Source organism: Gadus morhua, chromosome 23 (genome assembly GCF_902167405.1).
Source record: "Gadus morhua chromosome 23, gadMor3.0, whole genome shotgun sequence".
Classification (NCBI taxonomy): domain Eukaryota; kingdom Metazoa; phylum Chordata; class Actinopteri; order Gadiformes; family Gadidae; genus Gadus; species Gadus morhua.
This window is the reverse complement of record NC_044070.1, coordinates 5,521,646-5,579,145: the sequence shown is the minus strand read 5'-3', so window position 1 is coordinate 5,579,145 and position 57,500 is coordinate 5,521,646. Positions and strand designations below refer to the sequence as shown.

The following is a 57,500-nucleotide window of genomic DNA, read 5'->3' as shown; positions in this document are numbered from 1 at the left end:
ATCCCTTCCCTCCCTCCCTGTCTCTATCCTAGTGTCTCACCCTTCCCCTTCCACTCCCCCATCTCTCCCTCCCCCTCCCCCCGTCCCTCCCTCTCTCCCGCCATCTGAGCAACCCCCCCGATGTAGAGCCCTCTCCCTCCGTTCAACTCACCCCAGCACAACTCAACGGATACACACACAGACACACGCACATAAATACACGCACATGTGCAAAAATGTTGCACCTTTTTCGCACTAAAACCACGATAAAAGGGAGTTCTTGTAAAAGGGATGGATAAAGTTTCAAAAAAGAAGTGTGAGTCCCCTCCCCCCTGTGGCTGGCCCTCCCCCCTGTGGCTGGGGTATGTGGCCCCTCTACTCGGTGTTAAACAAGCTTTTTAGACAGGCTTTAACCTGGGTCCACCCTCAAAGGCCCCCTTTTGTAGGGGCGGATGTGCGAGTGCGGCTCCTTGGTAAACACAAGGCCCTCGCTCTATTCTCACAGTCTGACTGCGTCCCGCCGGCTGGGGTTTCACTGTGTGTGTGTGTGTGTGTGTGTGTGTGTGTGTGTGTGTGTGTGTGTGTGTGTGTGTGTGTGTGTGTGTGTGTGTGTGTGTGTGAGTGTGTGTGCAGGTGTGTGTGTCTGCGTGTGTGTGTGTGTGTGTGTGTGTGTGTGTGTGTGTGTGTGTGTGTGTGTGTGTGTGTGTGTGTGTGTGTGTGTGTGTGCAGGTGTGTGTGTGTATGTATGTTTGTGTGTGTGTGGGTGTGTGGGTGTGTGTGTGAGTGCATATGTGCAGTTCTGTGTGTATCACGGCTGAGAAAGAGAGGAGCTTGATATAGACAGGGAGAGAGAGAGAGAGAGAGAGAGAGAGAGAGAGAGAGAGAGAGAGAGAGAGAGAGAGAGAGAGAGAGAGAGGGAGAGAGAGAGAGTAAGCAAGGGAGGCGGACAGAGTGATGCACACACAAACAGACAAACACACACAAACACACACACACACACACACAGACCCGCAAGACTCAGAGCAAATGGTGGCGTTGGAGGGAACAAAGTCACCAGTGTGTTGATGGCTGGTAGATAAAGACCGCCACGGCGGAGCAACGTCAAGCAAGAACTGCCTCCCACAGCAGGGCTTCAGGAGGGCAGGGGCCACGGTGGGACATGTCTGACATTAGGGCCTGAAACAGCTAATGAAGCACTTAAGGGCCACTCTAGTCTAGTCAATCTACCCCTCAATGGAGTTTGGGACTTGGTTACCGGAGGGGGGGGGGGGGGGGGGGGGGGGGAGAGAGCGCTGAACCAGTAGCCTCCTGACATCTCTGTCCCTCTCTCTGTCTCTCTCTCTCTCTCTCTCTCTCTCTCTCTCTCTCTCTCTCTCTCTCTCTCTCTCTCTCTCTCTCTCTCAGTCTTACACACATGGACCCCCCTGCCCCCCCCCCCCCCCACCCTCCCATTATCTCGCCCCTCACTCCCAAGCTTGTCCTAATTGAACCCCAGCGTTGTCAGGCCGGCACCTGCGGTTGGCCTGAGTGTGTCGCCGTGGAAACACAGTGGCACGCCATGATGCTGCCTGTGATCCCCTCCCCCTCACACACACAGACAAACAGCCCCCCCCTACATACAATACAAAAACATTTGAAAGTATGTTTAAGGCTGTCATATATATACGTATGTGACCCTGAGAAATCCTACAACCACATATTGATGCATTGGTGTACGACATTAGTTATATATTCAATGAGCCATTAATGAGATATTAACAGACAAAGGAAAGGACTTATCACAAAGACCAAATTGTTATATTTGTGAGTCACCGAGAAATGCTCTCTTTTATAGCGTTATCAAATAATATTGATGACGCTTTAGTGAAGCCAGGAGACTGGCTGCAAACACCAAGACGTGTCCTGTCCTTCAATCACATGCATCTGACGTCAGTGTATATCACTTTGCATAACGCCAGGAGGATTTATCCATGAGAAGGTAAACATTTAAATAAACATATATATATGTATAGATATATATATATATATATATATACCAAAGCATCGAGCATCGGCCATTAGCCAGATGCTATCCCGTTTTTATAACTAACTGCTCTCTCTGTGAGTCACTCATTCAACCCCACTGTATCTGACACAGTTTGCTGAGCAACCAGCTGGAGCCGGTACCAAGCGACGGTGCTTTGGGACGGGGGAGGCGGGAGAGCCGTCCCATCAGCACCAGGGTGTTTGACTCCTCAAAAGTTCTGCAAAAAATCGAAGCCCAATGTGCACTGTGGTCCTATAGGAGTCAACAAGATGCCCCTTACCCCTACTGGCTCCTGCATCAGAGAGATTCAAAACACTGCTTCTGACTCTATTTCTGAGGAAAGCATGATTGTTAAAACAATAGCTCCAGATCAGGTCTGTGTTCTGATCTTCAAATATTTGCCACACCGCCGTACCAAATCCCCCGTGACCAAAATGAATCTCTGTAGACCGCTCGATCAGATGTAATCAAATGTCATGACGTAGGAAAACGAGGAAGTGTTTGTGCGTCTCAACTGGAAACTGGTTTCCTGCTCTCCATGGCGTGTGTGACGTCGATGCTTACAACATCACATGTATTAATCGCAACTCAAAATACAGATGAACTTTAAAGGCAGAGTGAAAAAAGTACGACAAGGGGGCTTTTGTGAGGATGTATTAAATGCCACGAGTTCTTATTGCAAAGTTCAATGGAAAAAACTTAGCGACAACAAAAGAAAACTATAAAGCCTATCTCCAATTTCCTAGCACTGGCCACTGCAAGTGGAACACAACCCTTTACAATAGACTCCTTCTCCCCTCACCACACAGTGCACATGAAATACTCAATCTACAACATGACTACATGGTGAAAGAGTGGGCGGACGGGGGTCCGGTGACTTGTGTTTTACTGGATGTCTCATTGGAGCCAGTCCACATGTTTGTGTGTGTGTGTGTGTGTGTGTGTGTGTGTGTGTGTGTGTGTGTGTGTGTGTGTGTGTGTGTGTGTGTGTGTGTGGTTGTGTGTGTGTGTGTGTGTGTGTGTGTGTGTGTGTGTGTGTGTGTGTGGTTGTGTGTGTGTGTGGTTGTGTGTGTGTGTGTGTGTGTGTGTGTGTGTGTGTGTGTGTGTGTGTGACCTGGGTGGTTATCAGACTCTTACGAGACGAGAGACTAGCTGTGCTCCTGTGAGTCTTGTTCCTTTCATTGAAAGCACGTGTGATTCATGTAAACACAGCAATGAGGAAGCAGTGATGCAGTCTGCAGGAAGTTCCCACACCACCGCCTCCGCCACCTCCGCCGGTGACGGCTCACTTCAGACACCTTGGCCAAAACTGTCTGCATCCTTCTTTGTTGTTATTGTCTCTCTCTCTTTTTAAAGCAGCTATTAAAAGGCCCCTGAGAAAAAAAACTATCGACCCCCAGCCCCCCCTCCCATCCCCCCCTACGGCAGTGCCCGGTAGGCCCCAGGATGCATTGCTGTCATGTGTCCCTGTAGACCGTGGTCGGGTCTCATTGCATCCTCCCTGCAACGGCGCGACCAGCAAGGGGAGGAGTCTGGATGACGGCAGGGTGGATGAGACGTGGGCCGTTTGTGGATGTAGGGGCAGGTGTGGGAGGGGAGGGGGCGGTGGTAAATCAGCCTTTGTTGGGTCCGGAGCACGATAAGCTAGTGAGTGATCGAGGGTCGCGTGCACGCGCGCGCCTCCGAGCCCCGTGGCCCCCGCGGTCGGCTGAGGCTCCTCTATCTCCCGCCTCAACACTTCCTGTCGCTCATCACAGGAATTCCCTGTCACTTCCTGTCCCATCCGTTTTTATACCTGGTCCTGATTTACGACCTCTTCTTATTCACCTTCCTGTCAACGCAGGATGTTCTTTACACACGTTTTTACAGGGGGAGGCCAAGGAGGCGGCCGGGACAAAAATACGTAAAGGACAATTTTTGTATCATCACAACTGTGGTCGAGTTGTGTACCGTAAAAAACACTGTAACATCCAGTCAAAGATTAAGTGTATTAGTGATCAACTCTGCCAAGGCCTATGGTTGTCAATCAAGTTATTGCCCTCCTGCCAAAAAAAAAGTAAACATAATGCTATTCATCAAAAGGTGTCTGCTGACTGACAGACGGATGTATTGAGTGAGGTCCTCTATTCCTGGTCATCTCTGGGGGGATTGATTGCGTGACGTCACAGGGTTAGTCCATACAGTCCATATCAAATCGACAATGAATTAAACAGTGGGCCAATGAGAGTGTCTGTGAGAGGCACTCAGGAATGCATTAGTCAGGCTGTCTTATGACGCTGCCAAGTTAACACCGCAAAAACTGGGCGCTTTGCTTCCCCTCGGGCCAAAGACACATAGAGAAAGAACCGGTACCGGAGAACAAGGGGAAAGAAACACACACACACACACACATGATAGAGAAAGAGAGAGAGAGAGAGAGAGAGAGAGAGAGAGAGAGAGAGAGAGAGAGAGAGAGAGAGAGAGAGAAGGAGAGAGAGAGAGAGAGAGAGAGAGAGAGAAAGAGAGAGAGAGAGAGAGAGAGAGAGAGAGAGAGAGAGAGAGAGAGAGAGAGAGAGAGAGAGAGAGAGAGAGAGGAGAGCAGCCGAAACAGAAAGCTTGCTTGTTAGCAACTGAGTGGAACCACAGCAAGACAGACCATTTATTGTGTGTTAGTGTGAATGCAACAAAGAAAAACAGTGGCCTTAGTTACAGCATCGCCATGTCTTTTAGAAATGATGCCAATCTGAATGCTTAACTTAACAGCTGGGCATGTCATATAAGAAACAGACACCCCTCTGATGCTACGAGATCTCTCAACGTAGCAAGTTGACAGAATTAATACAAAGATGAGCGCAGCATTGGTGAGGGCAAGCTTTGGATTGCAGCACATAAAAGACCAGGCTTATTCCTGGAAAGAGAGTCTACCTCGTAGAATGGGAAGTCACACACACACACACACCCCACCCCCCTGCACACACACACACACACACACACACACACACACACACACACACACACACACACACACACACACACACACACACACACACACACACACGCACGCACGCACGCACACACATGCAAACATACACAAACATTCACACACGTACAGAATTCCAGAAGATCAATTACATGTTCCTTCTTCCTGAAGGAGAGAGAAACACAGAGGGAGATACACAGAGAGACAGAGGCAGAGACATAGAGGGAGAAGGAAAGGGCGAGAGAAAAACAGTGAGAGAGAGAGAGCGAGAGAGAGAGAGAGAGAGAGAGAGAGAGAGAGAGAGAGAGAGAGAGAGAGAGAAACACAGAAAGGCAGAGACATAGAGGGTGAGGGAGAGGTAGAGGTAGAGGAAGAGGGCAAAACAGAGAGAGAGAGAGAGAGAGAGAGAGAGAGAGAGAGAGAGAGAGAGAGAGAGAGAGAGAGAGAGAGAGAGAGAGAGAGAGAGAGAGAGATGTGTGGAAATAAGTGACCTCTCCTTTAATGGGCAGCTGATGATGTCATCTCACTACACAGATTCTTTGGTCTCTGAGTGAAGCAGCTGTAGCTTCTGCGTGCTGATTGGCCGCCTGGATGTGAGCAGGAGGTGTGGGGGGGGGGGGGCTTTTTTTTCTCCTGAGGATTTAATCTTAGAGTCGCAGTGAGTTTACCCCTCGTCTCTTTAGGTCCTGTCAAAATAACAATTATGCTCACTTCTCGCTGAAGTAATCTTAGCACGTTTTTGGTAAACATGGATAAGATTACACTGGGGGTTATCCTGCAGCCCTGCTTTAGCACTGCATTGTGCTCCCATTAATGCGGTCGATAGGTAAAAGCCGTATGCTGCTTACTGGATCTGTGTTTTGACACAGTGGTTAGCAAACATCACATGTGCGCACAGATATTTCAGGTCGTCAAACCACTGCGTCTCACCAACGGCCCGTCGGATACGGTAACATTAGCAACTGCATCTGCATAATTTATGCAGTCTTTTTTTTATTTTACCCAGCAGCTCTCGTTCCTCTTCCCTCCCCTCCTCCTCCCTGCAGAAGCCTTCATAGCAGGCAGCTTTTGTGATAAAAAAACGAAAGACGGAAAAAGTTCCCACAATGCCTCGTGCCTACGCTACCACAGCGGCGGCTATCTAGTTGCTACAGGTTGGTACTGTCGTTGGCCCGTCCCCTGGGATAGCCAAAGCCATCCATCCATCCCCCCCCAGGACCCGGTCCCTCCCCAGGCCCCTTTCACCCTGTCTGATGTGGTCTGTCCCTCCTCTGGGGGAAACAGCAGGCGCTTCACTAAACAGATAAAAAAAAACTTTATTTATAGGGTGCCCTTTTAACAGCTACAGCACAATGTGCTTAACAAGGGAAACAACACAGCAAGATTGAGGCAAGAGGTTGAGCAAACTAGTTATAAAACTCATACATAGTAGTATAGTAGTAGTCGTTTGGTAGTATTGTAGTATAGTAAAAAAAATTGATTACAGAGGCGAGTTTGATCCGAAGAAAGAGTTGAGTGTTGAGTGTGAAAATAAATATACTGGGGTAAAAAGGGTTTGAAACATGCACAAGACACAAGCTTCTGATTTCATGTTGGACCAAGACTACCTTCCCTATAGGAACCAGAAGGCGCCTCTCTCAATGGCTCCTGTGTGTTCACAGTAGTCGTGTTATTTTTGTTTTTGTTTTGTTTTTACGATTCCTGCGTTGCTCATAAATCGATGCATTGTTGAGCCACTCTGCGCAGCGTGTGCAGTCAAAGTCCTTTCTCCTTTCTCGCTTTTCTTTCTCTCTCTCTCCGCCCTGCAGATGGAAGGCATTGAAGCCCCATTATGGAGCTCCTGGAGGGGCTGTCCTGTGCCGTGAACTCCCTGGCACACTTTTAAAGGAGACTGGACCCTAATGTATTCAGACCCCATGATTCAGTGGCTTCAGCAGCCGAGCAGGGGCTCCCATCCCATCCCCCCAGTCTACTCACAGACACACACACACACACACACACACACACACACACACACACACACACACACACACACACACACACACACACACACACACACACACACACACACACACACACACACACACACACACACACACACACACAACTACTTTTTCTCAGAAGGGAGGGTCCACACGGTTCTCTGAAACTTTTTCCTTGTTGAATTTTCTGGGACTGGCGGGAGACTTCAAAGAACACCGTGGAAAAATAAATAATTAAAAGCTAGGATCCAAAACGGAATAGACACACAGACAAATACACACAAATACGGCACAAACACACACACACACAAACACACACACACACACACATACAAAAACCCAACAACACTATATTATTCAAGACGTCCAGTTACTCTTTGTGTTTCCTAAATAATACCACATTGGCCATGAGTTAGAAAGGCACTATTTGTTAAAGGCGTATTGTTTATAGAACCAGCAGGGCTGAGTAAACCTGTGTTAATATTTAGGGACAACACCCATAATAAGACATTAGCCTGTTTACAATCTGGCTACTGCGCTGCAACCTCAGGTTTGCCAACCCTGAGCCAAACAGGGTTTAGTGGTTTGGTGGATGTTGGTTATGCTACGGTACCTAAGTATAAGTCCACTGATATTTGTTGAGCACATATCAGGATGAATAGGTCTGTCTGCCTGTCTGTCTGTCTGTCTGACTGGTATGTTGTTGTTCTCAGTGTGTCTTGAAATGGTTCCAGGGTGACTAACAAACTGTGCAAGATCTGCCATTATCATGCACGTTGCTGTCTGTTGTGCACATGCACACATGTGTGCATGTGCACAACAGACACCGACGTCAGAATTGGGTCACACACACACACACACACACACACACACACACACACACACACACACATACACACACACACACACACACACACACACACACACACACACACACACACACACACACACACACACACACACACACACTCTGTGGTGCGTGGCACACAGCAACTGCTGTGCATGCAATAAAAGGTTTTAGTGCTTTTGGTTTCCCTGTTGATCTTTGTTCATTCAGGTTCATGTTTTTTTATGAACGACTTCTGGGCCAATTATTCAAAATAGGTCCTAAGAACCAAACACACACTCACACAGATTCGTCACACCCCTAACCAAATGTCTCAAAGCGCGATACATAATTCGGTTGCTAACTTTAGGTATATCATTTAGTTAATCTTCATATGGTTAGAGGTAATTGGTAGATATTGTTAAACCACTACAGATAAAGAAGACAAAACATAGTCCCAACCGTTTTGCTGATGTCAGTGTAAAAGTGAATAATTCTGCCTTAAATGCTGAAAATGAGGGGTTAGATTGAAACGTCGTACAGGTTTATATACTATACTGTAAAGCGCAAACATTATCTCTACCTTGTAATTGCTGGGTAGCAATCAGGAAAAACTCTCTGAAAAGAGTTGACGGTATATTCTTCACCTACTGTTCATAAAGTACTTGCCTTAACTATTTACACAAATGTAGGGAAATGATTTTACAGGAAACTATTTCCACAGTAACTATTGATGGGATAACTATTATTATTAAGAGTATATTTAACTAGCTAAGGGATCAGCAAATATTATGAGAAAACATTAGCTTAACCCTAAACTAAATAATTAAGCTAATTCGCCCCCATTAAAGTATCAGGAATCTGATCACTCTCAGGTCATTGATTTGAATGAGTTTGTTTAGCCTCTGAAGGGTCACACCCTAATCATTAGTGCTATGGGACATAACCGCCCCCTCCCCACCATTAGCACACCTTCTGTGGCCTGCTCCCCAAACCTCCCACTGGTTCACACACCTATATTGACATTGGCAAACCATTCTGTCTTCATAGCTTCCCTGGCTAGCTAGGGATAGGATGAAGGCCAGGTGTTTGGGTGCATTCCATAGAGCTGACGATATTGTAAATACTTATCGGGCTGCCCCTTTTCCCTCAGACGGAATGAGGGGTGTTCCTGTTAAGGCCACAAGTGAAAATGTCTCAGTATGTTGTATAGCTTGAACTGGTCATGAATTATGGATTTCCATTAATTGAAATACTAATTCAGTACAATCTATACCTAATTATATGCTTCAACAGGTTGAATAAAATGTCATCCTGTTTCTGTTTACACACATCTAGTGTGTAAACAGAAATGTTTGTTTTTCATTTTGTTGCTTTTTCCGAGACATTATCTTTTAGTCATACTTCTCCCATTTGTAGCTGTATCTGTTCGTTTTGTGCTGTGCCCTGTGTATTCTGAGTCACAATTCCAATACGTATTTGGTTGAGTCAGAGTTCCTTTTTCACTGGAAACTAGCCACCCCACGCGTCAGAACAGCATCGCCCCTGTCATTAAGACAGAGGGATGGTAGTGATGGTACTCCCGGTGTGGGTCGCTTCCCAGAAGCAGTATGAAAACAAAACACTCATCATGTACATACAAATCCTAATGCAACATTATAGAGACTGATATCGTTCGTGGATTGAATACAAGACACACACACAAAGAAACAATAAACGGTGTAGGAACCTGGCAGGAAGGCTTATTTTTTTTAAAGGGCTGTAGTTCTAGCTCGGAAGACAGGAAGCGGGGTGGGCAGTCTCCTTGTGTGTCATCGGGTAATTCACGAGCTCCAAGGGTCTGAGCGTACTGTGGGAGGTTACCTCTGGGTGCTAATCATTACTAACCAATCACAGATCGGTTGGTAACAGCGAGCGCAGATCCACTGCACGTCCAAATCCTCTGATTGGCTGATAACGGAGGAAGGCACCGCCCCCCTCGTACTTCCGGACCCTGGGCAAGCGCTGCCCTCCTCGCGCTGCAGCCAGTGTTGCCAGATCGGTCGGGAAATCTGTCCCAATCTGGCAACACTGTCACCGCCCCCTCGTACGCCCAGACCCTGGGCTTGGAGCTGCCCGCCTTGTGTCACCGCCCCCCTCGTACGTACGGACCCTGGGCTTGGAGCGGCCCACCTTGTGTCACCGCCTGCGTCAGACAAGACGCCAGGAGGGAGTTTTCCACTGACGGAAAAGGCAGCGCTTCTCGACAGTCTGCCACAGACAAGGGGAGCGCCTCGGCTGGTACGGTGCTGTGCGTGTACAGCAGCGAGACAAAAGCCAATTGCGGTCCATACGAGGAATACACACAGCGCTATTTGGCCATTTGGATACCATACCACTCAGTCGTCGATCGCTCCAACATTTCTGGTTTCACTGATGGTGATTGGATACGCGAATTCGTGGTGAGTAGAGATACAGTTTGTTATTAGATATTCCGGACAACACACACAATTAATGCCTTCAACCTCGGGGGGTGGGGGGGGGGGTAGAGGAGCCAAATAGTTTGCGTGGTCTTTCTCTGTGTGTCACTGCGGAGAGGCGAGAAAACTAGATAAAATGCAATGTTGCTAGAAGTCCGAGTCTGGTTGGTACATTGACACATGTTCGGCTCATGATTGATTGTTCTGGGTGAGTCGTTTCACTGATGGGTTCTTATGCTACTTCTTGGACACAAAACAGGAGTGCTCATTAGATTTGCATTTGTGATTTTTTTATATTAATAAAGGTTACTATTTATAACGGATATATTTTATTTAAAAAAAAGCGTTTGCCAAAGCTTTCAATTTAAGAAGGCTTTTTTTTTACGGTCACGCACAGGTGATTTATTACGGGCTATAATTTGCTGCTGTCTTATTTGCTAATCACTGATTGGTTCAGTGTTCAGCCGATTTCCATCTGATCAATACACTCTCATAATGTTGGAAACTTCATTGGTGGGTAATGACTCGGCTTACGTGATGCTGTGAAATACAGGAGATGTGCGATTGTTCATGTTTCAAATGTTAATGGTGGTGGTGGCTGTGGTGTTGGTGGTGTGTGTGAGTGTGTGGGGGGGGGGGGGGGGGGGGGGGGTTGCTTTTGTGTATTGAGTCCATTGAATCTTGGTTCACCTCGCTGGTGTTGCGCCCTGTTGTAACTCGAGCGACTCCTGAAGGCACTACATCTCAACACACGCACACACACGGCGCACAAAGAGTGTTGTCATTAGGATCATCATTAATCACGAGGAATGATCGGGGGAACGGAGAACATTTTCGCTGATTACATATTTTTGTAGGTGACAAATTAGTTGGACTGAGTGTATTGGTGATATAGTCGGGCGGGGGGAGAGATATCAACAATTTGCCTCGGACTGCAATATTGATGAGTCGAAGGAGGTAGGACTACTGGAATGTGGTTGCGGAATGCATTTGACTTTTGCATTTACACTATTGTTATAGTTTCGTTTCTAGTGAACAAGGCGTTTTCATCAGGTCCATAAACTATGCCTTGCTATTATATTTGAATTTTTTATTTTTTCAAACCCCACCATTCATGCATGTCGTAAACTTTGTTTTTAGGTTAAAGACCGGCCCATTACAAAATAACCTTATAGGCCTACTTGTTTATTTTTCTCATTTCAATAAGTGTCATTAAATTCAACAAGGTGAGGTGCTTTTGGTGGGTTACTCTTACAGACTATTCATAAATCAGCCAAATCCTCGTCTGACAGCCACTCCGGTGATTTCATGGTCTCTAGCGCGACCTCACTCGGATCATTTCTGGAATTGTCTTTTCCGGAATTTCGCGACGGGAACAGAATGATCCTTTGTTTACAGAAGGATCATGTAATGATTATTTTTCTTGTTATGTTGTCTTATTATGAATTAAAAATGTCAAATGCTTTACTTAAAATACATCTACATTAGCAGATCTGATCATGTATCGTTGAATAATACGAGGGAGATGTGATTTTTGTGGCGGGGAAATCCACATGCTTTGTGTTTTATCTCTTCAGAAAACCTTTTGTGAAAAAACATGTTTGTTTAGAATCCGTGACAAATGTAAATTAGTGCCTTCAGGTTTTATTTAATGTTTAAAAAAAATCGGACAGGCTGTCATCTACTGTGGGGAAAAGCGCAGTTTGGTGCCTTTTTTCCCACAGATGTCAGATGGGCTTCCTGTACATTTCAGGACCTCAAGAAACGCACAAGTCATTGAGTGACAGTTGTCCCAGTGTTGGGTCGTGGGGTAGACGTCTCGGCGGCTGTTTGGGTCCTAAATCCAGTGTTACAGCCTCGGTAGGTCGGAGTTTGCCGGTACATGGTGAATTTGTTTTGATCCTATGGTCACAGTGAGGGCCCCCGGGTAGTCCGGTGTGTCCTCGGGAGAGGTGGGGTGGGCGCTGCTTCTCAGGACCGTAAGGGGGTGCCCCCCCCCGCCCCACCAACTCTGCTTTGTTAGTTCTCGGCTCCTCACATTCCAGACAACTTGTGCGGTTCCAGCAAAACACAAGCGCACGCACACACACAGAGCAACCTGTTCGGAGCTATATGACCTGTTTGCGAGTATAGATAAACGTAATGGTGCACACTGCAAACAATTGGTTATCTATTTTAAGCAAATGGAGTGACGGCTAAAGGTGTGTGTAAAACACCTGGTCCAACTCTAGTCCGGTCAGCCGAACAGATGATTGCTAGTGCATGTGGGGTCCAAATGCACTCACCGAAGTGTGTGTGTGTGTGTGTGTGTGTGTGTGTGTGTGTGTGTGTGTGTGTGTGTGTGTGTGTGATGCTGCACAGCACACTCAACCACAATGCCTTCTGGGAGTAGTAGTTCTCCTCCTCCACATCTGGGATGGCTGGAGCACTGTATTACAGGCCGTGCGGTGCTGCCAACAGGGCATTCCTGCGGCTCACAGACATGACATTATTTATTTTCTTTTAGTGCTAGGGTCTCTCTGCCTTTTCTCTTCCCACTGCGTGCGTCTCTCGGTCGGTCTCTGGGTGTTTATCCGTCTCTCAATGTGTGTGTATGTGTGCACGGTTCCCTCCTTGGTGAGAACAACAGACTCATGGAGCAGGTCCTGAGGGTGCCCCCCCATCCCACCACACACTCGGTTCGGTCTGGTGGTGAAACGAAACCCTCGGGGCTGTGGTGCATGCTGGGAGTTCCTCAGTACTCTCGCTGTCGGCCGTGCGCCGATCAATTACCGCCGGTGGAACGACCTGGCATCAGGATCAAGAGCGTTACCGTGGTGCCCGGAGGGCGCCTGCGTGTCCAGGCACACACACACACACACGCCTCGACACGCGAATGCAGGCAGACGCGCACATGCAGGCAGACGCGCACATGCAGGCAGACACGCACACAGATGGCACACGCACACGCCAAAGAAGACAACGCCATTATCACCTCTTTTATGAGCGCTCGAGTCAATCCCGCCGAGTTCCCCCCCCCCCCCCCCCCCCCCCCCCCCGTGCTCTGGGCTCCGGCTGACGGAGGGTAGAGCGGTCTCACGTCACATGGCTCGTGGCTCGTGGGGGCAAACTAGGCCAAAGCTCGGCATATTTTTTTTTTCTTTCTCGCTGGACAAATGTCTCTCTATGATGGGCTTTAACGACGGGCTGGGAGCGGCCAACACCACAGTGGCGTTGAACCGGTGGCTGGCAGCGCCGCCACCGCCGCCGCGCTGGAGGCCAGAGCGCTCGACCGGGGTGAAACCCGAGCCCTCTGTTTATGAATGATTGTGCAACGGTTCACCTGCAGCTTCGGGGAGTGTGCGGCATTGAGGCCGGGGCCTTTTAACTCGGCGTGCCTTTTCCCAGCGACTCACCCTGCGCAGGAACTCACTGATGTCTTTGTGCGGCCCAAGCTGACACATTCATAGCAATTTAATAGCAAGTCTTTCCGATAAACTATTACGAGGCGTCACATGACGCTTTTGATCCAAAGTGCCCTGCAGTGAATTATTTTGGATGCGCGTCATTAAGGAGCAGGGAGGACAAAGGCGACTGACTCATGGAGGCCCTTCAGGTAGACAGCTGTGGACATTGGGGATTGATCCCACAACCGTTGTATCCAGCCTGGGAGTCAAAGTACAGGGAACCACGACACTACCCTGCTGCCCGAACAACTGGTTCATTTGGGGGGGGGGGAGAAACAAACAAACAAACAAACAATCAAACCAATCAAGATTCGAGAGCATCACACATGAACCGGCCTCTTGTCAGACGTAGCGGCTCCGCGACGCCGGCGTGGCTGGCGAGACGGACCGGAGACTGAGCCGCGAGGCAGACCCGCGTGGCGGACCCGGTTGCCAGGGCCCGTCACCGGGGGATTTATCACGCCCCCGCCGCCGCCGTGACAAGAGGCTGGGGAGCACCTCCCCGGAATCCTCCCTTTATCCGCCCGCCGCCCGGCGCTTGATGGAATGACACGGATGCATAATTTAGTGCCCGGGGAAAACAGTGTAGCGTTCTTCCTTTCTTTCTTCACTGTGGCAGCCGCTGCATCTCTCTCCACTTCCTCTTCTCCACCCCGCTCCCTCCAGCAGCTCCTCCTCCACCCGTCTGTCTGTCTGTCTGTCTCCTCACTTGTACGCCTTCTCCCTCCCCATCTCATTACCTCTCTCGGCCGCTCTTTCTTCACGGCTCTCTACCTCTGTTTCTTCTCCTCATGTTCCATCTTTCTACTCCTTCTGCCCTTTGTTTAGCTCTTCTCTGTAAATGGGCTCTGTCTCATGTTGGACGGCCGGGGGTCCGAGGGTCCCCTCCCCTCACCGGCTGGGGTCTATGGGTGCTGGAGGGGGATGGGGGACAGCCAGGGGTGGGTGTCTGAGAGGAGAGGCTGCAGACTTGACGACTACCTCCCCCTCTTTTTTTTTTTCTTTTTTTTGTTGCCAGGATTAACCACCGCCATTGCTTCTGCCCGTTGAACAGGATTAACAAATCAATGTGTCAGGTGAACTGCAGTCAGGAGACAATGACCCACTTCTGACAGTGCTGTCTCTGACACTCTCTCTGTCTCTGTCCCTCTCTCTCTGTTTCTCTCTCTCTGTTTCTCTGTTTCTCTCTCTCTCTCTCTCTCTGTCTCTGTCTCTGTCTCTGTCTCTCTCTGTCTCTGTCTCTGTCTCTGTCTCTGTCTCTGTCTCTGTCTCTGCCTCTCTCTCTCTCTCTCTCTCTCTGCCTCTCTCTCTCTGTCTCTTTCCCTTCTGCCTCACTGCAGCTTTTAATTAAAAAGACTTTGCTTAGCTGGCTCTCTGTGCTCCTCAGGGGACGCCTCACCTCTTTTATTTTTTCACTATCCTTTTTTTTTTTGGAGGGATGTAAAGGAATACAAGGTGATGTGTTTGGGGGGGGGGGGGGCATTATTCTTTTAGACCACATGTGGGTTTTTTATTTTAATGGCAAGGGACGCAGCACGCAACAGATGCGGGCTCCAGGTGTGTGTGTGTGTGTGTGTGTGTGTGTGTGTGTGTGTGTGTGTGTGTGTGTGTGTGTGTGTGTGTGTGTGTGTGTGTGTGTGTGTGTGTGTGTGTGTACAGCTGAGCCGGCCATTAGACGATTAGCTGTGGGGTTCAGGCGAGGCGAGGGACAAAGATTTGACGGCCATTGTTTCCGTCTGGAGAACCTGCACACGCCTCAACCCTCTCCGGGCGATGGCACGGCTGAAAGTATCCATTTTGTTGACTGTACTAGAGCAGGCAAAGTAGCTTGACCTCACTCAAGGTGATTCATCCATCATACACGCGCTAGCAAGGTACGAGGGAGGAGGAGGGCTAGGGAACATCTCGTCCTGTAACCATCATTTGCGGACGTTCTCCTATACTGTCATCGCTGCTTGTGTATAGGTGTCAGCCTTCTTGCCCTTCTCCCTCTCACTCTCGCTCTCCCTTCTCCCTCTCTCCCCACGATATCTGTCAAAGAAAGGCCTCGTCTTGCATAATCACTCCTTGTTCCCGTGTAGAATATGACCCCCTGTTTTTATTCTGCTTCTCTTTAACTGAACTGACACTCGCATAACAGCCTCATAAAGCAAACCATGCATGCAGGTCTATCATGGAGTTAAAGGGCCTTGAAGCCGACAGAGAGACCTGCGGGCTCAACGAAACTTCCTGCTTGGCTCCTTATCTGGAGATGTGAAGGGGAAAGTGGAACTTGGATAGCCTGGTGAAATGTACCTTTTTTACAGGAACTTTTCTTGGCTTTGTTTCTGTTGGATGTTAACCGCTGTCAACGTGCGCAAATCCATCGGTCTAAAATTCATATTTTTCATTGGAGCATGTGAAATCAAGCCTATTTCCATATTTCTTAGTCGAAATAGATGACTTGAGTTTCCAAAGGGGAATTGCCCAATCCTCCCAGACCAGTGGAACTCCCTGGGAACAGAACATGTTGTTAACTGGCTGCGTCGACCACTCGCATCACACAACTGACGTCAGAGCTCAGCTGCCATTCGATCGACGGTAAACACGTCTGGTTTTGATTTAAATACTACTTCCAAAACACCCCTTACATCACCGAAGGCAGCCTGCTGCCGGTCTGTTCTGCCTTCTATTCTTGTGTCCTTCTTTCCTTGACTTCTTTTTTTACATTTCATTTTTTACTCCTACCTGTTTCCTGTCTATCCTCCTTTCCCCTACTCCCTGTTCTGTCCCTCCGCCCCTCTCTGTTCCTCCTCCTCCTCCCTTCTGTCCCTCTGTCCTTGCTCTGTCTAGTGTGTCAGACAGTGTGGATGACCTGTCTGCTCTTTAACAGTCACAACTCCCTCCCGCTGCTTACCAGATGTACGCGTGATGATAATGAGTGTATTCTCCCGCTCTCCCTCTCTCGATGTGTCACAGCCCCCTAGTGCCACGCAAAGTTTACACGCACGTATTCAAACGATGAATCAGATCCACGGTACACGTACCCCACGTCCTTCCTCGGTTTGATTTCTCTTTTGGTTTTTCCTTTCCAAAATATAAACTCCAGTTTGTGTAAGAGATTATAGGTCAAGATTGGAAGATTCCCCCCCCCCCCCCCCCCCCCCCCCCCCCCCCCCCCCCCCCCCCCCCCCCCCCCCCCCCCCCCCCCCCCCCCCCCCCCCCCCCCCCCCGCTCGCTCAAAGAATTGATTGTTTGCATGAAACAGCATCGCCCGCATTGGGGATGGGGAGGCATTACGTAAACTAAAAACAAACCAAAGATCTGTGTGCGTGTGTGTGTGTGTGTGTGTGTGTACTATGAGGGAGCCCGTGTGAAACCTGCCCACAACGGGAGCAATGAAAAACAAACGACCGTGAATCCGACCTCACAGGCTGCATGTTTCAGAGACTGGCGGGGGTATTTGTGGTCTAAAATGAAACGTCTCGGTCTCTTCCTTCCTGCTTCCTGTCTCCCTTCTCTGATCAATGGATCTGCACAGATGATGAGATTTTGGAGTGGGTGAAGGGTCCAGTAATTGTTGACTCGTGCGAATGGGCTTGATTGATTGCTTCCTGTGCCATGTCTCTCACTCGCTCTCTCTCCCTTTCTGTCTCGCTGTATGTCTCTCTTGATCTCTCTCCCCTGTTTTCTCTCTCTCCCTCTCTCAGAGCACATGACTGGCTGCATGTAGTCTTCTTACATGAGCAGCAGACTATTCAGTTCGGATGGAAGGCTCCAGTTGTTATTGGGCCGTGTACATAGATTTGGATTTTTTTTTTTCTGAGTTGAAATTCTGGTATTTTCTTGAAATGAAAGGGTGCATTTTAGAAAAGCCATTGCTGAATTGATCTCAAATAATAAATAATAGATTTAACTTACTCGATCCACATATTTGCCTCTCTGACTGTAGCCCGACGCTAGTAATTTAAAGGAATCTGTCCTAACGAAAAACTCAATTTCTTCTCCTACAGACTCTCCACGCAGGCGCCATGAGTGGGCTACTCAAGAGGAAGTATGAGGAGGTGGACGAGGACCGGAGCTACTCCTCGCCCTCCTCCCTCTCCTCCTCGGCCTACTCGGGTTGGGACTCGGAGGGCGAGAGCTGCTACTCGGACACGCTGGACTCCACCCCCAGCAACCCCGGCTCCCCGGCCAGCAGCTTCAGCAGTGAGTACCCGCTATGCGCGCTGTTCGTACGCCGAGCCCCTCACAACGCGCTCCCGGACGCCTGTGCGGCGGCGTGGCTCGCCCACCAGTCGCCTCGCTTCCTTTTCCCACCGCCTCTTAATTGGTTAGGTTGGGTGGGGAGGGGGCGGGTGGGGGATTGTTTCTGATTGGCTGTTTTACTTGGAGGTCCCGGTCATCCGGAGAGGAAACCAAACTGGGGCCCCGGAAGCGATTGGCGCTGTCGGAGTACATCTCGCTGGCGGTGGAGGTGGGGGGGGGGGGGGGAGGCCACTGGAGAGGCTCACAGAACAGTAAGGCAGGGTGCCAGCCAGGGGGAAAGGGGTGGCAGGGTGCCAGATGCTGAGGGGGTGGGGGGAGGAAACACACAGCGCCTTGTCTGGGGGCCCTGGGTGCAGCTCCATTCAGCCCAGGTGCTGAATGAGACAGCCGTGGTGGTGGGTGGGGTGGAACGGAGGGGGATGTGTTGGAGAGGAGAGGGGGAGGAGGAGGGTGCTGCATGTAGGAACGCATTGAAGAGAGTCCATTGTCGGGGAAGTGTTTTAATCCCGAGTGTTTGTGTTGGATCAGAGAGCTGTCGGGCTTACTGCTGGGGTCCAGAAGAACGCCAGCGGGAAGGAGAGCTTGGAGAAAATGGGAGGGAGAGCAAGAGAGAGAGCGAGAGAGTAATTTGTCTCTTGCCTCTTGCAGGTGGCATAATCATGGGGACACTTGATGGATGTTGGCCTGAGATTGTTTAGCACATGTGTATCGCCGGCACGTGCCAGAGTGCGTACCTAAGTAGACTGGGAGTAAAAGACACTTGCTGGCAACCTGAGTGCACCCACTGGTCTCCGGCCTGCCTCCGAGAGGCAATGGGCTTTTGTTTTGGTTTCATCTGGTTGCTGGCTATATTTAAGTCTCAATTTGCATTAGGGGCAGTTTTTTGTTTTTTGCTTTGGCTAATGGCTATAACCTCTTATTATATGCCAAAGATATCCTGCTGCCATCTCCGCCTGTTTTTCCACCATTAAACAGGTTTTAGTTATTTTCAATAATGTTTTGTTCCTGTGACTTTGGAACACATTTCGTCACAGGACGGCTCCTGCCGCAGAAGACGAGTAGCCAGAGAATGACTCCCCCAGTAATCTAATCTAATTCACAACACATGGGGGGAAGGCTTGATCCATCTCTGTTTACACATGATAAGCATCGCTGTGTTGGCATCTCAAAGAGAGGAAGAAGAAGAATAGCCACGCATGACCTTAAAAGAATAATGTTGTGTGTTCCTGTGCATAGGAGGTGGACTTAACAGTTTAAAATGACCAAAGCTCTTGAGCTTGTTCCCACATATGGTTGCACTTTGATGCCCATATGGTTTATTGTATGTAGGAAAGAAGGGGGAAAAAAAGCGGCCTGTCTCTATGGGGCCTGAATGATTTTTGCAGAAGAAAGACCTTTTGACTCCTGCCAGCGACTAGCGGTCTGGCCGCGCAGTCGGTGCTGTCGCAGAGCAGAGAGATTGTTGTGGGTAGCTTTTATCCCGATCCTGAGAACTATGCAGTCTTGGCCCTTTGTCCAACTCCCTCCCCTCATCCTCCCCCATTCCCATCCTCCCTCCTCTCCCTCCCCCACTTTCCGGAAGCCTCCAACATTGAGTTTTGTGATCCTGGCGGATCGCCTCCTCTGCTCTTCTTGGCAGGCGGCGGGGGAAATTCCTGGGTGGGGTGGCTGCTTGTCACACAGGAGCACATGTGTGAACAAAAAAACACAGCCACCCCGCATTCTGGATAGCCATGTAGCTTCGCCGCATGGACGCAGGGCGTGTCAAGGGAGCACTGTTTGTGCCGTCCCCTAACTGGGTACACAATAAGAACTGGACGGGATGGAGTCGGATAGACGCCTCCTTGTTCACTGGGTGAGCACCGTGCATTAAACGAGGGAGTGCTCCTTCTAGTGGCACCAAAGAGAACATTGGAAGGAGTCAACAGTCTCTGGCCTTAATGGGAACCAGCAGAAAAAGGAAAGTCTAGTGACGAGGGTGTCAACTCCCAGGGGAAAGGCTCTGGGGTTTGAACCCCAATGTCTGCAATCTGTAGGCATCCTTGAGAAAGACGCTAACCTCTAATTTGCCCATGAATGATGTATATTTGAAAAGAGAAATCCCTTGTATGCTTTGAATAAGATCTGACTGGAGCCGTTTGCCCGCCCCTTGACCTCCTGCTCTCCTCCCGTCCACAGCCACGTCGATCCTGAAGAAGGCCAAGCGGGCGCGGCGGGGCAACGTCACCTTCGACCAGGTGACGGTCTTCTTCTTCCCGCGGTGCCAGGGCTTCACCAGCGTGCCGAGCCGCGGGGGCTGCTCGCTGGGCATGGTGCAGCGCCACTGCGACCTGCGCACCTACACGCTGGCCGAGTTCGCCGTGGAGCAGAGGCTGCTGAGGCGGGAGAAGGCGCTAGACCGCCTCCGCGAGGAGAAGCTGGAGGCGCTGAGGCAGAAGGTGAGTCCTGCGCCGCCGAGCCATCCCGGGGAAAGGCCACCGAGCCTCGTCCCCTTCTTGATGTCAATTCTTTCTCCCTTCACACCCATCCCTTTTCCAGAATATTCTTCATAGTTCCACAGAGGCACAAGAGATCCCATTCAGCTGCTGAGACCCCAGAGGAAGCCTGAGTTGACCGTGTTCTTCCATTTTTTTAACAGCTGACCAAGAACGGCACGCAGGACTGCGAGGCGGCCGAGCGTCTGACGGTGGACGACGTGCCCGAGGAGGAGCTGGACCTGAGCGGGGCCGGCCCGGACGCGGGCTCCTTCCTCCACCCGTATGCCTCCAAGCAGCGCCACACGCTCCTCAAGGCGGCCGGCGTCAAGAAGATCGACAAGGAGGAGAAACGGCAGCTGCACGAGCTGCGCCTGTCCCGGGAGAACTGCGGCTGCGACTGCCAGGGCTTCTGCGAGCCCGAGACGTGCGGCTGCAGCCTGGCTGGCATCAAGTGTCAGGTACGAGGAGCCACAGCCACCGCCGCCTACCTGGCGGGGAGCACTGATTCTCCCAGCGGGGCTATTACCCCGCGCAGATGATGTGGTTATGCACATCTGGATTCAAAAGGTGTCCTGTAACGACGAGACTCGTGTGTGATGTTCCAATCCCCCGATCACTGACATGTTTTGTCGTCCCTCCTCAGATGGATCATTCCTCCTTCCCCTGCGGCTGCACCAAGGACGGCTGTGGGAACATGGAGGGCCGCATTGAGTTCAACTCCACCCGCGTGCAGACGCACTACATCCACACCATCATGAAGCTAGAGCTGGAGAAGAAGCTGGAGGAGCACTCTGGCACCGAGGAGGACGAGGAGGAGGTGTCCACGGAGCACCTGGCCGCGGCGGCGACGGGCTGCCCCGCCTACCCCGGCCACTCGGAGAACAGCTGCAGCAGCGACATGACGGACTCGTCAGAGTCGTCGTCGGCCCACTGCGAGGGGCCGCGGGGGTCCGGAGACTGCCAGTATCAGGTGTCCCTGGACATGGACGACCGGGGCCTGAGCCACATCCTCAGCTTCAGCGACCAGGACCACGACACCTGCTGCTGGAGGAGCAGCAAGGTGCCGGGGGAGGAAGAGGAGGAGGAGGAGGACGAGGAGGACGTGGTCGGTAATGACCGGCAGCAGCAGCAGCAGCGGCGGCGGCAGCAGCAGCCGTTCGGTGGCGGCGCCGACTCGCCCGTCGCCCACAGCGGCGGGCTGATGTACTCGGCGGACGACTACACAGACAATCAGGCCAAGGCCATCTCGGAACTGTTGGACGAGAACGCCAACCAGGGCAACGCGCTGTTCCACAGCGGCAGCGTGCCGCGCACGCCCTCGCCGTCGTTCGACCGCTCGGCCGACTACGACATGGACCTCAGCCTCTCCTCGGAGTCGGACCTGGAGTTCCTGGACGGCTTCCCATGCCTGGGGCCCAGCTCGCTGTACAACTCCCTGAAGGAGTACGAGAACATGGACAACTTCTTTCAGTTTCAGTTGCCTAGCTACCCCAGTCTCCCGCAGGCCAGCGACCCCGGGACCAGCCTCCTGGAGTCCCTGATCGGCCTCTCGGAATCCGTCCCCGAACCTCCCGCCACTTTTACGGACAATCAACTGTTGGAAGAAGCCATGAAGCTGTCTGTGATGGAGTCTGTGAAGGTTTAACCAACAGGGAAGAGAAACTTGATGTCTGACGGCCTGAAGAAAAAAAATAATGGAGTTAGGGGGGACTGTACATGCACATACGATGTCGATGTAAACGTTACTTTATGTTGGTGGAAGCTGTGATGTTCCCCCTCTTGCCTGAATAATGTTTTGATTCCAGACTTGCCTTCTAAATGTAAGCAAAGCAGTGGAGAGCCGATCGCTGTGTGGAATGGCAGCTAGTGTTTCAGTGAAGAGTGAAAAACAAAAGAACACAACGCTCAATTTGACCAGCTTACCTGAGCCTTTGTAAAATAATTAACAATGATCGCTTTCAATTCCTATGGAAGCTTCTTATTTCACCAAACAACCATCCCAAAAATGTTAAGCAAGAAGGCATCAACCTTACTGGGACGAGGTTGGGGGGACGTTGATACGGCCGAATGTGCACCTCAGGGACCTTTTTCTAGCTTTCAGAGGCAATGTACGATCACCCTTGCAGCGGTGGGTATGGTTATTGCCTATTTGAATAGAAGTCACCAGTTAAACGAGCCCCTAGTCCGAACGGCCACCGCCCTTATTTGGGCTCCGTAACTAGGTGCCATGATCCAGTGGGACATGCCCAAACCATTGAATCCACAGGACAGATGTTTTTGTCTCCCCCCTCCCACACCCACACACACACACACACACACATAATTGACTCCTAAGAAACCTGTACGGTACAGAGATCCCTCTGAAAAGCTCCTAAATCCGCACTTTACATGAAAAATAGTTCTGTATGAAAAACTTAAAGGCAGCATTTGGGTCATGTGGTCAAGAAATGCTAAATTCAGGAGCTAATTTATAACTTGGGTCATTCGACAAATTATAAAGAGGAAACGACGGTAGAGGCTGTAACTATGAATATCTTTTTCTCCTTTTTAAGTTATTATTTTCTCCTTTTTATGATTTCATTATATTTATTTCCGATCAAAAGCCTAAACCTTTCATCCAAGCAGCACTGTGGTTCTGATATTTCACCTCCGAGTGCGATCTCTCTTGCCTTCTTTGTTTCCCCCGCTCCCCCCCAATACCACGGGGGGATACGGGGTTCAGAGGCCATCCGAAATAAGTATTTAATATCTATTCTGTTATTACCTTATTTTTTTCCATTATTTTTTTTAATTGGTAACTTATTACGTCATTTATTTTATCGGCTTTAGTAATTTAATTGAATAGGATTTTGGGCAATAATAAGGGGGTTGTTCTTATTGTTAATGAGAGGTTTACGGGGTGGTCTTATCAGCAAGACATGTCCACTACTGGCACAGTGCTTCCTCTTGGACTGAGTACTGTGGAATCCCCCCCCCCCCTGCACTCATTTTGCTGATTTGCTAAATTATGGGCCATTTATATTGCTGCCTAAATGTAACATTAGAAAAAATTACACTAATATTTTGTAAAACTAATTTATGTAGTTCGACAACAGAATTCTAATCACTGATAAATTGATTATTTTATTAACAAAGTGAAAACAAGGAGTAATTTTCAATCTTGGGAAAGAAAAAGAATGACCTTTGTAATATATGAAATTATAGAGAAATGTATTGTACCTTAAGGCAGTCGCTGTCTAACATTCTTTGAGTATTTTTCATTGCCATCTTTAATGGTGAAGTATCCTTGGAAAAGAAAAATGCCACTGAAACTCAATGAATTGCGAAGATCAATTTGATTGTACTCCTAATTTTCTTGGGAAGACGGTGACTTGGCTCACAGTTAACTTGTAAATGGAACATTGAAATCAGCTTGTTGTTTTTGTTTTTTATTTAAGATAAAAACTGCATATATTATACATTTTTTATCAAAAAACACAAAAGGACCCCGAAACAAACGGTTTCCAACAGCAGGACCTTTCTAAAAGGTGACTCGGCTTTGACGGGCCACTAGGGGGAATTGTTGTACATACCTGTCGGCCCCCTTTCTACAACCGTTTCTACAGTTCCCCTGGACCCTTTAGGAGTCGTGCATGCAGCTCCCATTTGTTAAAAGTTATTCCGAGTTATTGTATACTTTTTTTGAAAACGTGCAAAGTGCACATTGGAATTGTATTACTCACTATTTGCCTTTTTTTCTTATTTTTACATTTTGAAATCCTCCTGATGTAAGTTCTTAATGCCATGAAGAGGGCACTGCATTTTTTTTGCAAGTAAACGTTTTTGTCTTGTATAAATAAACAACATGACAACTTTCATGGATACATGGCAGCAGTTGGTATTGATGTATTGTATTACACTATTTTTAATTATTTTTCAAAGAACGTGTCTTATTTTTTGCTTTTGTGTTGTACATATTTCAGCTTGAATGGTACGACGGAGCAAAGCCAGCTGCTTATTTTTACATATTCACTCTTTAACCTGCCATTCAAAAACTTCTTTCATCCAAGCCATTTTGACAGCTTGTCCCTCCAAATAAAAAAAAAAGTTTCTTAATTTCTTGATTCTGTGTCTGTTATGTTTTTCGTTGCCTTAGAGTTCCTCTTGTACTTTTTAAAAATACTTTCAGATTAATTTGTTGGTTTTCATTAAGTTGAAATGCTAATCTATTCAAGTTTTAAAAACGATTAAAGGACAAATGGTGGAGTAAACCTTATCAAAACTAGAGGGGTGGACGTTCGGTAATGTATCATGTCGATGTTCATCTGGGACCATCTATGATCAGATTATCATTATTATGGTCAGTTAATATATCAAAAGTATGTGCTTGAAAAAGTAAAAATCTAGCCTTGGTGCAGAGGAATCCTTGATGTCCTGTTTTATTTATAAACAGACGGCGACCTTCCCAGGGTCGACCCAATCACAATCTTCTATGGGGCGGCCTTGCACCGTTGAGGAATTTTCCTTAATAACTAAGATGGCTGCCGCTTATGTGTCACGCGGTCCATTGCGCTGATTGATTGTAGGTATATCGAAGTGCATCGAGAGGCATTTTGGCCTGCATCTGTTGATAATGCACTTTGGAAATCAAAATTGTCCTGATATGAGAGGTTCTAGACTAATTAACGAATTGGTCTCAGATGTCCGGCTATAAATAACCCTAAAACTGACTTGATTGCAATCCTGGCAAGTGTGTCCCAAGGTATTAAGTCAATCCCCAATGGCTAAACGACACAAATCTTACAAGATTCTTGTGCTTCCCTCTTATGGGACACATTTTAAGTTAAATGTATTGAGTTAAATTGCATTGAAATTAAATGTAGCATTTGACACCTTTTGATCAAAAATGTATAGCAGCTATATTCACAAAGCTTAGTTAATTTTAGGATCTTAAATTCAAACAGCTTGAACTTCTAAGCAGCTTTATATTAAGCACCTTGATTGCAATCATCTTCATGCAGCTGGATATTTAAGATACTAAATGTGTAGAAGCTTCAATTACATCAGTTGGGTAATCTGTCCTGTAGTTTGAGTATCTTAATTTTGAGCATGGCGTACATCAGATATCTCAACAAATTGTAGGTTTTATGTGATACAAAGCAGAACAGGTAGAAGTTGGCACTTAATTTCACTGTGTGTGTGTGTGTGTGTGTGTGTGTGTGTGTGTGTGTGTGTGTGCGTGCGTGTGTGATGGAACGTCTTAAATTGACTGTCTCTGTTTACATGAACTAACATTATACCCCTGAGCATAGTAGTTCCGATCAAGTAACCTGATTGGTCAACCAGACATTAAGAACCTGATCAAATTAGCTTAATAGCCAACCTTGCGTGCTCAAATAAAAAAAAATGCATGTGAAATAAGCAGACGTGACGCTAATAATATCTTATTGACAGCAACATTGAGTGAGCAACCCATTTTTGTGGTTCTATAGGTGGTATTTATATAGATTGGGAATTCCTATGTCCTCTAATAGCTCAAGTTGGCTGGCGGTCACTAACCACAGGGACTTGTAAGTGTCTCCATTGCTAGCTCACTACTAAGGTCTACCCTACTGGCAGGAGTAGTAAACTACCATGGCATTGCATTTATTTACAGATGTAGATCAGTAAATAATTCCATTATTGACCCAATTGTGGCAAAAATATAATTTATGGTCGGTTGTTGGTAAACAAGGAGGACCCAAGTTTTTTCAAAACCTTCAAGATTTTCAAACCCTTCAAAATCAATATCTATATCTTGTGGATCAGGGGCCGTATTCACAAAGGATCTTAGGGCTAAAAGTAGGTCCTAACTGGCAAATTTAGGAGTAACTCCTAAAAATAATGGGTGTGTCACTCTTAAATTTAGGACTCCTAACTTTTTTCACTAAGAGCAATTCACAAAGTATTTTAGGCCTAAAAGTAGCACCTAAGTCTAGGAGAGCTTAAAAGTCCTCAAGAGGACTCCTAACTCAGTAAGACCTATTCACAAAGAATCGTAAAATGCCTGCGAGACGAAATGTTAGGGTATTAAACGTGTTGTGGAGTAGTGCGCGATGCATTAACATCCCCGACTAACAGTAATAATCCGATTAGTCCCGAAATAAAATGTTTGGCCACACTACGTTATTTAGCAACAGAACAGGGGAAATGCAACTTTGCAATGCCGACGATTTAAAAATGTCGCAACCATCAGTCAGCCGTGCCATAAACTTCCCTTTGGACGTTCAACAATTACACAGGATCAAAGCCAACTTCATGGCACTTGCAGGTATACCCGGTGTGGTCGGTGCTATTGACGGGACGCACATAAAAAGAATTGCGCCATCAAAAGACGAGGACGTGTTCGTCAATAGGAAGAAAGTGCATTCCATCACGCAGGTTGTTTCTGATGCAAATTTTAACATAGCCTACTGGATGTTGATGCAAAGTGGCCTGGAGCTTCAGCTACCCATGATTCGCGCATTTTAATGGTGTGCGGTCTGAGGCAGCTTTTTGAGATGTAGCCTACCAGGTGTCACTTGCTGGGTGACAGTGACTATCCATGCAAGACGCGGCTCTAGACACCGTGGCTCTAGACACCCTACCTCAATCCACAACCGGACGTGTATGTTTGTGTGCTCTAGCATATATGGATCAGTAAACAATAAAAAATCAGTAAACAATAATAAATATGGATTCAACAAATAAAAGGCATCAAAGAGCCAATACGATGTGTTTTACGCATAGGACTAAGCGTAATCTGCGTAATCACTTACATGTTATAGCCTACTTTAATGTTGTGGAGAGAGGAATTGGGCAGATGAAACGTCGGTTTCATGTCCTCCACGGCGAAATACGCCTCACCCCAGAGAGGGCAAGCACAGTAATCACTGTACGTGCCATTCTACACAACCTCTGCAAGCGGAGGAACATTCCACAGCCAGACGAGGATGATGATGATGATGATGATGATGATGATGATGATGATGATGATGATGATGATGATGATGATGATGGCGATCAACATGACAAGGAATTTGGCCGTGTGGTACCGAGTGGACAGGCATTTAGGGATCACTTTGAAAACACATTTTAGGTAAACACCTTGGCACAAATCAGTCAACACTTAGGTAGTTCATAACATTTATTTTCTTTTAAATTTTACGTATTTTTATGTTTGCTTTCTCTCTCTCTTGAACGTGCAGGCTACAACGTCATTATCGTGGTCTGCACAAAATTGTCATCATGCGTGTATTCTGCTAACTGCACTATAACTACTTAATAGGAACTCATTTCTAGCCTAGGCTATTTCCTTGTTTTTCGGTGATTCAGTGGGCTCGTCTGAACAACCAATCACCGCACTGACCGCTTCTAAACTCGTGCACGAGAATTGACGTAATCCATAGCAACGGCGCGTCACTCTTAGTTCACTCTTTCTGATTTATCCTTAGTAAGAGTAGGTCTCAGCGGCTTTGTGAATAACTTTTAAGAAAAAACTCCTACCTAAAATGTTTTAGCGAGAGTTAGGAGCACTCCTAGCGGTAAGATAAAATGCTTTGTGAATACGGCCCCAGACATCTATATCTTTTGTCTGATGGGGCGGAGGGGCTGATTGTTTCAATATCATCCCACTGCAGACGCAAATGCGCGTTCTCGTGTGGTTGGGGTTCCCGTTTACGCAGACTGGAACGCCCCCTTCTTATTCTTCGTCGCCTTTCTCGCTGAACTGTATTAAAATGTCAAAGTGTACTACTCCGAAACAATGTAAATAGTGTTGTAAATAAACTTCCAAAGCTTTTCAAATCTTATTTGGAAAATAACTTCACATGGTGTGTATTTTTACAATGTATTCGTTACTAGCATTCGTAGTGTTGACCAGCAGTGAAATAGTCCGCTATAAGTGGACGTTGACGTCGCTTAGCAACCGAAGACGCTGGGGTTGACAAGTTACAGGACTACTACCCATGCAAGTGAACGGAGCGTTCCATGGCATTGAGAAGACCCGTGTAATAAAGGCTTATAAATTGTCTGTTTATGGCATAGATTTCTCCTCAAATCAGGCCAATAAAGCAATGATTACAAAAACAAAAAAAACACAAACGCTCGATCAAAGGCCCGACCCGACAATGAAAACAGGCCCGGTTCTACGGGGGTGCATAGGCAACATCACTCTGACCGCTCAGTGGTGATCTATTTTTGTTGCCGGAAGCAATTTCATTCGTTTATATGATTAAAAAGACAAACAAATCACAATCTATTGTCTATTGTCTTATTATTATTAACAGTACATTTTACTAGCATAACCGTTGTATAAAGCAATATCACACTCGAGGTCGCAATGTTGTCTGTTTGTCGCTCTAAAGCAGCGCTGCTGTGATTGGCCGCCGGCTGGCATCGTGTGTCATGCCGGCGTCGTGTGCAAAATGCACGCACCCATATATCTATGGTGCGCACGGTAGTGACGTTGAAATTCTTCGGCAGCAACAGTTATATATCTGTTGGATATCCAATACATGTATTAAATGTATTGTGTTCATAAGAACCCATATTTATTTTTATTGTATTTATTTACAATCGTGTTAACTTTAAGAGTATTATACTGATTACTTTTGTTCAAAGTTCAAAGTCTGAAAGTGTTCTTTCCTTGTTCAGCTAAAATCTGTTTTATTTTTAAGTGGCAATGTACAATTATTTGTTATATCCTGCCACAATTTATAAAAAATAAACGTTATTTTTGAATTGCAGTCACATGTTTTTTTTTTAGTGTAGAATTCTGTTCTTTTTTACACCTCACACATCACACATATCAAAAACCTATCTCATATTCAAAGCTATCTAAGATATCAATAAGCTAATGTTGCAGCTGAAATGTTCCAACATGTCAGTAGAACTAAGCAGAAGTGCTTGTCTATGGTAGGAAAGGCCTGTGTGTAAAAAAGCGAAGTCTGAACTGAAGCTGGGTAGCTGGTTTTAGTAGGCCTATAGTACTGGTGCACCCCCTGTAATCTCAGATGCACCCCAAGGCATTCTGTTCTGGAACCGGGCCTGAATGAAAACCCTCATTGTTTAACATGAATTGGCTAAACAAATGACCACTGAAGCATATTTAAACAAAATTCAAATTGTGCAGAGAATTATTTCCATTGGTCATTCTCAGTGGCGGCTGGCGATCAAACATGTTGGTGGGGGACAGTCATTTAGACAGGGGGTTTGAGGTTCTCCCCCCCATCATTTTTTTGGAATTTAATAGATTTGATTTCCTGTATTCTGGTGCATTTTGGGGATGGCCACTACCTATTTACCTGCTTTTCATTCAGATTCATAGCCTAAATCCTGACTTGCAGGGCCTGGACAAGCTTAAACTGCATATACAAACCTACTTCATGGCCATTCCACCAGCCATTACTATTTGACCCATTGTTGATATTCTAATATTGAGACAAATCATGATCACTGACAGTGCTCACAAAAAATAGCGTCCAATTTTTGTGAGTCTCAATGTCTACTTCAAATGCAGTTAGAAATATGGGACAGTTGCTTCATTTTGTTTATATGCTACAGGCCGAAAGACTAAATGAATATGTAACTTACTTGCTCCTTTTAAGTAAAACATTGCTTGGGGAGTCCAATTCCCCCACTGAAAAGGGTGGAACGTGCTTACAACTCTGCTAGTTAGCGATCTATGACACTGTTGTTTTTTATTGGTCGTCATGAAAAAAAACACAAGGGGTAACACTGTTGTTTTTTATTGGTCGTCATGAAAAAAACAAAAGGGGTAACACTGTTGATATTTATCAAATAAAACATGTGGGGTGACACGTCATTTTTCTTTGGTCGTCATGAAAAAAACCATAAGGGGTAACACTGTTGTTTTTGATTGGTCGTCATGAGAAAAAACACAAGGTTTTTTTTATTGGTCAACATGGAAAAAACATGAGGGGTAACAGTCGTTTTTAATCGGCCGTCATGAAATATACATAAGGGGTAACTGTGGATATTCATTCATCAAATAAAACATAGGGGGTAACGCTGTGGTTTTTCTTTGGTCGTCATGAAGAAAAACAAAAGGGGTAACAACACTGTCGTTTTTTTATTGGTCGTCATGAAAAAGAAACCTAAGGGGTAACACTGTTGTTTTTTATTGGTTCGTCATGAAAAAAAACATAGGGTTTAACACTGTTGTTTTTTATTGGTCGTCATGAAAAAAAACATAAGGGGTACCACTGTCGTTTTTTATCAAATGAAACGTAAAGGGTAACACTGTCATTTTTTATCTGTTGTCATGAAAAACCCATAAGGGGTAAGACTGTCGAAATGTATCGAATAAAACATAGGGGGTAACACTGTCGTTTTTATCACATGAAACATGAGGGGTGACACTGTCGTTTTTCTTTGGTCGTCGTAAAAAAAAACCATAAGTGTTGTTTTTTATTGGTCGTCATGAAAAAAAACATAAGGGGCAACACTGTCGTTTTTTATTGGTCATCATGGGAAAATAACATAAGTGGTAACACTGTTGTTTTTATCAAATGAAACGTAAAGGGTAACACTGTCGTTTTTTATCTATCGTCATGAAAAACCCATAAGGGGTAACACTGTCGAAATGTATCGAATAAAACATAGGGGGTAATACTGTTGTTTTTACCAAATGAAACATGAGGGGTGACACTGTCGTTTTTCTTTGGTCTTCATGAAAAAAAACATTAGGGGTAACACCGTCGATTTTTATTGGTCGTCATGAAAAAAAACATAAGGGGTAACACTTGTTTTTAATGGTCGTCATGAAGAAAAACACAAGGGGTAACACTGTCTTTATTATCAAATGAAACGTAAAGGGTAACACTGTCGTTTTTTATCTGTCTTCATGAACAACCCATAAGGGGTAACACTGTCGAAATGTATCGAATAAAACATAGGGTGACACTGTGACACTGTTGTTTTTCTTTGGTCGTCATGAAAAAAAACATAAGGGGTAACACTGTTGTTTTTTATTGGTCGTCATGAAAAAAAACATAAGGGGTAACACTGTTGTTTTTTATTGGTCGTCATGAAAAAAACATAAGGGGTAACACTGTCGTTTTTTATTGGTCGTCATGAAAAAAAAACATAAACGTAACACTGTTGTCTTTGTCAAATAAAATATAAGGGGTAACAGTGTCGTTTTTTATTGGTCGTCATGAAAATATACATGAGGGAAATAATAGAAATACACACATACATTTTAATGTCATGAATATCCTCTTTATTGATGATTGATTCATGTGTATTTTCATCGCCTCAGTGGTGCAGTGGAGTGTACTCTGCCTAACCCACTGGAGACAGCGGCTAAATTTCTGTGGAAAACACAATGTCTTTAATTTTAAACGTAATGCTATCATGTCTATTGCACTGTCATCAATAACCTCAGACATTATCAATTTACAAATCTCAGTGGGAAGTGGAGAGAGCTGTGAGTTAACCCCCTGGAGACCGGGGTTCAAGTCCGGTTAATTTTCTCTGTTGGAATACTCTTATTTCTATTTCATGCGAATTATAAAGTCAAGTATAACCATTGTGATGATTTTATTTGGTGTCGATGGTGCATTGATAAGTTCGGAGGACCATTAAAAAACACTGTTGTTTTTTAATGGTCGTCATGAAAAAAAAAGATATTTGAAAAAAAAAAAAAATTGTCCTTGTCAAATAAAATATAACGGGTAACACTGTTGTTTTTCATCAGTCATCATGTCAAAAAAACATAAGGGTTAACACTGTTGTTTTTATCAAATGAAACGTCAAATAACACTGCAGTTTTTTATCTGTCGTCATGAAAAACCCATAAGGGGTAACACTGTCGAAATGTGTCGAATAAAACATAGGGGGTAACACTGTCGTTTTTACCAAATGAAACATGAGGGGTGACACTGTCGTTTTTCTTTGGTCGTCATGAAAAAAACCATAAGGGGTAACACTGATGTTTTTTATTGGTCGTCATGAAAAAAAACATAAGGGGTAACACTGTCGTTTTTTATTGGTCGTCAGGAAAATAACATAAGGGGTAACACTGTAGTTTTTTATTGGTCGTCATGAAAAAAAACACAAGGGGTAACACTGTTGTTGTTTTTTTGGTCGTCATGAAGAAAACATAAGGGGTAACACTGTCGTTTTTTATTGGTCGTCATGAAAAAAAATATAAGGGGTAACACTGTTGTTTTTCATCAGTCATCATGGGAAAATAACATAAGGGGTAACACTGTCGTTTTTATCAAATGAAACGTAAAGGGTAACACTGTTGTTTTTTATCTGTCGTCATGAAAAACCCATAAGGGGTAACACTGTCGAAATGTGTCGAATAAAAGATAGGGGGTAACACTGTAGTTTTTACCAAATGAAACATAAGGGGTAACACTGTAGTTTTTTATTGGTCGTCATGAAAAAAAACACAAGGGGTAACACTGTTGTTTTTTATTGGTTGTCATGAAAAAAACATAAGGGGTAACACTGTTGTTTTTTATTGGTCGTCATGAAAAAAACATAAAGGGTAACACTGGTGTCATGGTTGTCACGAAAAAAAACAAAAGGGAAATAATAGAAATACACACATACATTTTAATGTCATGTATATCCTCTTAATTGATGATTTGTTGTCATTATTGTCATCGCCTCAGTGGTGCAGTGGTGTGCACTCTGCCTATCCCACTGGAGACCGCTGCTCAATTTCTTAGGAAAACACAATATCGTTAATTTTAAACGTAATGCTATCATGTCTATTGCACTGCCATATATAATCTCAGACATGCATAACTTAAAAATCTCATTGGGAAGTGGAGAGAGCTGTGAGCTAACCCCCTGGAGACCGGGGTTCAAGTCCGGTTGATGTCCTCTGTTGGTTGTCTCTTATTTCTACTTCATGCGAATTATAAAGTCAAGTATAACCATTGTGATGACTTTATTTGGTGTCTTGATGGTGCATTGATAAGTTTGGAGGTTAATACTCTAAACAGCTCAGGTTCGGATCCCAGCAGAAACATTGACAGGGGTTCCACTGTCGTTATTTATTGGTCAACATGGAAAAAACATGAGGGGTAACTGTCGTTTTTTATCGGCCGTCATGAAATAAACATAAGGGGTAACACTGTCGATATTTATCAAATAAAACATAGGGGGTAACACTGTTGTTTTTCTTTGGTCGTCATGATAAAAAACACCAGGGGGTAACAATGTCGTTTTTATCAAATGAAACATGAGGGGTAACTCTGTCCTTTTTTATCGGTCGTCATGAAAAAAACATAAGGGGTAACACTGTTGATATTTATCCATTAAAACATAGGGGGTAACACTGTCATTCACTGTTGTTTTTTATTGGTCGTCATGAAAAAAAACATAAGGGGTAACACTGTCGATATTTATCAATTAAAACATGGGGGTCACACTGTCGATATTTATCAATTAAAACATAGGGGGTAACATTGCCGTTTTTATCAAATGAAACATGAGGGGTGACACTGTTGTTTTTTATTGGTCGTCATGAAAAAAAACATAAGGGGTAACACTGTTGTTTTTCATTGGTCTTCATGAAAAAAAAAACATAAGGGGCAACACTGTTGTTTTTTTATTGGTCGTCATGAATAAAAACATAAGGGGTAACACTGTTGTTTTTTATTGGTCGTCATGAAAAAAAACATAAAGGGTAACACTGTTGTCTTTGTCAAATAAAATATAAGGGGTAACACTGTCGTATTTTATTGGTCGTCATGAAAAAAAACATGAGGGAAATAATAGAAATACACACATACATTTTAATGTCATGTATATCCTCTTTATTGATGATTGATTATTGTGTATTGTCATCGCCTTAGTGGTGCAGTGGAGTGCACTCTGCCTAACCCACTGGAGACCGCGGCTCAATTTCTGTGGAAAACACAATATCAGTAATTTTAAACGTAAAGCTATCATGTCTATTCCACTGTCATATATAACCTCAGACATATTTAAATTACAAATCTCAGTGGGAAGTGGAGAGAGCTGTGAGCTAACCCCCTGGAGACCGGGGATCAAGTCCGGTGGATGTCCTCTGTTGGAAGACTCATATTTCTATTTCATGCAAATTATAAAGTCAAGTATAACCATTGTGAAAAAAATAAATAAATTGTCCTTGTCAAATAAAATATAAGGGGTAACACTGTTGTTATTCATCAGTCATCATGGGAAAAAAACATGAGGGGTAACACTGTCGTTTTCATCAAATGAAACATAAAGGGTAACACTGTCGTTTTTTATCTGTCGTCATGAAAAACCCATAAGGGGTAACACTGTTGAAATGTATCGACTAAAACATAGGGGGTAAGACTGTCGTTTTTACCAAATGAAACATGAGGGGTGACACTGTCGTTTCTCTTTGGTCGTCATGAAAAAAAACACAAGGGGTAACACTGTCGTTTTTTAATGGTCGTCATGAAAAAAAACATAAGGGGTAACACTGTTGTCTTTGTCAAATAAAATATAAGGGGTATACTGTCGTTTTTTATTGGTCGTCATGAAAAATAAACATAAGGGGTAACACTGTTTTTTATTGGTAGTCATGAAAAAAACATAAGGGGTAACACTGTTGTCTTTGTCAAATAAAATATAAGGGGTAACACTGTCGTATTTTATTGGTCGTCATGAAAAAAAACATATTTGAAAAAAATAAAAAAGTGTCCATGTCAAATAAAATATAAGGGTTTTGTTTGTTTTGTTGTTTTTCATCTGTCATCATGGGAAAAAAACATAAGGGCTAACACTGTCGTTTTTATCAAATGAAACCTAAAGGGTAACACTGTATAGAATAGAATATAATAGAAACACACACACACACACACACACACACACACACACACACACACACACACACACACACACACACACACACACACACACACACACACACACACTCAGTTGGATCCGACCGGGATTTCCGTTGCGATGGGTTTCCTCCATCAGCGACTTATACAATAAACAAATTATATAAAACAAAACCCCTCTTTCATTTTAAAATAATAGTATGCAAATATGTTGAATAGGCCTCCATCTTTGTTATATTTTTAAAATGTTCCTATATAGCCTATTTTATAGCTTACACACTGATATTTTAAAACAGGAATGCGAAATGCGAAATGCATCCTGGGATATTTAACGGTCCCAAGTCCACACCATGAACATATTGGGCTAGCCCCATCAGTAAGTAAAATAATCTCCGCCCACTTCAGCAGAGAATCACTCTGAGCATGCGCATTTCAATGTTTCAAGTCCAATACACATTGCATTGGGCTGGTGGGGCTAGAGCCCCTCTTGTATGGAGCCAGTTTCCTGCCATAATTCAAACCTGAAAAAAAAAGTTTCAAAGGCTTGTAAGTCTGGGTATGAAAACTCAACACCTTGTAAAAATGGTTTTGCAACACTGAAAAAATAGATTATAACCTGAAAGAAATTTTAACAAAAATTCAAACATCTGTAAACATGATTTTGTGCTCTATTTTATCTTCTTCATCATTTTCACCAACACATTTTCAAAGTTCAAACAATTTCACCAGCGCATTTTTAGAGTTTCAAATCTGGCACTGTTCTAACAGTGTATTTCATTGTTTCCCGGTTTTGAAACCTTGTAAATGGGATTCTGCAAACAGGTGTTCATACATTGAGAAATAAGTTGAAAGGTTGAAAGGTTGTATATTTAGTTTTAAAAACTTAAAGGTGTACGTTTACGCCATTGCAACGTATTTTTTCAGAACTGACTTTTCAGCATTGTCTTTTCAGAGATTTGACCACACAGGTGCAAGCTTTGAGTCACGTGAATATTGGCAGCGTTCTGTCGCGCATATGTTTTCAAACTCCTGACAGTCAAGTCTGAAGAAAAAAAAAACGTTCCTGGGGGCGGGACAGGCGCGTCGTTAGCAATTGAAAACATCCGGGGCTTTAGCCCGGGGGGGAGCACCGTCCTGACTCCTGCGTGCTACGGTATCTTAATTAATTAAATAATTAATTAATTAATGTATCGATTAATTAATTAAGGGCGCCCCCAACACATAGGTCGCCTATGCCGAGCGCCAGGGCAAAAATAAGACATTAGAATAGCCTATATAGCCTGCGTGCACCTACCCGATGTCAAGAAGCCATCGCTGCTCCGACGGACCTTTCTCCCCCAGCCAGGCAACGCCAAGTAAGTAGTGGTCTGCTTTATGTTTCATTTTTAAGTTATTACTTATTGTCAGTGTAGGTTTAATGTTACAGATAAAAACATGCTTTATATTTAGTCAGCATTTCAGAGTTCTAATGTTTTCCCGGAATATGCATTCCTAAACTGTTCACGTCAAGTTCTCTTTAAGATCGCATGAGATGATATGTGCTATCGCGCGACCTGTAACCAGGAAGTAAACACTCGCTTGCATGAAATGATATGCGCTATCGCGCGACGTGTAACCAGGATGTAGATTTAAATAATGAAAAAATAATCTTCCCAGACTGTTTCTGTTACTTGCTTATGCTGTATGCAAGTTGTTTAAGAAGCGTATCTCCATATAAATCTGAGCTGTACATGAATCTGTTAATGAAGTCTCATTTCGACTCCTTCCTCCACTTCACTATTCATGTTCTGTTGCTTGCAGTTAACTACAGCCGCCCTTCCTGGGTAACACCACCACCAATCCCTGGTCATCCATTGAAGCCATCTCTCTCACTCTGCACAGTCACACTGTTGCCGCTTCATTCTCATTGTCTCATAATCTCATTATTATGGCTGCTGTGGATGCTTTAAAAAATAAACATTTTTAAGGTAAAATCAAACCAGTGGGATGTTAGAGTGAAAACCTCCAAAGCAATGTATTAAAAATTGAAAGACAGTCCTATGTGAAGTTTCTTTTTTGGGGATTTTCAAAATGAGGTACCAGAATGGATTGTCAACCCACTGTTTCTCAACCCTCTCCGATTATTACTATGAGTAGTAGTATTGCATGCATACAGTAGGCCTACTCACATCAGCGCCACAGTAAGCCTATAGAGGCTGCAACCATTTGCTTCTCAAAAGATTGTAGTGTTTTAGAATGAACAACCACTAGAGAGACAAGACAAGACTAATTTTGATTGACAAGTTGGCTAGATTTATATATCTATTTATATTATTTTTTTATTTATAAGAATGAAAGAAAATTGTGTAATGAAAGAATAAAACAATGATTGATGCATTTTTGTTTGAATAACATCTTGCTCCCGCGGCCAGTGCCAGCGCCGGCATTGCAAGGGGAGGGATATTACGTTCATTTGCAGGAGGCGGGATAAGTGCGGCCGCTGTCACTCAGGTTTGTTTTGGTTTGACGCAGACAGCATGGAGGCAGAACAGACCGCAGAAGTCAACGCGATCGTCTTCAATGTTGCTGCAACGATGCAGCATATATTCAGAAGAGCAGCCAGTTCTTACGTGTATGAAAGCAGCTATATATATATATATATATATATATATATATATATATATATATATATATATATATATATACATATTTTAATTTTATTTTTTTACGGCAGAGATCCGGGGCTGATCCCAAAAGATCCGGGGCTATAGCCCCGAATGCCCAGGTCTAACGACGCGCCTGGGGCGGGACCATTTAGCTTTAAACCTGTTGGTTGCTCTCGGCTGACATACATTCCAATCAGATTCTTGTCATCGGCAGAGCACTGTCAATCACGCACAGCCCGGTGAACGGCACGTGTACATCCTTCGTCCCTCCCTTACGCCCCGTGCCCACTACATGCGTCCGTTGCGTGATCCCCATTGACTTTAATGGGGACGGACGCGCAATGCATTGTGGATCCGTACGTTCCGTTGGAGCCTTCGGCTCAGTCAAGAAGTTGAAATATGTTCAACTTTTTCGGCAGCGACGGATCCGTCATCCAATCAGATCGCGTCTGCAAATTTAAGCACTGTGACGCGACTCAGGCTCTGACGATACTGGAAAGCGGGAAAGCGGGTCATCTTGCATCGCAACAAGCAGGAAGTAGTTCTTCCCGCTACTTCCTGCTTGTTGCGATGCAAGATGACCAGCTTTCCCGCTTTCCAGTATCGTCAGAACCCGAGTCGCGACACAGTGCTTAAATTTGCCGACGCGATCTGATTGGATGACGGATCCGTCGCTGCCGAAAAAGTTGAACATTTTTCAACTTCTTGACTGAGCCGAAGGCTCCAACAGAACGGACGGATCCACAATGCATTGCGCGTCCGTCCCCATTAAAGTCAATGGGGATCACGCAACGGACGGAGGTAGTGGGCACAGGGCGTTACGCCCCGTGCCCACTACCTCCTTCAGTCAACGGAGGTGGGAAGGCGTTGCTGACTGATGGGGGAGTAATCTTTGCAGAGGCATCCGTCAGCCAATCAAATCGCTTCGCCGGGTTCTTCCCGCTACTTCCTGCTTGTTGCGATGCAAGATGACCCGCTTTCCCGCTTTCCAGTATCGTCAGAGCCCGAGTCGCGTCACAGTGCTTAAATTTGCAGACGCGATCTGATTGGATGACGGATCCGTCGCTGCCGAAAAAGTTGAACATTTTTCAACTTCTTGACTGAGCCGAAGGCTCCAACGGAACGGACGGATCCACAATGCATTGCGCGTCCGTCCTCATTAAAGTCAATGGGGATCCCGCAACGGACGCATGTAGTGGGCACGGGGCGTTATCCCCATGCGGGTGTTGACGGATGGGGGAGTCTTGGTTGTGGACTGCGACGGCATGATAGTTGTCTGACCCTTTGGAATGTACTTACGTACATTCCAATCACATTCTTTTCATTGGCAGAACACTGTCAATCACGCACAGCCCGGTGAACGGCACACGTGATTGGAATGTTTGACAGCCGAGAGCAACCAATAGGTTAGGAGCTAAATGGTCCCGCCCCCAGGAACGTTTTTTTTTTTCTTCAGATTTGACTGTCAGGAGTTTCAAAACGAGTGCGCAACAGAACACTGCCAATATTCACGTGACTCAAAGCTTGCGCCTGTGTGGTCAAATCTCTGAAAAAGTCAGTGCTGAAAAGTCAGTTCTGAAAAAATATGTTGCAATGGTGTAAACGTACACCTTTACAAGTTTTTAAAACTAAATATTCAACCTTTCAAAACGTATTTCTCAATGTATGAACACCTGTTTGCAGAATCCCATTTACAAGCTGAGTAAGATATATGTAGACATATACTGTTGCTATACTAAATGTGTCTTCGCAGCCAGTCGTTTATATTAACTTGTGTTATGATACAAATGAAATTAAGTGAAACTGACACGTCCACCTTACCACAGTAAATACTGATAATCCGGAAAGAATGTAGAGCGGCTTTAGGAATGCAAGGAATGTAGCCGTGCTACAAAAGGACACTGTTCTGTTTAATTTCAATTTGCAACAACGCTACCCCCCAGCGGTTCAAATAAAAACAGCAAGTAAAGCTCTGGATTATTTATTTCAATCAATCTGCAGCAGAAAGAGAAACATGTCTCTTTCAGTCTCAGCAATCACTGTGTATATACACGTGAAGTTTGTCTAGTTGTTCATAACCTGTACAAAAAAAAAATAGAACATGGGTATTAAATGAAAGAAATGTGGAAAAGTACACTGGTGCACAATGCTGAACAGAACACAGCAATATATATTGTTTGTTTAGCTGTGAAATAAAAACATACGTGAACAGATTTTGACATTGATATTGACATTGAATGAATCATACATCCAATCAGCTTACTGAATTTATCCAGTCCAGGTAGGAGGAGACGCGGGTGAAGACGGTGGGTTTGGAGTACTGATTGCACTCTCCAGCCGGGCCGTAGCTGACCACACCGTGGAGCCTCCATACCCCGTCTGTATCGCAGTTCAGAGGGCCGCCAGAGTCCCCCTGATCAGGCCATATGATATGTACATATCAACACAAGGTAGTTGTTTGGAAAAAGTCCCATTAGACCGAGATCTTACGACAGTCAACATTTGAATTCCTCACAATCTCCAAATCACAGTAGGCCTATACGTATCCATTAAAGTGATCAACTCAGAATGAATGCTGTTATTGAAGTGCATCATCCATATGCATTATTAATGAATTTCTTTTTAAAAAATGTAGGCAACTTAGTCCACCACTTGCCTTATTCTATAATGTAATGGTCCATAAAAGTGTCTGTAATACCTGCCGGCAATCGGGTGTCCCCCCTAGTGCTCCCCATTCGTAGTGCTCCAGTATAATGAAGTAAAGACCTGTGGCAGCTCCTCAGCTGGCCGCTGGGTGGTGCCAACGGGCGGATTTAAGTGAGCACATGGTGAGGCTACGAGCGCGAAGGTTTTTTGTCATCGTTTCTTAAAATAAGTTTACTTAAAAGGTGTTAAATCCTATGTTTTGCCTCGAAAGGACTCGGAACAGAAACTAGTTCACGAGAAGGGGAATCCCGCTGCGAGTTGTGTGATAAATAATAATTTGTGTCTAAATTATAACATTTGGATTGAAGACCATTTGCAACATTGCCACCCCTGGAATAAGTCCTTACTGGTAACCGGGTATTCAATGGCAATATAAGAAGGCATGGGAAGAAAAAAATAAATACTCCTACGTCACTTCCTTGGCTCCGTGGGAATGCATGAGTGCAATTTGAATGATGAATAATGGACATGGTAGGCTTTTAAAATACATTATTAGTGACAATTGGATCGGACAAATCTTTTCAGAGACCCCATAAATGTTGCTGTTACATAGGGGGTCTCAAGTGTCAATCAAGTGGTCTCAGACCCCCCCGAGAACCTCTTTTTGCACCCTGGTCGAGATTGACTTTGTTGTGCATTTGATCAATAAATCACTGGGACTACAGTTAGATTTGACATGAGCCTTCCCTCCCCAGGTAGTACCTGGCACCCAGAGATGACGCCATCCCCCCCAGCACAGATCATAGTCTTCAGGGCATTACTGCCCCACCACTCCCAGGTGGAGCAGACAGAGTGCTCCACCACCTGGATGGGAGACTGCTGGAGCACGTCTGGGGCAGCTGAGGGAACTGGGGACAAGGATGAGAGGGTCAAGCATTGGGACTGTAGGTGAAGGCACGGTGAAGGATGAGAGGGTCAAGCATTGGGACTGTAGGTGAATGCACAGTGAAGGATGAGAGGGTCAAGCATTGGGACTGTAGGTGAAGGCACGGTGAAGGATGAGAGGGTCAAGCATTGGGACTGTAGGTGAAGGCACGGTGAAGGATGAGAGGGTCAAGCATTGGGACTGTAGGTGAAGGCACGGTGAAGGATGAGAGGGTCAAGCATTGGGACTGTAGGTGAAGGCACAGTGAACGATGAGAGGATCAAGCATTGGGACTGTAGGTGAAGGCACAGTGAACGATGCGCTGACTATAATTTCAAAGGATACTTTGAGTGTGAAAAGGAAAATTGTGTGTGTGGATGCATGCGTGTGTACGTGTGCACACGTGCACGTGTGTGAGTGAGTGAGTTTGCGCATAAGTGTGGGTGTGTATGTGTTTGAATACACATGCGTGTGTGTGTGAGCATATAAATGTGACTTTGTGTGTGAGCATATAAATGTGACTTTGTGTGTGTGTGTGTGTGTGTGTGTGAGCATATAAATGTGACTTTGTGTGTGTGTGTGTGTGTGTGTGTGTGTGAGCATATAAATGTGACTGTGTGTGTGTGTGTGTGTGAGCATATAAATGTGACTTTGTGTGTGTGTGTGTGTGTGAATGCGCGTGCGCGTGCGTGTGTGTGTGTGTGCGTTTGCATAAGCTTGTGTGTGCATACGTGTACGTATGTCAATGGGACTTTGACTACATGTGTCTGCTTTGCGTGCGTGCGTGTGCGAGCATGAGAATCTGACTTTGACCGTGTGTGTCTGCATAAGCTTGCGTGTGTATTTGTGCATGAGTCCGTGTGTGTGCGTCGGTGTTTGTACAGGATTGGATGAGCCCCCAGCCGGTGATGTAGCAGGTGTAGCCGTGAGGCAGCATCTGGTGAGGATAGGGCAGGTTGACCAGGTCCACGGAGGCACTGCCGGACGCCGGAGTGGCCAGCTTCAGCAGGGCGATATCGTATCTAACACCGGGGCAAGGGGCAAAAAGCAAAACCCAGCAAAATTCTAACTTTCCATCCATCTTCAAATTCTAAAGGATCTTCTGTGGGAGACCAAACGTGAGTCTATTCCTATGTTTTGGTTGTGTGGTGTTTATTGTGGTTTCAGTGCTAAATAGGTCCAACAGACACTAGTATGAGAATTATGAGAATCAGAGTATGATGAATATTATCATAGCAGACACACCACAACCTTTATTAGTATGAGGCATAATTTGTGAATGAATTGAACATGGTCTGATAATTTGTTAGTTTGTGACTAAAGCGTTGTTTGGTTTCACCCCTTGGCCAGGTCTTGGTTCCAGTCGGGATGCACCGTGATTCGCTCCACCCCAATGATCTGCTCCGTGCCGCTGTACTCGTAGATGTTATGTTCTCCAGCGACCACGCGGTACAGAGTGGCGTCCAGGCTGGTTCATACCAGGAAAGACCAAACCAAACCGAGACATAACAAAGCAAAGATGAATTTCGTAAAAACTAAAAAGTGAAGGAAGATTGATATTATTCATCCATTTTATGATATAATATATCACAAAGTAAGAAACCTAACATCACTAGGTATAATACGAACTCTTCAAAAACACAATGCATGCACAAAGGATGTTTTTTCAGTCATATAGCAGTTTTTCTAAAACATGAGCCTCACCTTGAAATGCAATGAGCCGCGGTCACGACGTATGAGGCCCCGATGAGAGAGCCTCCACAGATGTGGTAGTGGTAGCCGTCATCATAGAGGTTCTTCTGGAGAGAAATCTGGCAGGAGAGACAAGGGCATGTGTGGTCATTGTGTGATATGGACATGCTGATACTTCTGGCACACTAAATTCATGAAACTGTCCATTGGAGATAACACACAATCACAATACTTATTCAAATGTAGGTTGCCCGTACAAAAGCCAATTATAGGTAAACAATAAACAGGTCACTTGGTGGTAGATCAATTTGAAATTTTTAATCTGCCCAAATACACAACACGCATGCCTCAACATATACCCAGAGGACCTGAGTGCTGGGACAACTCTCTTTACCTGAGTGCTGGGACTACTCTCTTTACCTGCCATTTCCAGTAGTTTGGCGGTGCATCATAGCCGCCGATGACCCGCTCATTGTGCGCGTTGGGGTCGAACGGCACCTTGGCAAACGTCAACCCTGTACACAGTGGATTCAATTTGATTCAAGGCAATACAATTTAGGAGATTAAGCAAGAGGCCTCAGATTGCTCAATGACATGCAGAATAAACTCTCAAAATCTCGCTTTAGATTAAAGGGTCGGCTCTAACCGATTTTAAAAAAAATAGAAACATTAAATATAACACTAAAGAGGAAGGATTAACCTGTGAGCCTACCAATGAGAGCAACCAGGACCACAAGTCGCATCATCGTGGTAGAAAGTGATCAGGGGGTGATGCCGTGTCCCTTTTATAAATACAAGACTGTCCGATAGCATAACCTAACCAATCATGAAGGCCGACAGCATTTCAGTTGCTGGCACATGCAAATAAAATGGATGTTTTACTTGTTCAGCCCTCCCCCAAAACACATCCAACAAGGAAACTATTTTTGAAATTAGTCTAATGCAGGACATAGCTCGTTAATGGTCGAGTTCAACTAACGGGTTACCAAATATACATAGTTTATATTTTAATGTTTCATTTAATCTGATGTCAAGTTACTTTGGCAGGTTTTTAGCAATGTCATGGCAACATATAATCTTTCTGCTGGGAATTAACAGATGTGTTGGGTCGAGACCAAGGTCAGGTTTTTAGCAAATAAGTGATTAAAAAAACAGAAATGTTCCATACAACTTGTGAAATCACACTTTGACGCTCGTGAATATTTGTCTAGTATGAAAGACTATTTGGTATGTAGAAATTTAATAAAGAAAAACGGTAGTGTAAACAATAAGACTTGTCATTTAGACTTTTTGCTAAGTATTTAGTAGGATAGACTTATCCAATATAATGTATTTCAGTAAAGACTTTAGGTTGGAAGGATGACGTGCAGCTACAACATGGTACTTACAGCTTTTTAAAAGTCACCCTTCAATTGTAAACATTTTAGTCAAGAGCCAGAAGGAAAACCAAGTTTAAAAACGCATTACCCTAAAACCCCCCCAAAAAATATTTCAAAATAAATTAACAAATATAAATGCCATCTTTTCATCAACGCCATTTATTTAGAAATTGGTCCATTTAGAAGCACTTCCTGTGTACAATGCTGGGCCCAGACTCGTCATACTCCTGCTTGCTGATCCACATCATCTGGAAAGTGGAGAGGGAGGCCAGGATGGAGCCGCCAATCCACACCGAGTACTTCCTCTCCGGGGGGGCGATGATCTTGATCTTCATGGTGCTGGGGGCCAGGGAGGTGATCTCCTTCTGCATGCGGTCGGCGATACCGTGGAACATGGTGGTGCCGCCGGACAGCACGGTGTTGGCGTAGAGGTCCTTTCGGATGTCCACGTCGCACTTCATGATGCCGTTGAAGGTGGTCTCGTGGATACCGGAGGACTCCATGCCCAGGTAGGAGGGCTGGAAGAGGGCCTCGGGACAACGGAAGCACTCGTTGCCAATGGTGATGACCTGGCCGTCAGGAAGCTCGTAGCTCTTCTCCAGGGAAGAGGAGGTGGCAAAGGTGTTCATCTCAATCTCAAAGTCCAGGGCCACAAAGCACAGCTTCTCCTTGACGTCACGCACGATCTCACGCTCCGCTGTGGCCGGGATAGAAGCACAGGATTACCCAGCAGACCATTCCCTGGCTGGAGGACACTTTCCATACTAGTTGGTTGTTTATGAATATACAAATTGTTGTACAGTGAACTGAGTTATTAGATTGTCAAGGAGAAACTTTGTAATGCTGAAACCAGGCTCAAATAACAGAAAGAACTGAATTAATTAAATAAACTTAGTTTAACAAGAGCAGATTACCAGAAAATCCTATGATGTGTATCTCTAATCCATAGTTGAGCGTTGCACGAGTGTGGATGCAAACAGAAGAAGCCACATAGTAACGGGTCTGCTTGTGGAGAATAGAGACAAGACTAATGTGGCAGAACCTTTAGACTGCAGGGATAGCCTGCTCAGCTGAACCACGCAACGTACGCCCCCAGTTCCACTTACTAGTCTCTACAATCATCAGGTAACAAAACTTAGAGAGGGCCGTCACAGTAGCTACACTACAGTCTGACTGTATAGTCGACCATTACCAAACCATACTCGACCATAGTATGGTTTGGACGACCTACCTGTGGTGGTGAAGCTGTAGCCTCGCTCCATCAGAATCTTCATGAGGTAGTCTGTGAGGTCCCGTCCGGCCAGGTCCAGCCTGAGGATGGCGTGGGGCAGGGCGTAGCCTTCGTAGATGGGCACCATGTGAGTGACTCCATCCCCGGAGTCCATGACGATACCGGTGGTTCGACCAGAGGCGTAAAGCGACAGAACGGCCTGGATGGCCACGTACATGCAAGGGGCGTTGAAGGTCTCAAACATGATCTGGGTCATCTTCTCCCGGTTGGCTTTGGGGTTGAGGGGGGCCTCTGTGAGCAGGACGGGTTGCTCCTCCGGGGCCACACGCAGCTCGTTGTAGAACGTGTGGTGCCAGATCTTCTCCATGTCGTCCCAGTTGGTGACGATGCCGTGCTCGATGGGATACTTGAGTGTCAGGATGCCCCTCTTGCTCTGGGCCTCGTCGCCAACGTAGCTGTCCTTCTGGCCCATGCCGACCATCACACCCTGATGTCTGGGACGTCCCACGATGGAGGGGAACACAGCACGGGGCGCATCGTCACCAGCGAAGCCAGCTTTGCACATTCCAGAGCCATTGTCAACAACCAGGGCTACGATATTTTCCTCCATTTCTATGTTGAGTTGAGGGAATAGGCTTGGTGGCTTAGGAAGATGGTTTACAACAGGTTAGTGCAATACAAGCAACAAGAAGCCACTGTGATTCTGCAAGGTAAATCTTTAAAAGTAAGGCAAACCAGTTTTGCCTTACTTGTTACTTGTCAATGTTTAAACATGATTTAAACATTGACAATACATATTGTAGTTTGATAAAAGGCACCTGTTATATTTCATACTGATATTTCAGAAACTATCATACTTAGCTCTACACAGGCTTGGTCCTCTGGCAAAACGCTTATGAGCAGGAGTCAAGACAGCTGATTATATCTGTAGTAATTGGGAGATACCAACTTCTGATTATGCGTAGGGGTTCCAGCCATAAGATATATTGTCCTAAAATATGTTGAAGTCCATTTTAAAAGTGGTTATTTTTAGACCTTACTGGTTAAATGGGTCAAGACACATTAGTGTACTATGTTCGTCTTGGCAGCACTTGATGCTTTTGTCTCTCTAGACAAGGCCTTATTGAACCAATGTGTCTTGTGTGCCATACCGAACCCATCACTCACACTATTGTTAACAGTTTTTTTCGAGTGAGTCATATGTAAAATGAATGTTCAAAGTCGTTGGTCTCTTTTGGCACTAACTTACTAGGTGTTTACCTTTGCAGAGTATTGTTAGTTTCTCCCCCCAAAATGTTATTGCACCAACTCGATAGTGGCAGAGCCCCAAAAAGTTTTTATTTATACAATTTAGTTACTAAAGAATGCCACATATTGTGTTATATTGGCCTACAAAATGTGACGATAGTAAATAATATAATATAATTGCAAATAAAGTAGTGGTAATGCACCTGTTCAGGACAGATAATCAAACGTGGAGTGGTCGATTGAGTCAGGTTTCGTCGTCGTTTATTATAAATTTGACTGGATAATATTTCATTGCAATTAAATGTGATTGTATTTTTGTTAACACGTGTAACTACGTGTGTTTATTTGTATCGTTGGGCAAAAACTCGAGGCATCGGTCATCTTTATTTATTAGTTTGGTCTCCACGTGGTTTCCTCCTGTCAGTCCGCTTGTAGCTGATAGCCACCATTAGCCCCAGTCTGTCCCAGTCTGGCCAGTAATGGCCCTACATCCTCTCTCCGTAACACACAGGTCCTAAGGTTTAGCGCAGTGTTTGTTTGCTATGGGGTTGACACAGAGTTCCTTTCTGTCGGACGGGGGCAGTAATAGTGGATACCATGTACACGGGGTACGTTGTGTTGCGTTTATTTCATCCGGTAGGAAGTCACCGAGCCAAGGCTTTTCCATCATTCATGTCACGTGTCCTGGGAAAATAAAGTGTTTAGTACCAAGTCGTAGAAGTCCCTAAGACTTATGTACGTAACCGAGCCTGTAATGTAGACCTTTTGAATCGTTTAATGGTAGTGATTCGTCTGGACTCCTTTCACGTAGTTTGAGTAACGTGATGAGGTGGCCCTCAGTTCATATCCGGGCCGAGCGTGTAAAACGCTCATATTCCTCCATCGACAACCTATTGGCTCACGATGTAAACAAACGACGTGCCTTCATCGTACGCTATAGCATGTATGGACCTAAAACCAACGCTTCCAGGTCAAACCATGAGCACGATGAGATGAGCTTCTGCGGTTGCAGTCCTTTTTGCTGACTGTATTACGTTACTCTGACCAATGTGACCATAGGGTGGCGACAGACTCAACAACTGAACAGTGATATTTTTGTTTCGCATTTCAGGTACAAGAGAACTCTCCTGCTCATTTGGCCGGAGTGGATCCCTTTTTTGATTTTATTCTCTCGATAGGAAATACCCGTCTTGTGAGTAAACCATATCCAATTCTAAATTGTTTCTGCTGTCGAACAATTATCCTGTTAAGAAACTGAAGAACTCATTTATATTTGTGTCCCTTATACCACCAGAATAAAGAGAGTGACTTATTGAAAGACCTTCTGAAAGCCAATGTGGAGAAACCAGTCAAGCTGGAGCTGTACAGCATGAAGACCCAGAGGGTGCGGGAGCTGGAGGTGGTTCCCAACAACATGTGGGGGGGGCAGGGTCTGCTGGGGGCCAGTGTGCGCTTCTGCAGTTTTGAGGGGGCCAACGAGAACGTCTGGCATATCTTGGTAAGGCACACAAAGACATCCATAAAACAGACCTAATATTATAATGACAGAAACATGAAGTAACGCCTACTGCTGACGACCTGTGAAAGGGGACAAGTAGTTGTGGTCTTTGACCCCCAGCCAAAGGGACTGAGTTTGATTGAATGTTTACAGTCTGCCTCTGGGCATGATTGAGCAGATTGCCTCATCCCTGCTCATTACTGATTATCTCTTTTCTCTGCCCCCCCCGTTCAGGATGTAGAGGAGCGTTCTCCGGCCTCCTTGGCCGGCCTTCAGGCCTTTCACGACTACATCGTGGGAGCCGACCAGGTGTTGCAGGAAGTAGGTATTTGTTTCTTTATCCGTCTATCAAATGTTAATCTATCTGCCAACTTTACAAATTGAGGCAAACAGGAACAAGAGTTTTGATGCACAAGTTATCGGCCAAACTTGTGCGCATTCAAATCGAATGTGATGTACGATTGAAAGATTTTAATACAGTTCAGTTATTTTTATAAATACGATTCCTTTGTTTCACGGTCTCAAAAGGTGAAATAAAGAGCAACAAAAACAAATGAGAAGAGCATCCCAGAATTCAGTGTGTGTGTGTGTGTGTGTGTGTGTGTGTGTGTGTGTGTGTGTGTGTGTGTGTGTGTGTGTGTGTGGAAGTCTGAGGATTTCTTCTCCATGGTCGAGGCTACTGAGGGGAAGCCTCTGAAGCTGCTGGTGTACAACTCCCAGAGTGACCGCTGTCGCGAGGTGGTGGTCACGCCCAACGGCGCCTGGGGGGGGGAGGGGAGGTAGGGCGCCACCCCACCCCTAAAACACACACTCACAAAGAGCCTTTCATTTCATCCCTGAGGTTTCCCCATCACTGTATTGCGACGGGAATCAGAAACATTTCAGTATTTCAAGGGGTCTGGATAGTAATGGATTTGAAGTTTGAATCCCAGTCAAAGGTACTGGGTTCGATCCTCATTGTCCTCTCATCCAGATGATGGGTAACCCTTACCTGATCCATCATTAACATATATCTGTTGACATTAATTAACATGAGTTTATGCATTGATAGCTATTAATTAACCATAAACCGTTGACGAATGGTCTCGTTGTCATTGGTATTCCTGTTTTTTAAGGTAATGGTGTTTATGATTTAAAATGGTTTAATACAATTTTATAGGGTTATTTAGTAAATTGGGTTTGGGTTTATCCTTATCCTTACCATAACCCTATCCCTTATGCTAAAGCTATATAGAAATGGTCCTTACTGCATTAACTAATGCTTATTAATCCCTTAATAAAGCTTCTGAAGCACCTAACCCTGTAAGCTCCTTATCTATTGTTTTCTTCTTGGTTTGCTTCCCTATTAGCCTAGGGTGTGGCATCGGCTACGGCTATTTGCACAGGATCCCGACTCACCCGCATCAGCAGACCGACGCCCAGAGCTCCCGGACGTCCCACCAGAGTGCTGCGCCCGAAGCGGACCACACGCCCACACACCAACAGGCAAGTAGCCCCGCCGCGGCCCCCAGACCGGCCCGCTGGGCTCCCCCCGACCTAGGGGGTGTGTACAGTGTGTGACGGCATGGCTGTGGTTGTTTGCTCTCAGGGCCCTCCTGCTGCCGCACACCACCATGCCGGGGAACAGGAGACCAGGGTGGATCTGAGAGGGGGGTCCGCCGGGGAGCCCGGCCCCGCGTCAGACACAGCGGCGGTCCCGCAGCTAGGTGAACACAACCTCCTCGGTCACCGTCGCTCTCACGCTGTCACAAGCAGAGTCAGAATCACTTTTACTACATCTATTGTACACAAGAGTAAGGTTCTTAAGGCTTGGTTCCTCAACAGCCACATCGCAGCAACAATACAAGATAAGGTCAATAAAGATAAGTAAAAACACAAATGTGTAAAAAGATGCAGCAGCATAAATCACAATAATAATACAATAAAGTAAGTAATAATAAGAGAAACTAAGACAGTGTTAGTAATGAGGTATAGCAAGCATTCAAGTGTAGTGTTTCAATAGCTCCTATTCTTAATGTTGACATATAATACCACCAGGTGTGAGTGTGATTAGCCGTTAATCACACTCACACCTGGTGGTATAATATGTCACCATTAAGAATAGAAGCTATTGAAATCCGAACTGGGTTGGTAGGATATATGTTTTGGTGTTCATTAGTATAGTAAAACATGAATGGAGTGTACATAACACAATGATGTGTGTTCTCAATTCGCCCAAAACAATGTTCACAAATCATTTTAAGAGTTCTGGGAGTGTTTTAAAGATGGCGATGGGAACCACATCCCAATCCTCAACCCATGATTCTTACCTTCCATCAGGCCTGGAGAAGCGGTTACCCAGACTGGACTCCATCTCGCTGGGCACGCCAGACGGCTCCAACCTCTCAGAGGCAGCCACCCCCGACCTGTCTGAGATGATCTCCACCATGGACGTGAGCGGCGTCTCCAGGCTGGCCAACTACGGCGACGACTCCAGAGAGGATCTGAGCCTGGGTAAGGACAGGTGGTCCCCCAGGAGACCGCAGGAAGGGGTCGCAGTGACATTAGGGGGACCACTACATGGTCGTCAAGACCTCTCGCGGATCACCTCGTATACAAGCGGTACAAAATAGATGAATACACATGTAGTGGTTGTGCAAAGCGTGCCAGTGCCCCCATATACACAACTATTACAGAAAGAAGGCCATGAACAGGGGGAAACTGAGGAAAGAAAAGGTCAGCTTATGCTCCCAGTGTGCATCGTGCAAACATACAGTAAGGAAAAGAAAACATTACACTAGAAGAATAAGGTGGATTGCACAAAACGACACAATTCTTTTAAATAACAACGAGCCATTATGCTATATTAATTGAACATCATCACTGTTCAGATATAGATATAGATAAGTCCCTTTTAGGTAAAAGTGCATGTTTAATGACCTCACCAAAACGACTGTGTTTAATTAGGCCCAATGCCAGCCCCTGATGTCGATGATGAACGTGGCTGCTTGTCCCCAGACATGTCCACAGGTAGTCAAACAGTGCCCTCCTCCCCAGACAACCAAGAGGACTCGGCTGTCGTCATGGAGGAGGTGGAGGAGGAGGCGGGGGGGGATCTCGTAGACCTCCTGGTGGTTTCCGGCGATCAGACAACGGAGGACCTCTTCAGCCTCGATGTCGTCAAGGAGACGGCGGGTGACGCCAGCCTTTCAGACGTTCAGAGTTTAGACGCAGAAACGCCATGCTCCGAGCGAGTGGACCCAGGCCCGCTGGGGAGTTAAGAGCACTTTTTCACCCACTATGCATTAGAAGGCTTTAGTAGCTGGCTTTAGCGCTTGGGCTCATAAAGCTACATGCTAACGTTAGCAACACTGGAACTAAACTATTTTATTATATTAACAAGGGTTTTATTGATATGAAGTTGCCTTTGCTGCATGCTAACTTGCACATTCAAACAAAATAGTTTTGTTGGTTTATGGTCTGAAGTTCTGTTGATTCAGTTCACAATGAATGTATGCTAAGGGTTACCTTGAAGGATTAATGTATTGCTTTTTCTGGTCAGAACTGATTCTTTTTTAACTGTCACCAACAAGCCTCCGTAGTTGGGTACCTTTTTATGAAGCATTTGGTGCCTTCACCATCTTCACCATTTAATTACTGAAGGAAACATGATTGTATGTTTATGGAATGGATGGTTACATCCACGATCAGTTTTATGTTTTGTGAGTATAAAGTTTTATGTATGGGGTTTATTTTGCTGAAAATTAAGATGGCGGGAGAGTTTGCGTTTTTATTTTATCTGTAATAACAAATACAGTAGCCATATCTTTATGTTCATTCTGCACTTTTGATGAGAGCAATGTACCATTGGGATAATTTGTCTGTTTATATTCTTCCATTTAACTATGACTCGTAGTTAAGTTTATGTGATTGTAAAATAAGAGAAAAAGGGGAATTCTACTGGAGAAGTAAAATTGTTTTCAAAAATAGTCGAGCTCTTATTGTGGTTTAAAGTGCAACCATTCTCAAGTCCACTAAATACGTTTGTTATCAGAAGCGATGGTTACCATGGCATTTTTTTTTCAGTTTTTACTTTTAATTAGAGTTGTCTCCGGTACTTGACTTGAAAAAGGTCAAAGCAATATAACACAATTATAGGTATCAATAGGTGTCCGTATTGGTGAGTCTATTGATCAGAAATTTGGTCATGAAGACGTGTGATCTCAGGCGTTACTCAAATCACTATTCAAAAACCTATTTTCTCCTGTGTGCTGCAATGTATGTTGAACTACGGGTTATATTCAGTTTTTTTTTCCTCAAAACTGCTTTGTCTTTATAGCCTTATATTGGCCTACAGAATAAACATTGAAAACTCTTGAACACAAAATTCAATATTTTCATTAGTGTGCACTGAGGTATACATAGACTGCAACGTTTTCTGTAGTTTAAGAAAATGGAGACGTTTTGGGTGGTAGGAATAAGGAGTCCTGTGGACCATAGACTAGTCAATGCAATGGGGTGATCCTCTTAATACATCAACATATTAGGACAACGTTTCAGGAGACAACAAATAATGTCAAATGATTTAAATAACATATTCTTTCAATCTGTAATATTCACAAACAACCATACATTTTCTTATTTCTGACGTCGATGATGACGATAAGTGATGACGTCGTCATATATGCCTTGAGAGTGCGCCAGGCGAGCGCAGCTTCCATCCAGCAGGGGGCAGCACATAGCTTCTTCAGAGCCCTGCCGCATATCTTTCTAATCGCCAAAGAAAAAGGACTCTTCCAAACGGAATCAAGTTTGGTTTTTGACCACGGCGACCACGGCGACGACCCTCGGTTGCTTGTTTAGCAACTGAGACATCCCTTGTCCGTTCAGATAGTAACTGGACTGCATAAAAGGTGGACATAGCCTCTCAGATGAGAATGTATGGTGTGCGTTAGTAGGCGTAGGCTTATTCCCTCTACATATATTTGTACGAGATGACACTTTTTAAAACCATCGACCTACATTATGGTTGGGAAAACCCTCGGAAACGGGCATTTCCAAACTTATCCATGACAACGAGGGGGTGGGGGACGTATAGTGCTGGGAAATAGATGTCAAAATCTATTTTATTGATGAAGAATATATTCGAGGAGGAGGGGGAATGACGGATAGGGAGGCTCAGACAGAAGCGTACATCATACATCATAAGGACAACAACAGATGCGGTTCATGCCTTGAGAAGAGCAGAAGAGCCCCCACACGCTTCAATTATTCACAAGGGTACTCCTCAGATGGGGAGAGGAGGGAGGGGAGAAAGTCGAGGGAGGGATGTGCATTTCTGTCGTAATCCGTTTGTGGCGTGTCTTCTCAAGATGCACACACATACACCCACACAGTGATGCCCTTATCTGCCTGACGGCTGTTCCAAATATCAGGCTATGGTAGGGAGACATTTATGTATGGCAGCTGTTTCATGGTGCAGCAGGTTTTTGGCAAAGTAGACAATTCAACCCATGTATAAATACGTATTGTACAATTGACTTGTGGACCATGACTGTGGTTAGGAAGGGGAACTGGTAATATAACCATTATTTCTTCTTCTTCTTCTTCTTCTTCTTCTTCTTCTTCTTCTTCTTCTTCTTCTTCTTCTTCTTCATCATTTCCAGAGATGAACTAAGGTTCTGTTGACCTCCTTTGCTGCCACTGTCTATCCATTGCATTCCGTAGATCAGAAGAATGCTTTTTCAAATTATCTGAGGCACCTTTGGAACAAACCCTTAACGTTTGTGGGCGACGCCATTGTTTCATGCGATGCTTTCTAGATGACATCAAACAGGCCACACACCTCCCCTGTTCCTCCCTGACAGCCGTCGCTGCTGCCTCGGGAGGACCAGGGTGCGGGTTTGAAGGCAGAGCTGACAGAGCTGTAGGCGGGAGAAGAGAAACAGGAGAAAAAAAGGAAAACACAGGAGGGAAAGGAAGCAGCAGCTGTTGGCCAGGCGAGGTGAAGGGAAGAGACAGGGGAGGTCTCTCTCTCTCTCGCTCTCGCTCTCACTCTCTTTCTCTTTCTGTTGTCCTAGGGTGGGTGTGGCTTTCAGTCCACTTGTCAGCTCTGCTTGTCTTCAGCCAGTGGGAGGCAAAATGCATGTGCAGTAGCGCGCTGTGCACTCCATGCAATATAGTATGCCTTTGCAGCGTGTCACACAGAGAGAGAGAGAGAGAGAGATGAAGGTTGAAGCGAGAGAGAGACCAAGAAAAGAGTGAGAGCGATCGAGTGCAAAACAGATAGAGAAAGCTAGAAAAGAGCGAGAGAGGCAGAACGGGAGAGTGGGGAGGACATGAGTGAGGATTTGTGTGATGGCAGATGGGAAGTGAAACCAATGCTGATTGATAAAATGACCTGCCCACCATGCTAGCCCATCGCAGCTCGTAACACGGCGAGGTCGGGGAGGGGTGGGGAACCCCCCCGGGCGATGTGCACGTGCCCAGTGCACGTTATGTCACAGCCCTCACAACCGACGTGAGCAATTTACCCCGGGAGGCGCTGGGTGAATGGGACGATGGAGGCTTCTCGTGACACACAAACGGGATGGCTCTGGGGTCATTGTTGTCCCACTGCACCGTGCGGCTCCAGTGTTACGGCCCCACTGGCTTTAGGTTTGAAACGCACAATGTTACAAACAGCACACACACACACACACACACACACACACACACACACACACACACACACACACACACACACACACACACACACACACACACACACACACACACACACACACACACGTGAGGAAACAGATATTCTCATTATTTATTTACTTAAAGTGTCTTGCATTGATCCAAAGCAGCATCATTTCAACATTCAACAAATGGGGATGTCATGGAGGATCAGATAGAGGTTTAGGGCGTCTTGTTCAAGGATGTCTACAGGTAGGCTGCAGACATTGAACCAACAACCTTTCACCAAAGAGTCAAACACCCTAACAACAACACTATCCTGCCCCTGGGTTGAACATAACAGACGCACCACTCCTCACATATCCTGTTTGAATTCATCTTTATCTACGTTTGTTTGCCTTCTGTTGTTGTGTTGTTGCGTACCTTTGGATCATCTGCATCAATGGGCTGTGTGGGTTAGCAGCCCCGCCCATGAAGAGGAACTACACAACTCACTCACACAACACGGCCCCTCCAGCTCTCATTCAGCCCCCTGATTCTTCCCCCCCAGTCAGAGGAAACACGTGGTGCTTCCTTTCTGCTCGGAAACACCACGGAGCACAGTTCAATCATCTTTCACCCTTTCAGTCATGTTCTTGAGACATCTCTTTGAAGATGGATATATTTGCTATTCTAGTATCTATTTTACTATCTATTGTACAATTTTATAATTGAGCAGACACTTTATTATCCACAGTGACCTACGGGGAATTGAGGACATTTAGCCTTCAGGTAAACGGAGGACATCGGGGTTTGACCTCATGTCGCCCGGGAGTCAAACACCCATGAGCTAGACTCTCCTGACGTCATTCTACGTGCAATAGCCGAGTGGTTCTGCAAGCCTTGCGGCTTCCCTGGCTTACTGTCCCTAAAAGGCAAGGAGAAGAGGTAAGGCGCGGATGGTACCAGCGGGGTTTAAACCAGAGCCTGCTGCTCTCTGATAGCACCTCAGACCCATTCTGAGAGACTGGATTACCATCCCGGACCCCCAGGACCTCAGGCCTCCTTCTGGGGTCAGTGCGCTCCATACCTCCTCCCCAAAGACAGCCCGCCTGTCTTTGGATGGTCAGTCGCACACATGCGTGCTCTCGTGCACACAACAACACATACATACGCACACATGAACGCATACACACAGACACATACAAACAAAAGCCGGGCACGCTCAAACACACCAAGACTCCCAAAAAAATCCTGCACACATAAACACACAAACACACACAAAAAAAAATACATACGCACACAAACACATACAAATACACACACTTGTACGCACTCACACTTTGACAAACACACACACAAACGCACTCACACACACAGCAGGCAATCATGACATTACAAAGTGGTTCATAACAATAATGCAGGATTCAAATTCATTAACAAAATACTCTTCCACACAATTGCGTTATGAAGGAATTATGAGACCCTGGTAGCACACAATATTATTTTGGACTTAAAGAGGGATTTCTTTGAATCCAAAGACGTTTCAGGCAATCGATGCATCTGAAAATCGGATTTCGCGGAAATCCAACAAAAAAAGCTAATTAAGCTGTACCAAACTCGCATCCTGACGTCTGTGTTGTGTCAATAGAGGACATTGATTGGTCTTTAGATCCGATTACCAAGGGCCTGTTTTGATGTGAAACACAGCAGACTGGGGCGAGCAGGGCCGGCTTGGACTCAATGCCCGGGGGGTGTCACACACCACGTGTCCACGGCCATGCAGTGGCTCTACCACCGTGACTCAGAGTGTAGTCGGCCGGCAAGAAACCAGAAGTCCCCATTCAGCAACATCTGGTGATCTTTGAAGATGTCTGATGTGTCCTTCCAGTAAACAGCGGCAATTTAACCAATTCCTTGGCAGTTTGCGTCATTGGTTTGGGTAGCCCAGGCTGGATGTCCGTTGAAATGGAGTCTATCATAAATTAACCGTTTGAAAACGTAGCCATCCCTGATGTGCAGTTAGGTTTTTGCAGAGGTGGCAGACCCTATGGGGCAGCCCCTCCTGCCCGCGAGGACTGTTCAGATGAAGCAGAGACTTACTTAACGAGTATAATTTGTCCTTAAGGAGTATAATTTGTCCTTAAGGAGTATAATTTGTCCTGAAGAAGCGACCCTGTGGTCTGGCCGGCGCGTGACATATTGGCTGGGACGTTCCAGTCATTGTTATGTGCTTGATTGTGACCCGTTAAGCAGCTGCCTCTGGAAATCAACCTCAACGTCATCCCTGGGCCCTGGGTGCTGTGACGTACACCCCCCCCCCCCCATGGTGTGCATGGTGTGTGTACGTGCATGCGTGATCACCTTGGTGCT

General features: G+C 45.4%; 4 protein-coding genes across 5 annotated transcripts; 2 read left to right on the top strand and 2 right to left on the bottom strand.

The window, feature by feature from the left end:
- Nucleotides 1-9,954: 9,954 nt before the first annotated feature.
- Nucleotides 9,955-24,505, top strand: csrnp1b (cysteine-serine-rich nuclear protein 1b). Its single transcript, XM_030349173.1, has 5 exons — nt 9,955-10,213; nt 17,670-17,865; nt 20,104-20,363; nt 20,564-20,860; nt 21,046-24,505. The coding sequence occupies exons 2-5, from the start codon at nt 17,688-17,690 to the stop codon at nt 22,045-22,047; spliced, it is 1,737 nt and encodes a 578-aa protein (XP_030205033.1). The 5' UTR covers nt 9,955-10,213; nt 17,670-17,687; the 3' UTR covers nt 22,048-24,505.
- Nucleotides 24,506-39,834: 15,329 nt separating this feature from the next.
- On the bottom strand, nt 39,835-43,947 carry LOC115537348 (chymotrypsin-like elastase family member 2A). The gene is made up of 8 exons (XM_030349199.1): nt 43,845-43,947; nt 43,553-43,647; nt 43,145-43,251; nt 42,780-42,908; nt 42,323-42,462; nt 41,278-41,423; nt 40,133-40,282; nt 39,835-39,948 (listed from the first exon to the last, which is right to left on the bottom strand). Exons 1-8 carry the CDS (start codon nt 43,876-43,878, stop codon nt 39,934-39,936), a joined length of 816 nt encoding a protein of 271 aa, XP_030205059.1. The 5' UTR covers nt 43,879-43,947; the 3' UTR covers nt 39,835-39,933.
- A 474-nt stretch (nt 43,948-44,421) lies between these two features.
- LOC115537346 (actin, cytoplasmic 1) lies at nt 44,422-46,697 on the bottom strand. The gene is made up of 3 exons (XM_030349198.1): nt 46,600-46,697; nt 45,743-46,385; nt 44,422-45,208 (listed from the first exon to the last, which is right to left on the bottom strand). Exons 2-3 carry the CDS (start codon nt 46,350-46,352, stop codon nt 44,691-44,693), a joined length of 1,128 nt encoding a protein of 375 aa, XP_030205058.1. The 5' UTR covers nt 46,353-46,385; nt 46,600-46,697; the 3' UTR covers nt 44,422-44,690.
- A 696-nt stretch (nt 46,698-47,393) lies between these two features.
- Nucleotides 47,394-52,847, top strand: LOC115537345 (Golgi reassembly-stacking protein 1). Of its 2 annotated transcripts, none has more exons than XM_030349197.1 (9): nt 47,394-47,598; nt 48,102-48,182; nt 48,285-48,488; nt 48,723-48,809; nt 49,137-49,267; nt 49,838-49,973; nt 50,077-50,194; nt 50,808-50,981; nt 51,525-52,847. In XM_030349197.1, exons 1-9 carry the CDS (start codon nt 47,533-47,535, stop codon nt 51,746-51,748), a joined length of 1,221 nt encoding a protein of 406 aa, XP_030205057.1. In that variant the 5' UTR covers nt 47,394-47,532; the 3' UTR covers nt 51,749-52,847. The 2 variants fall into 2 exon arrangements, with proteins under 2 accessions (XP_030205057.1, XP_030205056.1); XM_030349196.1 differs by having other exon boundaries at nt 51,486-52,847.
- Nucleotides 52,848-57,500: the final 4,653 nt, after the last annotated feature.

Excerpts from the sequence above, each read along its gene's own strand:
- csrnp1b (XM_030349173.1), top strand. The coding sequence starts at position 17,688 with ATGAGTGGGCTACTCAAGAGGAAGTATGAGGAGGTGGACGAGGACCGG. Across the intron at positions 17,866-20,103 it reads CCCGGCCAGCAGCTTCAGCA|CCACGTCGATCCTGAAGAAG; the intron begins GTGAGTACCCGC and ends TCCCGTCCACAG. Across the intron at positions 20,861-21,045 it reads TGGCTGGCATCAAGTGTCAG|ATGGATCATTCCTCCTTCCC; the intron begins GTACGAGGAGCC and ends GTCCCTCCTCAG.
- LOC115537348 (XM_030349199.1), bottom strand. The coding sequence starts at position 43,878 with ATGATGCGACTTGTGGTCCTGGTTGCTCTCATTG. Across the intron at positions 42,909-43,144 it reads GCGGCTCATTGCATTTCAAG|CCTGGACGCCACTCTGTACC; the intron begins GTGAGGCTCATG and ends GGTATGAACCAG. Across the intron at positions 40,283-41,277 it reads GCGTCATCTCTGGGTGCCAG|GGGGACTCTGGCGGCCCTCT; the intron begins GTACTACCTGGG and ends TGGCCTGATCAG.
- LOC115537346 (XM_030349198.1), bottom strand. The coding sequence starts at position 46,352 with ATGGAGGAAAATATCGTAGCCCTGGTTGTTGACAATGGCTCTGGAATG. Across the intron at positions 45,209-45,742 it reads CTACAGCTTCACCACCACAG|CGGAGCGTGAGATCGTGCGT; the intron begins GTAGGTCGTCCA and ends TCCCGGCCACAG.
- LOC115537345 (XM_030349196.1), top strand. The coding sequence starts at position 47,533 with ATGGGGTTGACACAGAGTTCCTTTCTGTCGGACGGGGGCAGTAATAGT. Across the intron at positions 48,183-48,284 it reads CGATAGGAAATACCCGTCTT|AATAAAGAGAGTGACTTATT; the intron begins GTGAGTAAACCA and ends TTATACCACCAG. Across the intron at positions 48,810-49,136 it reads CCGACCAGGTGTTGCAGGAA|TCTGAGGATTTCTTCTCCAT; the intron begins GTAGGTATTTGT and ends TGTGTGTGGAAG.